The sequence below is a fragment of the Anastrepha obliqua genome, chromosome 3 (assembly GCF_027943255.1).
Source record: "Anastrepha obliqua isolate idAnaObli1 chromosome 3, idAnaObli1_1.0, whole genome shotgun sequence".
Taxonomy (NCBI): Eukaryota; Metazoa; Arthropoda; class Insecta; order Diptera; family Tephritidae; genus Anastrepha; species Anastrepha obliqua.
This window is the reverse complement of record NC_072894.1, coordinates 119,130,268-119,202,356: the sequence shown is the minus strand read 5'-3', so window position 1 is coordinate 119,202,356 and position 72,089 is coordinate 119,130,268. Positions and strand designations below refer to the sequence as shown.

The 72,089-nt window shown below is 38.6% G+C and overlaps 1 protein-coding gene across 1 annotated transcript; it reads right to left on the bottom strand.

Moving 5' to 3' along the window:
* Positions 1-41,137: 41,137 nt before the first annotated feature.
* LOC129241044 (box A-binding factor-like) lies at positions 41,138-71,157 on the bottom strand. Its single transcript, XM_054877178.1, has 5 exons — positions 70,799-71,157; positions 56,976-57,167; positions 50,071-50,211; positions 43,860-44,425; positions 41,138-43,354 (listed from the first exon to the last, which is right to left on the bottom strand). Exons 1-5 carry the CDS (start codon positions 70,944-70,946, stop codon positions 42,212-42,214), a joined length of 2,190 nt encoding a protein of 729 aa, XP_054733153.1. The 5' UTR covers positions 70,947-71,157; the 3' UTR covers positions 41,138-42,211.
* Positions 71,158-72,089: the final 932 nt, after the last annotated feature.

Here is a 72,089-nt window from a genome sequence, read left to right as displayed (position 1 = left end):
GCTCGATATGACCACCTTTTGCCTATGACCTTGAAATGGTCTAGAAACGAATCGCAAGCTGCCCGAATGTGATTTCCGGACAATGGCTTTTTTCAGTGCCTCGAATCTGCTGAATCTTTTAGTTCGGACCCTGCTCTCCAAAATGGCCCAAAGACAATAATTCATCGAACTCGCATCTGGTGAATTTGAGAGCCATTGTGTGGACCTTATGAAGTTCGAGACGCTGTTTTTAGCCATTCTTGGTTCACTCGAGCTTTTGAGACGGTGCGGAGTACTGTTGAAACGTCCACGGTTTGTCACCAAAATATTTGTCTGCCCACTAGAGCTGGGCGGAATATCGATGTTATATCGATGTATCGATGTTTCAATTTGAAAATGAAACATCGATGTTCGTAAACCGATGTTCGATGTTTTCGCAAATTTTGTACCATCACTTAGTAATTGCACGTGGAACGAAAGTGGTAAGTAAGAAACTTTTATGCATTAAAAAACTTTTCTACATTAAAAAAACTGATTAAGTATACCATTTTAATATGAAAATTATTAAATTTTAGGCTTTTGGTGTTGGCAGGCAGTGATTGAAATGGAGCGGTTTGTAGAAAGTTCTAGTGGCAAAGGTAAGATTATCGTTTTATGTATGTAGCTGAGTGCGTATTGTTAATACAAAATATCTACACCTAGACGTCGCTTTGAGTCGTACTTTTTGGGAACGTATACCCAACGCAAAGTGATGACTAGGTGTATAAGAGTACTTGTACATACATACATATATATAATACTACAAATTATTTTTTGTTTTTTTTTTTTGCAGTTTCAAAGACGAGCTCAAAGTAGGTGGAAGAAGAAAACCCAGCAAAAAGAACAAGGTACGGTCAGTCAGCTGTATGGCAATTTTTTAACAAATCAAAGGATGGCAGTTCAGCTAAATGCATTCAGTGTGGAAAAACATATATAACATGTGGCAATACCACTAATTTGGCTGGACACCTGAAACGGATGCATCGATTATTAACTGTTAGCGAGCTTCCGAAATCTTCAGGGTCTATTTTGTCCTTCATTGAAAAAAAATACGAAGCATCTTCCGCTAGAAAAAAGAGTCTTGATAGCTCACTAATGCACTATATATGCTCCGACATGCGACCGTTCTCAGTTGTTGAAAACAAAGGATTTCGTAATTTTGTCAGTACATTGGATCCTCGCTACGAGCTGCCTTCTCGTAACAAATTGAGAAACACATGCATGCAAGACTTTTACACAAATATGAAAGACAAATTACACTGTATTCTGGACCGAGTGGACTATTGCGCTATAACAACAGATTGCTGGACGTCACGGGCTAACGAAAGTTATATGACAGTCACTTGCCATTTCATCAATGACAACTTTGAGCTAAAAGCAGCTGTTTTGTCAACCAAAAATCTCATTGACGAAACCAACCACACGTCGCAAAATATTGCAAATTCTTTGCGCGAAGTCCTTGTGGAATGGCAAGTTATTGACAAAGTCAGCGCAATTGTTACAGACAACGCGAGGAACGTTGTAAAAGCATGTGAGATTCTACAAAAGCGAAACGTGCCTTGCTTTGCTCATTGCATTAATTTAATTGTCCAAAGCTGTTTTTCCCTTGAAAATATTAAGACAATTATGGGAAAGTGCAAAAGCATAGTTTCGTTTTTCAAGAGCAGCTCAATAGCGTATGCAAAATTTAAGCAAGCCCAGGAACCAATGAAGCCATATAGTCTAAAACAGGAGTGCCCTACAAGGTGGAATAGTGCTTTCTACATGATTGAGCGCATTTTGGCCACAAAGTCAGCTATTGCTAAAGTCCTGTTAGATACTCCGAAAGCAATACTACCTCTATCAGTTGATGAGCTATCTGTTCTGGAAGATTTAAAGCAGGTTCTTTCACTATTCGAGGATGCGACGGTACAAACATCATCCAGCTCTAATGTAACAGTTTCGCTAATTATACCATTGGTTAGCGGACTTTTGCATAATTTGAGTGAAATCAAAGATCGACTAGAAACTGATGATGGCCGTAACGTATGCAACTTGCTAATGGAAGGCATACGGCAAAGACTACTGCCATATGAAAAAAGAACTGTGACTCGTTTGTCGACATTACTGGATCCGCGTTTTAAAAAGGAGGGTTTTTTTTCAAATACAAACTCTATAGAAGCCGAAAAATTTTTAGAAAATGAACTTTCGCCACTTTACAAAGAAAATCACCCTCCAAATATATCTAGCCTGCCAACACCACTATGCGATAAAACTCCACTTCTTAATTTTTTGGAAAAAAACAAAACTCAAAAAATTCGTAATTCCCGAGTTGATTCGATTTTGACCCTTCGTCAATACTTCAACATGGAAAATATAAACTCTAGTTTAAACCCTTTAGACTACTGGAAGGTAATTCATGCTATATCGACTGATGAGCCATTGAAGATGAGCTCAAAAAAATATCTCTGCGTACCGGCTACGTCAACTGAAAGTGAGCGTATGTTCAGCAAAGCAGGTTTAATAGTGAGTGAAAAACGAAGTTCACTAAAGCCAAAAAATGTGGATATGCTGGTTTTCCTAAATAAAAATGAATGGATCTCAAACAACTGATAAGTTGAGTCATTATATTTTCATAATTTAATTTGTTTGAAAAACTCACAAAACTGTTATGTTAAGTTATCATTATATTTTGGATATTTCATTTGTTTTTAAAAGCTTTAAATAGTGTTAAGTTAAGTAATAATATTTTCGTAATCTAATTTGTTTTGAAAAAATCAAAATACTGTTAATTTAAGTTTGTTTGAAAAACATTATTTTGTTATTTTTTTATATATATGTTGAATAATGAAGTCAATATTAAATAAATGAAAAAAAAAAAATTCTTTTACTAACTTCGATGTTTAATCGATTAATCGATGTTTTCAAATAAAAAACATCGAAACATCGATGTGGACAAACATCGATCTTTTGCCAGCTCTACTGCCCACGACTTCAAAGAAACCTCCAGAATACTTCCCCGGTAATATTTCACATTTGCCTTAACACCAATCTCGATGAAAACGATTGGAGAGTGCCCATCTGCGGTTACAGCGGCCCAAACCATTACTTGTGGCGGGTGCTGCCTCCTGGTGGCCAATCGATGTCTCAAATTCTCGTATGAACGAGCGGTCAAATAACCCTATCGTTTTGGGAGTTTACGAAGTATTCAATTTGAAAAATGTTCTCGTCAGAAAACAAAATGTTTGGAAATTGACCCCTTTCGGCCAAGCGAAGCAACTCCTACGCTCTCTCAATTCTGACTTGTTCTGCTTGACTTTGAGATAAGTTTTCAATATGCGGCGGATGCTATGGTCGGACAATTTCAGTTTTATTCGACATTTCATTGGCCCTTCATCGGGCGAAGTGCTCAAATCGCTTCTTCACTTTTTGAACCATTTCACGTGACGTTGCAGGCTTTTGGTGACCACCTCCATGACGTTTCGCGCTGCTACCAGTATCATTGTAACGAGTAATGATGCGATAAACAAAAACTTTATTTACTTTAAGGTGCTCGAGCTCACGAACAATCGCTGGCTATGATCTTCCAGCTAAATATAATGCAAACACACCATTACGTTTGTATATATTATATATGTTAAGTCCACATAGAAAATGAAGGCGGCCAAAACCCAAACTAAAGATCATGTCGATCAACTTCAAAAGCTATTAAAAAACGAGTCACCTTCTTTTACTTGTGGATAACTTTGTATTTGATTAAAACGCTGTGCAGTCGCTACTTCCTCCTCTCAGGTCCAACCTTATTCATTTCCCTCTTTACTTACCTCCGGCCCACTGTACCGTTCACACTCTAACTACTTAAGTGCCCTCTTTTTGTACCTTTCATTATTTTATTTTTTTGTTTTGTGTTTTTGTTTTTTCTTTTTTATTTTCCAAGTGTTGTACGATTTTGATTTTATTTGTGTGTATTTCTGCTTTTATTTCTCACTATAAGTGTAATTTATGTCTTTATTTAGTGAAGATTTCGTTTCCTAATTTATTGTGATATCTTTGCTGGGTAAAAGGGCCACAAACTCCAACGCTGGCTGAATGACTGACCGGCCTGTCGATCGTTGAGTTGCGTCCCGTCGCCCACTTGCGATATCCCACTTGTGTTGTGTGGTGTGGTGTTGTCGGAAATGTTGCTGTGTCCACACCTTTTCTCAACCACTTTGAGGCTGTTGATTTCGGCTGCTGCAACGGCAGCGATGCTTATTGTCAACGTCGCTACAATCCTATCGTGCGTTTGTTGTTGTTGCCACGATTATTACCTTGCAATGCTGATGTTGTCATTGCTGTTGTTGTGGTTATTGCTTTTGTTATATATTGTATTGTTGGTGATTATGTGCATGCGATGCCATTTGTGCTCACCTTTTGACTAACTCACCTGTGCTGCCGAAAGCTGCTGTTGACGTTGCCGTTTCCGTTACTGTTGCTCAGTTGCAATTGGTGACTGTTCGGTTGTACTTTGCGCTGCTCTCTGATCAACGACTATATTCTTAGCCGGTCGACCGCTCGGTCGCTTGCTCGCTCGCTCGTTCGGTTGATCGGTGTTTGGTTGATGTCACCGATTCCCATTAAAAGCGTGAAGTTATCCGAGTTTATCTGTTATCGGCTGATAATGCTCACCGAACAAAGTGAATTAAATTGGACTTGAAAAAGACATCAGCCAAAAGGCCAACAGTTAACACCGACAATTCGTCGCATGTTGTTTGTCTGTCGCAAAGTTTTTTGGTCTGTTGTTACTGTCGCTTTTGTCACTTGTCGATTGTAGCTTATTGTTTTCAAATATATGTATGTGCGTGTGTGTTTTTGTTGCTGTTGTTGAAGACACGAACTCATTTCTACCCACCTGTACTTAATTTTTTCTTTTGTATGTCAGATATGCACACACGTTCGTTCATAATTTGGTGGTGTGATAAGCTAAGAAACCGAAAATTGGTGTTGTCTGCTGCGTTTCCTTGAGTTCGTGTTGAAAGAAAGATTTGAAACCGAACCGAGCCACAAAAACACGCCACTGTGACAATTTTAATTTTTTGAGTATGGAATTTTATATGTAGCGCGCGCGTTGAAAAAATTGATAAGGAAAGGTTTTTACAGTCACGTACATATATTATATATGTGGCAATATATACTTGCACTATATACATACATACAAATGTAATGCGGTGCATATAGTAGTTACAGCATTTTAAATAATTCTTCAGCATATCTACGGAAAATTATGGAATGTGATTCAATATGCATTAAAATGTATCGCTGCTCATTATTTCACCTGCATACATACATATTTATAGTGTATTTATCTCATATCCTTATCCACTAACAGACTCTTGCTCATCTAAAGAGCTGCACTCATGGTGCATGTCTTCAAAACCGATATAGATACCATCATCCAGCAGCAATTGAATACTTCCTTAATAGATGGCACCTAGCGGCACAATTCTACGGATAAGCTGATATCCTGCAACATGTAACCATATTTAGGAATCGTTTGAGGGAGATTGTTCCAATCTTATCCCATCCTATCCAGGCTTATTTTGTGGGAGTGAATACAGAACCAGGAGCCTCATCAATACCAGTCTTCTATTAGTCCAGTGGTTGGCATCATCACCGGGCACTGCTTATGGGAAAATATGAAAAGCGTATGGGGCTTCACTCTAACGACTTTTGCCGAAGCTGCAGAAACATGGAGGAAATACAGAGTGCCACTGTTCCACTCTTGCCAGAACGCAACATTGCTATCTAAGCACTTACTTCTTTGAATGTCTGGCAGACTTGGAATCTGCAGCCAGCCACAATATTTCATAGTTTCCATAAACGACAAAATGGTTTCACTGGGCTTTGGAGTGGGAAACGTAAGCCCAAACAAGTGGTCTCACAATAGACCTTCAGACCTTAGTGGGCCCATCTACATTATAATAGAGACCAAAAACTACCGTAACCTGACCTAACCTACACTATATCTTGTTTGGTAGGAGCTTTAACAATCTAGAACAGAACAGAACAGAGCCAATTTAAATGTCATTCCAAGTTTAGATGGATCCAAAATAACAATTGTATCGTGGCGAAATCCTCCTAATGCTTTAAACGCAGAGATGGATCTTTCCACCATTTTTTCAACCCACACTTTAAAGAAAAAGGTATCCAGGAAAATGTCCCATGTAAATACGTATAACACACTGCTCTAATTTTGAATGGCTCGCTTATTTATCCACAAAGCACTTAGACTTTAGATACCCCTACAACTAAAATCCCAAGGTGTGATATCACACGATCTTGGTGGACAATCCACTGGTCCGAGACGAGAGATAAATTACTCACCGAAACGACGACGCAGTATATTCATTGTTTCTCGGGCTGTATGTCAAGTAGAACCATCTTATTGAAAAAAAAAATGTTGTGGAGACCACGGGCTTCAATTTCCGGTACCAAGAAGTCGTTTATCATGGCGTCATAGCGTTTTCCATTCACATTTACATTGGCGCCAGCCTAGTCTTTGAAGAAATATGGGCCGATGATTCCGCAAGCCCATAGACAGCACCCAACATTTGTTTTCAATGGCTGTTCTTCAATGGTTTCGGGTTCCCGGGTTTGCATAGAAAATACCACAATTTTGCTTATAGACGTAGCCGTTAAGCCAAAAAGGGGTTTTCAAGAGCCCAACGACTGAAATTGTGACGCTTTGGAAGACTGGCCGGCTTCAAATCTTGGGATAGCTGTATTTTGAACTCTTTCAAACCAAGATCTTTGCGTAAAATCGCCCAAGTAGTGCCATGTGTTAAGATAACTCAAGCTGTTGAGATCGGTGCCGAATCGATTCATCCAGGTCTATGGCAAAACTCTCCTTTACAGCCGCAATATTCTCCTCACTTCGAACTGTACGTGGTCTAATCGATCGAGTATCATCCAATAACGTAAAATTATTCTCAATTTTGCCGATGCTTTGCCGAATAGTGCGTTCGGTAGGATGGTTATGTACACGATAAGTTGGAGCGCGCGGTGAACACTTTTCACAGAGCGCCGATTTTCGTAATACAATTGTATGATTTGCAAACGTTGTGGAGGTGTAAGTCTTTCCATGATGAAATGCCAATGAATAATGAAAAACTTATGTACTTAGTTTGACAGTAGTCATGCGTGATCTGTCGAAAAACCCCTTCACATACACAGTTTTTCATTTTCTCATGAATTTAAATTCTGTAAGGACTTTAAATTTTCAAAGCACTAAATTTTCAAAAAATGATTTAAAATATTTTTTTATGGTATTAAAATGAGTATCAAAGGAAAGTTGAATATTAAATGATAGCTTACTTTTCGCCAGGTCAAGTATTGTACATAAAAGGAAATTCAGCCGTCGTCGGCATAAAGCAGATAATTAACGGCTTTAAACTACAATCATACTTCTTTTTCGAATAAAATGAAAAATAACTATTCCAACTAGTCCAACTATGTGACCTTGTGGTACACCAGATGTGGATGCTATATTCTTGGAGTAAATGCCATCCTGGATAACCGAACTTCTTTTACCCCTTAGCTATGACCTGATCCACTTAAGTAAGTCGAAGTGAAAACCTAAACGGGAGAGTTTAGAAATTAAAACAGAATTTGAGAGCCTCTCAAATTTATTGGAAAAGTCTTTGTAAATTGTGTCCACTTGTTGACAATTGGCACGTCAGCAAAAACTGCTCAATTACTCGCTGTAGATAGACCCAAAACGGGACAATGCTGGCAAAACCATATGCTTAAGAGTACTCTAAAGTTTATCTTTTATCAGGCCTTCAAAAGGTTTAGAAACTATAGGTAATTTAAATTAATTGGAACATTTAAGCTTTGTATGCCCTCAACAATGTCTTCATCCGAAAGAACCAAAAACCTAAGATCAAAAATCGTACTTTCGGCGAATAGATTAGCAGCATCTGATATGGAATTTGCCGTAATGCCATCACAAAACACGCATAACTTGATTCACACCAAGACGATATGAGTACTCAAGGTGGCGCCATTAAAAACAGTTACTTTACTCTGACGTCAGCTCCCTTCGCAATACAAAACAAACAAACAAAAGTAGGAGAAATTACATGTTTGTGAAAATTCAGTAAATGGCATGGTAATATTGTGATTTGGGAGAATAAAACTAAATAAACTAATGTAAACGAAGTGTCGCGTGTTAAATTATTAAAGCACAAATTACTATTTTTTTATTTGTTTAATAGGACTATGAATAAGTTCGTGCGGTTTTTTTTCGAAATTTGAAACTTTATTGACGTAAAATGGTTACAAATTTAATATTCAAAGTATTGTCCATCGCTTACTACTACTTTTTCCCATCTTTCTGGCAATTCACGGATTCCCTTTGTGAAAAATTCGGTCGGTTTTGCCGCAATCCACGAATCGATCCATTTTTTGACTTCATCGTAATTACGGAAGTGCTGGTCAGCCAGGCCATGTTGCATCGATCGGAAGAGATAGTAATCGGATGGCGCAAGGTCTGGACTATACGGCGGGTGGGGTAGGACATCCCATTTGAGCGTTTCTAAGTATGTTTTGACCACTTGTGCAACATGTGGCCGAGCATTGTCATGTTGCAAAATAACTTTGTCGTGTCTATCGGCGTATTGCGGCCGTTTTTCTCGCAGTGCTCGGCTCAAACGCATCAATTGTCGTCGGTAGACATCCCCCGTAATCGTTTCATTCGGTTTCAGTAGCTCATAATACACAACACCCAGCTGGTCCCACCAGATACACAGCATAACCTTCAGGCCATGAATATTCTGCGCCGACGTCGATGTTGAAGCATGGCCAGGGTATCCATACGTTGCCCGACGTTTTGGATTGTCGTAATGGACCCACTTTTCATCGCCAGTCACAATTCGATGCAAAAAACCCTTTCTTTTGTGCCGTTGAAGCAGTTGTTCGCATGCCATAAAACGGCGTTCAACGTCTCTTGGCTTCAATTCATACGGCACCCAATGGCCTACCTTTCGGATCATTCCCATGGCTTTTAAACGTTTGGAAATGGTTGATTGATCAACTCCCAAAGTTTTTGCAACCTCTTCTTGCGTTTGAGCCGGATCTTGATCGAGCAATTCCTCCAATTCGGTATCCATGAACTTTGGCGGCGCACCCTCGCGTTCTTCGTCTTCCAAGCCAAAATCACCACTTTTAAAGCGTGCAAACCACTTCTGGCACGTTCGCTCAGCTAGAGCATGCTCACCATAAACTTCCACCAAGATACGATGACTTTCGGCTGCTTTTTTCTTCATATTAAAATAATGAAGAAGAATTCCCCGCAAAAACACATTATTTGGCACGAAATTCGACATTTTCAAGTGTGGTAAAAATATTGTTGTTTACGCTTCAAATAAAAAACTTATACTGACGTTTGTGCCTTACGACAGTAGCTCTCCAATGAATGTTTGGAAATGTGGATCGATGGAATAATAATCAAGTTACGCCATCTGTTGTACGAACTTATTCATAGTAAGGAGGAAAACCCATAAATTATTTTTACATGAAATAAGGAGCACTGGTTGCCAGGGTCTTCAACTCGCTGATGCGGATATAAAGGAAAGATAAAATTAATTAAGTCTTATACGGAAAAGTGAGGGAAATTGGCTATTAAGATGTACTTATCTATATCAAATAAAGGGTTTTAAGCCTGTTCGTAATAAGTATTCTGATATTTTTAATATGTTTTCTGGAGAAGTAGTATTTAATAGCGAAGAAGAAGTTTGGCTATCGAAAATATTTTTCTTATTGCTGCGAAATCTGGACATGCATACATATGTCGAGTAGGTGGTTGACGGTTAAGGTCAATCTCGCGCAGGGCAAGCACAGAAGTGGGCAGTAATAGATACAAGTGTGTGGTGATTGTATGTCCTAGGCGTAAGCGGACAAATGCTCTGATGCCATTGCAACGACAATTTGCTGGATAGTTTGGTGTTGTCCTGTATGGATTATGTGTGGTATATTGGTGTATGTTAGAACTCCATGACGCCATTAGTATGTTATATTGGCGATGCGATATACAGTTGTATATGTCTTTTTTTGTGATATATTCAAAAGTTATAAGCGGTTGCTTTGAGGCAAGCTTTGCTCTTTCGTCCGACAGTTCATTTCCTTCGATACTCGCATGTCCTGATACCCACATAAGTACAAACGAATATAAAGCCTCCAAATGAAGTTTTTTGCATTTTTATGCGGAAGATGCCGTGACTAGAAAGTATATGTGTGTGCGTCTGATTTCTTATGTTTTGTTGTTTCCATTGCTTTCGCCTACTCTTCTTCTTCATTAACGAAAAATTCCCCTTCCTTTTGTTTGCGAATTTGAAATACGCAATCTCTTTCTCTATCATTCTTGAATTCTCACAATGTTTTCTATGCCGATTATGTTTTCGGGTAATTTTTAAAGCAAATAACTCCTATATTACAAAGTATACAAGGAAATTAGGATTAGACTCAGAGAACTAAGAAAATTTTCTATAGGAAACGATATTGAAAATAAAAATCGAAGAACACGGTTTTACACCTAAACGAGAGCTCAGACGACAAAAAATGGTAAAAAGTTGAAATCCATTGCGTAAATATTTTACAAGCATATTTCAAACTCAATTAATATTCTTTAGAGCAACGAGGAACTCTAACTCAACCAATACAAGCTTCGTGAGAGAATTTGACACAATTTTTCACTAAGCCAGTTGAAGAATTTACAATATCCCGACATTTTTTTGCTTAGTTGTTCTTTTGCTTCTGTTTGTATTGAATTTTATTATAAAAATGCGTGTTCTGTTAAGAAAGTTTAAGATCCACTTTTTATCGAAAAATTGTGTTCAGCGACGAAACTCATTTTTGGATCAATGGGCACGTAAATAAGCAGAATTGTCGATTTTGGAGGGAAGATTAGCCAGAAGAATTGCAAGAGCTACCAATCTATCCAGAAAAGGTCACAGTTTGGTGCAGTTTATGGGCTGGAGGTATCATTGGTCCGTACTTTTTCAAAGATGCTGCGAATCGTAACGTAATTGTGAATGGTGAGCGCTACCGTGAAATGATATCCAACTTTTTTTTGCCCAAAATGCTAAAGTTTGACTTGCATGACATGTGGTTTCAGCAAGGCGGTGTCACAAGCCACACAGCATGCGTAACAATGGCCTTGTTGAGAGGCGAGTTCGGTGAACATTTTATTTCACGTTCGGGACCTGTCAATTGGCCACCCAGATCATGCGATATAACGCCTTTAGATAATTTTTTGTGGGGCTATGTTAAAGCTCATGTCTATTCAGGCAAGCCTGCTTCAATTAACGCATTGGAAGACAACGTTAAAGCATTTACCATATTATATGTGAGATACCGGCCGAAACATTGGACTAAGCGGATGGACCATTTGAAGCGCAGTCGCGGTCAACATTTGCATGAAATAATATTCAAACATTAAATTATATTGACTGTACTATCGATTTAAATAAAAAATGCATGCATTTTTCTGAATTTTACGTGTGTTTTTTTGAAAAACTTTTCTATAGCTCTTAAAAAATCACCCTTTATTTGTACTAAACGAAAGTTAATGACCATTAATGTATATCTTTTATTTAATTTTAAGTTTTAATTTTAGTTTAAAAGTAACTAATTTATTAAATAATTGCGATTAATTTAATTAATTTAAATTTATTGCAATTATTTAGTTCGTGTCAGATTTAAGAGCTTAATTTTTAATTTTGTGATTTAACGCGTTTTTTGTGCTTTAAAATACTGAGTCTTTATAAAAAAATAATAATAATAAAAATAAAAAAACAACAATAAAAAAACAAAAACCAACTTTTTACATAATTAGAGTACTGATGAAAAATTTAAATTTGGTTTAAAATTATAAAAATTTACAAAATAGCCTCCATAGGCTGTTTATATGAATTGACTGATATGAATTCACCTCGAGCATCGTTTTTGCTATCCCCCTTAAGAGGTCACTTCCAACACACAAATGTATCTGCATACACGTGCGTCGCTACACATGGGTATAAAAATATAATGCATATCTTCGAAAATAAATTGCGACGCAGATCTTATCGATACCAGCATCGATTAGGAATGAACAATATTGCCTTGATTACTCTGCCTCAATCTTGAGCTAAATGTGCTCATAAATATTCACTTTATCTTTTATCCAACACCTTAAACAACAACAAGCGTTGGCAAATGAGTGCTGCATGTGTCCAATGTGTTGTTGCTGCTATAGTCATGAAGACAGATGGCAGTGGTACAGACCAACTATGCGCCGCATAAGAGATGGTGGTGATGTTAAGGCAGAGAGAAAATTGTGCAACGTTTACAAATTTAATTTAAACAAAAAAATTGGTGGTAGCAAAATTTAGAAAAACTACTAAATCACTTAGAAATAAAAAAAAAAAATTTAGGCATATTTCTTTTCGAAAAATGCAATGTCACTAAATATTATTTTTGGCTATGTTTCGCTTACAGAAAAATTAAAAAAAATGCTTTAACCACTAGTGAATTTTTGCCTTTTCAAATTCCTCTCTTTACTATTCGCTGTTCGTACATAATAAATAACAAATCAAAATGTATAATAATAAACAAAAAATAAATAAAAGATTGGCAGATTAAAAAATAATCATATGTAGAAAAAATATAAAAACTGGTCTCTCTCAATCAAAAACAATAAAAAGAAGCCCCTGAGCAATTATAACATTGTTAACAAATTTATGTCGAATATACATTTGCCCGCTAAATGAGCAAAACTAACGACCAATCTGTCCCACTGGTAGCGATAAAAATCGACATTTTAATTATAATCAAAATGGTAATGGAATCGACGGCAAATTAAATTATTTAACAGTTGAATCCGCGCAAGGCAAATCAAAGCAACAACAATTCGAATGATGGTGTTGCTGCTGGTGACAGTGGCGACGACCGATTACCATTTCAAAGTGGCCAAGATGAACTCACATAAATCAATGTAAATTATGGTGTTAACAAAAGGTATACAACGTGGTCAGCCCGGTTTGGCTAAATAGAAATTAACAGCGGGACAGCAAAGCGAATGTGGGCAACAAAGCGAAGGAAGCCAGCGGGACGTAAGGGATGCAGAAGACAGTGGTTTGAAGAGAAAATTGTGCAGCCGACGTAGGACGACGTGGCGCTGATAAAGTTAGGTGACAATACCGAACTCCACTACTAGGCAAGCAGCATTTTTGGGCTCAAAAGAAGCATTCGAATTTAGTATTATAACTTTTGAAGTTATCCCCCAATGAACTTATAAAACAAATGCCAATAAATAACGAATGCACGTATTTCTATGTGGCGAAAAATTATAAGAAATAAAATAAAATAAAAATCAAACTTGCACTTGAACTGGAAACAGTTAAACACCTGCGCTATCAGTAAATAAACGTGGCCCGAATGGAACTTTGGTCGCTCTAAGAGTCTACTTAAATTAAGTAGGAAAGACTTAAGAATTGGCAGGTCCCATCTGGGCACTGCCTAATAGGAAAATATGCCAGACGTTTAGGCAATGACTATTGCAGCAGCGGACAGAATATAGAAGAGCAAGAGCCAATCGAATACCTTCTATGTGGGTGCATGGCTATGTGTAGAAGGCGGTTGAGTCTGCTCCTTATCGCTTTTCTCAAACTAGGTAGTATAGCCAGCTTTTTAAAGGTCACACTATGATTTAAAGATGACCAATTAGAGGAAGGAGAGCCACTTCAACTAACCTAACTTTGACTTTTACACTAAAATTTAAAAAGCTATAAAACTGCATACCACAAATCTTTCTGCGAATTTTAATTAAAAAACTTTCAATCAGGATAAAATGTTTGTGGAATTTTTTTACTATCTACATATTGTAAAATTTGAAAATGGTTTGTGTGGCTTTTATTAGGAAATAAGTTATAAATACATATGCACAAAAATAATGGGCTTTCAAAGAATCAAAGAACAAGAATAAAAACTGCTAAAAATGTGTTACCACTTTGTCGAGGGGTATTTTTATTCTTGTCAACGATGAATTGTTATGATGCAGCAAACTTATTGCCAATCAGCTATGAACTCTTGATGAGGAGTACAGTCGGTCGTTCAAAAGAACAGAGTTCAGTCACCGTTCATCATGAAAGAGTTAATCGTCGAAATATTCCCACTTAAGGCTAAAGGATAAATTAGAAGTACTATATACTAACGCCCTTAGCCTTAAATTGTACCCTTAAAAATTTAATCTTCAATTTAACCTTAAATTAGAGGTTCTATAACCATAACCACATAGATCAGCTGATCGAATCAATTTATGAGCAACACTGTAATCGATTAGAGGTGAAATGCCATAATACTATGGTGAAAATAATTTATCAGCTGTGGTCAAGATTAGACCGTTAACTGGCTCTCAGCGAATTTGAAAGGACCAGCTGATTGACTGACGTCACCTGGGTCATGACAGCTGTTTGCTTACTAAAAAAACTGAGATTTTGTTGATGATATTTGATCAACACCATCTAAGCTCATGTTGTTTCGTTGTCGACTATGCAACAACTGATTGGACGTGTGTATGTATGCGTATGAAATTAGTGATCAGAATTCAGTTACCGAATAGCCGGTGACGTGGCAGCTGAAGGGCTCACACAATTTTGTTTTTCACCACAGGATAATGTCCAATTTCCATAATGTCGTAGCCATAACCGTAACCTCACAGGCCAATTGAATTTTGTTTTTTCGCCATAATCATCACTACTGATTGTTGTTTTCCTCGTCACTGCTCATGTGGTGATAAATACAGGGTTGGCCATATTAAACTGACCCATTGAGTAACCCTATAACTTTTTACTGTAATTTCAGATCAGCTAATGACATACCGCGTTGGAAGCGTCAGTCGAAGGAGATTTATACCATGAAACAGTACACCCCAATAGAACGCGCTGAAATTGTTCAGCTGTACATTCAAAATTCCTTCTCGATTGTAAAAACGCGTGGAGAAAAAAAAATAAAGTGCAAAGTGCGCCGTCAAAGAACGCAATCAAGCAAATGCACAAAAGATTTTTGTCTTCCGGCACTGTGGCTAATACCCGACGTCCAAATAAAAAGCGGCCAAGACGATCTAACGAAAATATCGCGGCCGTACGAGCCAGTATCGAGTCATCGCCCCGGTAATCGTCGTTCTGCTCAGTTGGACATCCCTCGGACCACTCTACGACGTATCATTCGTTTGGATTTGGGGATATTCCCGTACAAAATACAACTAAATCAACAACTGTTGCCGGCCGATAAGCCTCGTCGCTTGGAATATGCCAATTTTGTGGTCCGAATGGCCCAAACTGATGAGGATTTTTGGCATCAAATCATTATGAGTGATGAGGCCCATTTCTCCTTAAACGGAACCGTAAATAAGCAAAATTGCCGTTTCTACGCCACTGAAAACCCTCAAATTATTGAAGAGGTACCTCTCCACGACCAAAAAGTAACAGTCTGGTGTGGCATTTGCGCTGATATGGTAATTGGGCCGTTCTTCTTTGAAAATGGTCAACACCAACCATTGACCGTCAATCAAGAGCGTTATCGGGCCATGATAACCGACTTTGTGATGCCGATTGTTCGTGAAAATGGTATGGAGCACTTCTGGTTTCAGCAAGATGGCGCACCACCACACACAGCACGAGCCACCGTCAACTTATTGTTCCTGGCCGTTTGATATCAAAAAGCGGCAATTTTGACTGGCCGCCACGATCACCGGATTTGACGCCACCGGACTTTTTTCTTTGGGGCTATTTGAAATCTAAGGTTTACGTCAACAAGCCAAAGACACTAGGCGCACTTAAGGCCAATATCCGACGGGAAATAGCCGCCATATCGACCGAGACGCTGGCCAAAACTACGGAAAACGCCGAAAAACGGGCACATTACGCTATACGAGCTAAGGGCGACCACTTGCGCGATATCATATTCAAAAAGTGATGTAAACGAATCTCCTTGAACTAAATTAAATGTTTTTCACAATGAAACACAAAAAAATGTTTCTTTTTCCATATTTTTTTAATAATCACATGGGTCAGTTTAATATGACCAACCCTGTATGTAGTAAAATTTGTTGAGAAAGAGAAATAATCTGATTCCATTAAGGTGGCAACATAGTTATTTCAGATCGCAGTACTAAATCCCCTCACAATAACAATAATAAGATGAAGATTAAGAAGAAGAAGAAAATTACACTTGCATATAAGTATAAAGACTCCAGTGTCCATGTTAACCAGAGGTACTGTAGAACATTAGTCTATGTTAAGTGCTCTGTTCCAACATAAATACCATACATACGCATACAGGACACCCATTCACAAATTTCTCTACTAATATAGCAGCTCCAACATATATACAACCTAAGTCAACGACGTGTCCGAACGACGAATCCCCGCATGAAACAGTAAAATTATAGAAACAGTTTTTTCTAATAGCGGTCGCCGCTCGGCAGGCAATGACAAACCTCCGAGTGTATTTCTCCCAAGAAGAAGCTTCTCATAAAAACCATCTATCTTAACTCCTCGTTGTTCCGGAGGAGATTTTTAAAGTTGAATCTTAAGATGGTGGAATTTGTCAAAATCTTCTGCTGCCTTGCCTGCACATCACGCAGACGGCGTGGCCGATGAAGATGTCAACTGTAGGCTAAACAAAGCAAGGGCGGCGTTCGGGGGGCATACAGAATGGGCGAGCTCGCAAATCGCCAGGCGCTTCAAACTGCGAATATTCAGCTCATGTGCGAAGTCATCATTGTTGTATGGAAGTGAAACATGACAGGTCTCTAACGCCATCGTACAGCGGCTACAATCTTTCGTCAACAAATCCCTCCGCATCATCTGTAGAAAATTCTGGCCGAACACCATCAGCAACGACGTGCTGTGGAGATCATCGAGGAATGAGGAGCCCATCTTATGGCAAATCAAACTCAGTAAGTGGCAATGGATGGGTTACACGCTTAAAAAAACCACCAGATAGCATAACGAAAATAGCACTGCACTGGAACCTGTCGCGTTCTGCCAAAGAATACTTGGAAATGGTCGATGTTAGGCGAACTAGCAGATGCCGACATCACATGAGGCCGCGCAAAACCAGCAGCCCAAAACCGTGTACGTTGGAAAAGTCTTACGGAGGCCCTATGCCCCCGAGTGGAGTGAATAAGGAAAAAAAAAATATTGTAAATGCGACCCTGTTGTAAGAAAGAGGGGTAAATAACACTAGTTTACGAATTTTCACTTTCAAAAATGGCCCTCGACCCAAAAGTGTTTTTTAGACTAATTTGAAGTCGCTGAAACCAAAAATGGATTTTATTTTTTTTTTTTTCAAAGAACGGTTTCCGAGATATTCCCAAAAAAACTGTTTTTTAGGCAATAGTGCAGTTATTACCTGCAATCTCGAAAACAGTGCGCGCCATTTCTTTGAAGTGCATAAATTTCGAAAGGCACACATATAACCTACATGGCAATATATAATTCGTGTCAATGGAAGTCGTAGTTTTCGCAAAACAGCTGTTGAAAGTAAAAAAAGGCATTTTTGACGTTTTTTTACAAAATTATCAAAGTTTTTTAACCTTTTTCGAGAACAAAAAATTTTTTTATATCGACATAAGATAGGTTTTCTGAAAGACAAATTTAGCACCTACATTTTAAGCCTAAGTTTGTCTGAATCGACGAAAAATTGTAGAAGTTATGACCCATAAAGTCAACACGTGTGATTTTGCAGCTTTTGACTTAGCTATGTTTGAGGTCAAAAGTACGCTTTTACTCTCAAACTTCTTCTTTTCTACTTTTCTTTTTGTGTTGCACGGAATCTTCACGAAGTTGCATCCAGCAGTAGTCGCTCATCATTCCTTGATCCCAAAAGCCCTCAGAACGCTTTTCAATCGGAGCAATATCTTGATGAAATCGCTCGCCTTGTTCATCACTTTCAGCCCCCAAATTCGGAGGAAAAAAATCCAAATGACTGTGAAGTAGGTGCATTTTTAACGACATGCGAACACCTGTTAACAAACACAAAGTTAATTGTAAATTTTCCAATTCATTCACTTTTTCATCAGTAGTAGAGAGCAAGACTTAAGTCTTCTAATAGTACTCAACTTTATTATATGCAACTAGAATGATTTTAACATGAACATTTCTCAATTTAATTTTTTACAACTGTTCGTTAAGAAATCAATCCAATATATGTATCTTAACAATAATAATAATATAAGACTTTGATGGTAGGAAAAAAGTAGATTAAGAAAAAAGGAAAAAATAATTATTCAAAAATAATGCAAACACTTTTAAAGTAATCATAGACTTGAGCCTTATAGTTAAGTCTCTTTAAGTTCAGTCTTCACAATGTCGGGTAATGAGTTCCATACTATAATGAAAAACAATCAAGATGATGTTGGGTAATTCAATTTTGCAACAATGAAACTGTAACTTGAATATAGTAAGTGAAAGTTTGCACTTAAATATTCAATTCCTAGCAGACAGATAATCTTCAAGACTGCAACGCCAGGCAGAGATATGCTCACATTTACCAATCGCATATACATAAAGCGTAGAATTATTAAATGCCACATTGAGTTTGTGGCACGATATTGAATCCAGTTTGCTGAATACCACTCATAGTAGGTGGGTGGCATAATTAGTTGGAGAACTAACTTGCGCCACGTTTTCGCCACTCTATTACATATAGGTAAGAAATATGACAATCACAGATAAAGGGTTTTCATTAGCTCAAAGAAAAATAGCAGACAGATCACTGTTTATTTTGTAACATAAATCTTGAACGAGACCAATACGACTGGGCAAGTGCAATTGTGTATCATCAGCATACGCATGGATATTCACATACTGACAAACGGTAAACACATCATTGACAAAAAGACTGAATAGAAGTAAGCCAAGGTTAGACCCTTGTTGAATACCAGTGCGCAGAAATCTAGGCTGAGATATTAATTTGCTTGTCTCAACCTTCTGCTTTCTATTTCTAAGGTAGCTGGCCATGAGTCTCACCGCACTGCACTGTCGTTGAAGCCGAAGTAATGTTTAAGCTTCAAGTTGTGATCCACTGAGTCAACTGCTTTTGCAAAGTCAAGTAGACAAAGAAGTGTCAAATCACCATTAGCATAGTCCCCAAAAGCTAATTTTAAATCGTCCAGCGTTTTAAGCATTGCTGTCGAGCAACTATGATTTTGTTTGAAGCCAGATTGTAGTGGCGAGAGTAGACGAGTGTCTTGCACAAATGAAGAAATTTGCGCGGCCAACATGTTCCCGCAAATCTGGCAAATAAATTAGTTTTCGGCAAGCTATAAACTTTGAGCATCCACTTAGGCTCGGTGTAGGTATTTCACCCTTTTATTTTATCATAAAAAATGTATGGTGAATTTTTTCTGAGTAAAAAAAGGGAATGTTCTGAAGAAAATGGGAAATGAATTAAAAATTTTAATTGTGTATTTTTTCAATATATGTATGGCGAGCTTTTTTATAATAAAATAAACGGGTAGACGGGCCTCAGTAGATTTTCATAATTTATAGCGTGAAAAACGTAGTTCATATTTTTCATAATAATCTCACTTTTATAATTCTATGTTAACTAAATATAAGTAATAATGCATATATTTGTATATTAATCGTCAACACGTAATATATCATATTTATTAAAACAATTATTGGTACTCGAAGTACATATATACATACAAGGTGGCGCAAAATTAATCACCCTATCGGAAGCTTTATAATTTTTGCAAATGACGTCGTACCTCAACCTTATTTGACACTAGTGGCAGTTTGAGTACACAAACAGAGAAGCAATGCAGCGCATAAAAGTCCAATTAAAGACTTTCATCACTCAAAACTATTTTGTTTTGTCTAATAAAAAAGTTATTCAAAAACGAAATTGGTGTTTAATTTTGCGCCACCTTGTATATTCAAGATGTTAGTATATCATAACATTGTATAAAGCCACAAGATAATCTATTACTCTACAATTTCACACCAAGCACACGTCCAGCCGTAACACCAACAATACAAATTCAATACGATCGCTCTGATATCAGATGCGATCATGCTCACCACAAATTCAATTTACTTCGACTTTTATTGCCGCAACGCATTCATATTTAAATTTGTTTCGAATCGCTTAAATATTTACCAAGGTTTGTATGTACATGCATATGTATATACAAAGTTATATACATGAGTTTTAAATGGAAAGAGGTATAAATTTTGCTATACTTATATGTAGGAGTATCTATGGTATGCCTGTTTGTGAATTCACTAATTCAAGATCGAAGATAGGAAAATGCTCGTGAACTTAGTCAAGTAAAAGAAGTGTGTTTATGTGTGTGTGTGTAGATGTTACTGTTGAAGGCCCTGTGAATTTGATAATATCACAGTTCAGTACTCTACAGAGAAATCAACAAGTACTAAACCTGCCGATTTTATAATCCTGATTGGTTCGCGTTTTTTCTCTTCTCCACGTATGGAACTGGTGAGCTTTGCAGTGATTATCAATGCCTTAGAAAGTGCCAACAGTCCAGCTGCTGAAACCCTTTTTAGACAGTTTGTTACTACTTAATATTAAATTCGAGAATGATGTGTTCTAAGCTAGGAAGAGAAAATAGACTATAGGTTAACTTGCGAAAAAAATATCCCTCTGTAAGCTTATCATTTAAAAGATGCTGGGTTTGACTCCTCGAACGTGAAACATTTAATAAGTTTTTACTTTTTCTAATATGAATATATAAGTACACACAGTCTTAAATTTAAAGTATAGAGATAAAAATTTCCACAGCGCGTGACAGATGTCTTCTTTCATCAATAGAAATTCTTTAGATCCGATTTGATTGGGAAAAAATGGGCTCCTCGGATAAAACCAAACATCTTCCCTTTCGGTGGTGGAATGGTCCTAAAAGATGGAATAATAAACATCGCTAAGTATCAAGCGTTATTTTCAGAAAATTTGGTTCCATTAACTTAATAGCAGTTTGGATAGCTTCATTCTTCTGGACAACGCTGTGCTAAATAATATAAGTAGACCATCGACTGATTTCTTTTTATTTCAAAATGCTTTGCTATCTTGGGTTTTTTTAAGGTAAACCTTTTTATTAATCAAGCGATATAACTGAACTCATTGGCTCTTAAAAGTAGTTAAATGTGGTGTGAGACAATACCTTTCAATACTGGTAACTACTTTTCACTTAAGGCAACTAAGGAAAAGAGAGGCATTCTATGGGGCCTAACTGCAAGGTTGGAGGAGTTAGACTACGCTAATGACTTCTGCCTCTTAAGAAGCATCGCTTCAGACGTGAGGAAAATCGAATTGGTGGTTAATTTTGCAACGAAAGTAGGACTGCGGGTAACACCGAATGTACCGAGCACTTTTTCAGCTACAATAAGTCGTTGGAAAATGTAGACCATTCTTCTTACTTAGGCTCCATCCTTGACATTTGTGGCGGCTCTTTGGCAAATTTCGTTAATAGGATCGCAGAAGCTAAGCAAGCTTTCGGCGTCCTAGGCCGAGTGTGGAATTCACGCGTCCTTTTCCGCAGTACAAAACTAAAAATTATCGAATCGAACGTAAAATAAACACTGTTTCACGGATGCGAAACGTGAAATACAGCACCAAAAGACGTACGGATAGTATAAGTATTTGTTGATAAGTGTCTTTGCCAAAATATCAAAATCTTCTGGCCCAATACAATAACAAATGACAACCTGTGACACCTAAGACAACAGCAGCCGATCAATAGAGAAATTGTAAAACGTAAGTGGAATTGGATTGGGCATTCGCTACGCAAACCACCCGAGGAAATCTCTATACGAGCCATTATATGGACCCCATAAGGCTGCAGACGAAGAGGAAATCTAAATGGAGAATCTCCAGCTAAGTTGATACGAGATCAAAACTCAGGCAAACGACAGAACAGCTTGGAAAAAACTTGTTACGCCGGAACGTTACGGAATAAGAGGAACTTATATATAATATCAACAATGTCAACATTGTATGGAACACTAGTCTTGTATGGACGCAAAGACGCTATTGGCAAAAGATGGGGCCTCTCACTTAGAGTTGAATTTAGGCTTTATAATACTTTATAATAAGGCCAATTTTGTTAGATAGAGTCATTGTCTGGTGGAACTCACCTAGGCTGGCATTGTCGAAGAAGTTGGAGAAAGTTCAAAGATCTACACTCATTGGAGTCAGTGAGGCGCTTCGAACCACTCCTACTCTACTAAATGTGGTACCTATAGACATCGCGGGCAAAACTGCCGCTGCACGTACCGGAATTAGGTTCGGGTTACAGGCTCGGTCTCACGGACACTCAAGTATCTTTAGAACCATTCATCTCCCTGACGATGGATCAATGTGCACCTTCTCTTAGTCCATGCGGAACATTCTCCACACACATTCCATCAAGGGAGGAGTGGGCGAGGTGCAACACTTGGAGACAGCGCTGGGCAAGTACACGAACTTGTAAGATCGTGAAATCTTTCTGGGCACGTGTGACACCTACATCACTGTTAGGAGTTATAATTTTGACGTAGTAAGGGACCTCGTTTATTTAGGAACTAACAGAAACACCGATAAAAAATCCAACGGAAAATCTATTTTGCTAATAAGAAGAATAAAGAATAAAGAAGTAAAGAATCTTGGACGATGGCAAAATCCATCGCGCACTATGGAACAATGAGCTGCATGTGATTTACGGTGACAAAGATATAAATAATAAAATCCAGCGGCTTCGTTGGCTGGGTCATGTCGTTCGAATGGATACAAACGCTCCAGCCAATAGGCACGAGAAATAAACGACTGGTGGGCTTTATTACACGTGATAAAAATCACCTAAGCGATTATCGCCCTTACTAAGAAAAAGAAGAATTGGCGCATACATCCTTTGTTGAGTATTTCGGCACTTACACTGCACTGGATGTTTGAGCGAGCTCGTCCTCCTATTAATGGTGTGCGTCTTGATGTTTCTCGACAAATAGAAGGGCCCACAGTTTCAAGCTGACTCCGACAGAAGAACTTTTAAGTGATTTTAGTCATCCTATATAATATTAGGCAAAATTTTACTTTAGATAGCTAAATATGGAAATTTATTGAAGCATTCCTACAAACCAAATGTCCGTTGTGAAGTATAAAAACAACTTACCTCAGCCAGATTGCCATTACCGATACCGAACTTACTTGCTGAATTCGGCACATACCTACATTCTCAATTATTGCTAGAGTTGTAAATCGCCTGGTGAAAATTTTTACAATAATTGTAAAATTCAAAATCCTTTGAAGGCACAAGAAAACACCACTTACACTAAACAGTGTGCCGGTAAATGTTACATTGTAGTCCGTAGCATTGCTCGAGGCCTTATGTAGCTTAAATTGTAGTCATGCCGTATGAAAAACTATGGCAACTATGGCAACTATTGCCATAGGAAATGAAAAAGAAATAGAAAGAATATTCAAAGCAAAAAGATGCCTTCAATTGTACAGAAAAAGTGTATAGCAACAATATGCCATTCACTCAGAAAAATATTGGGAGAATTGCGCGCATCCAAATTTATTTTCATTTGTATTTACTGGAAAATGGGTGATGGATTTTGCAAACAAAGGTACATTTACTATATGAGAGACTAAAAAATTGTTTCGAAAATGCTATGGCATACCTTCAGATGTAATTTTATCAAATTTTACCAATCTGCAGATTTTCTCGAATTAGCATCCGGTTTTTGTAGAGTGCGACTGTGATAACTATAAACCTCTTGTCTTGAAATACCTCTATAAATCTGAATAAATTTGATTTGCTAGACATTTAAACTCATAGAAAGTCAGGCATCCGAACGTCCTCCTCTATTTGTAAGATAAAAGGATGTCCAAATATACATACATTAGGAGTTAGAAACAAGTCCCCAAAAATTTATCGCCGCATAACACAAAGATTTCACATCCAGATACACCTACAGGTAAGTGCTTTGTAATACTGCAGTAGTTGTTGTTGTAACAGCATAAACATTCCCTAAGAATGTTTGGGGAATGCTGCTGTTGTGCCAGTCTTTGGCTAAATATAAATCCGAGTCGTTTGGTTAACGTAGAATTATTACAACTCTCTCAAAATGTCATAGTGTGAGCGCCTTACTTCCTACGAGTGACGCCGTGACGCAGTTTAACAAGCATTGTTCATTGTGATTTTATTGTCATTTTCATTGTGTTTCTTCTTTTTTCGAAGTTCTCAAAGCTGTAGACGAGCCGCCGTTTCTGGATGATGTGACAAATTTGCGGCACAAAATCTATGGAAGGTTTGTTACTTGAATTCACGCAGCCTTATTCATACGGAGTTGTGTTTCAAGCTCGTTATTGTTCCACTTCGTTATTTTGCAAGCTTTGCCGAGTTGGTTGCTCGTAGGTTTGATAGTCTGGTAATATTTTTAAAGGCTTTCAATAATCAGTATGTTTCTTTATGTGCCCGAGTTTTCCCGCAGCTTGTACTTATTTTGTGTTTGCTTTGTTGGTTCTCAAACTGTTGAGAGCCACTTTGAGAGTGTAGTTGGATAAACTGCTGCAATAACAACAACAGCAATAACCATAATTATTTATGATTCTCACTAACCCGAATTGGAACAGAAAAAGTCTGGGCCTGGGCGAGTTTGTGAAAGCCGTCAAGGGTATTGCGCAAGAGGAAAATAAATTGAAAATAAGAATAAACAATAGCTTTGACGTTTTGTTTCGGGCAATAAATAGAGTTTTTTTTTTTTTGTATTCCAGTGTTTCTACGCTGCCTTGCTCTAGATCAGGATAGGTCAGATTAGGTTTTTGTGGCTGTCGGTTTAGAATAGCCAACTCATTAAGGCCATTTAGGCCACGGTGTTACATGGGAACCTCAGTATTTATTTGTCATGGAACCATTTAGACGCCCTTATAAAGCGTAGGATAGATTTTACCCCAAAAACGGATAGTTCCGCACGAGAGAGTTTTCCTAACAACCTTGCTCTACTCCTAGCTAAGGCTGGGCAATTACAATGGAAGTGTTCCATTGTTTCTTTCTCTTCCGCGTGTCCACAACCTCTGCAGTATTCCTGAGAAAATACTCCTAGCCTTGAAGAGTGCCTACCTAACAGCCAATCAATGTCCGGTAACACAAGCCACGACCTTCGAGATGTTCTCTTTTAAGAGGTTGAGCCATTCTCCTGACCTTTTCTTATCTACGCTAGTTGCGGCTAAATTAGCCTGGTTGTTACACACGAATTTTCTTCTTTCCCTGACCGATTGGCCGCCTGGAGAATATTTTATTTTTGTATCTTTAATTTGCAAGTTTCTAAAGGACTTCCAGGCTATTGCTGCGCTCTTTTGAAATGACATTTCGTTCCAACACTCATTTGCTCAAAACTTCCCCTAAAATTAAAACATATACATAGGAATAATGTACTTCTGCTCAAATATGAATGAGACGGTATCAATAAAACGGTCCGCGGATGACATATGGCAAAAATAAATTTTTTGTTTTTTGGTAGGACTGTTATAAGCTTACATGGCAAATTTCAGCGTGATATGTCACATAGTTTGTTTTCTGTGCTACTGTAAACAAGTCAAGCTCGAGTGTGTTCTTCGAATTCTCTTTTATGACTTCAATTGTCTCAAAATGTTTTCCACGGAGCGGCAACTTGAGCTTGGGAAACAGGAAAAAGTCACATGGAGCCATATCAGGCGAATACGGTGCTTGCGGAACGATTTTAACATTATTTTTGTTCAAATAATCGCGAACAAGACGTGATGTGTGAGCTGGTGCATTATCGTGATGCAAGAACCATGACTTGTTGTCCCACAATTCCTTCCTTTTAAAACGAATGTTCTCGCGCAAACGCTTTAAAACGTCTGAATAATATTCAGCGTTAACCGATTTTGCGATTTGTGCGATTTTCAAGCACAATTTCCTTTACTTTTCCAATATTTTCGTCGTTTACTGATGTTGCTGGACGACGTTCATGAGGCAAGTTTTCAACCGATGTACGGCCCTCTTTGAACGATTTGTACCACTGGAAAACACGTGCACGCGATAGAGCAGAGTCGCCATAGGTTGTCTGCAACATTTTTAAGGCGTCTGAAGCCGAAATTTTGTTGGAATAACAAAATTTGAAACAAATTCTTTGTTCAACTTGAATTTCCATCGTTAAATTCGAAGAACACACTCGAGCTTGACTTGTTTACAGTAGCACAGAAAACAAACTATGTGACATATCACGCTAAAATTTGCCATGTAAGCTTATAACAGTCCTACCAAAAAACAAAAAATGTATTTTTGCCATATGTCATCCGCGGACCGTTTTATTGATACCGTCTCGTTCATATTTGAGCAGAAGTTAAACCAGCTTTTTATGATTTCCTTTATTGTCAGCTAAGATATGAAATTTTGTTATAAGGGCTTAAAAGCTCGTTGTATAGTAACTTGGACTCTAGGCTTCCTAGCCTCTCTTTCAATACAAAAACTGCTTCCAAACAGCCATCTAACTTGGAATTTCCGCTTTAACGTATCCTTTTCATGGCAACCAACTTATTTCTGAGTTAAGCGCAAAAAAAAAATTAGACGGGTTTAAGAGTTATGGAAAAAAAAGTTTGAGGATGGGATTATTGCCGCTCTCCAAGGTATTAAAGAAAAAATTCGCATGCCAATTTCTTTACACCAATTTAAGTACACCAAAGCAACTCTGAAATCATGAATGGTATAACAATTTATGAGACCAACAATAAATTGCATGCAATAAGCACTTAAGGCTCAGCGTAAAGCTCATCACACCTGTAACCAAATGAGTTGTGAGTTCCAATCCAGTCACATTCCGCCTAAGTAGTTGTGTTTTATATTACTACCATTTTTTGTATGTGCGGATGTATGTGTGTGTCGTAGCCAGAGGTGCAGTTCGAGTTCGCTATATATGTATGTATTTATGTGCATATGCACGCGTGCATATGTATGACAGAGGTTCCAATGGCGCTGACAAGCGCCATATAACTGAAAACATTTTTATGAGTTAAGAGTTTTGTGCCGTTTTGAACGCTTTACGAGTGCGAATGTAGCAACAAGAACAACAACAACAGCAATAGCATAAAACAACATAGAGAATCTCTAAACAGACAGTCACATACCAACAGTCCCACAACTCGCCCCAAACCAAACTTAACTTAACTCGTCTCATCTCATCTCGCCACATCTCATCTTTGTAACATTTGTACATATGTATGAATGTATGTATGGTATTTATGCATATATGTATTGGTATATGTGCTGTGCTAGCATGCGCTATATGTAGGCGTATGTGTGTGTGTGTATGTACTCATATATGTGTAAATGAAAAAATGGATGCATGTCCAGATTGCGAAGCGGTCTTCAATGGCCATCGGTGAGCATAAAATTCGCAACATTGTTGATTTAGTATCCATCAGCGAAAAAATATGTGAGTTTATTGTGTACGCATCCACACAAAATCAATGATCTTTTGGCCAAAGGAGCGTGCAATACGTCGCGCATAGCACAACCCCATAGCTAGCAATCGGCCGACCAGCCACCCTCTCGCCCTGCCCATACCAGTTAACATCGTCGTCTCAGCATCATAGCATCATCGCGCGAGCCAAAGTCAAGTGTATGTAGACGCGCATTTCCATTTAGAAGATTAAATAGACCATAAACGCGAGAAATCGCCTTAAATACGACGAACAATGGACAACAGACAGCCAACTCTTTGGTTAATGTGACAACAATGTTGCAAGCGCTACAAGATGCACACACAAAGTCACAAAACAGTCACACACACACACACACGTATGCATGCATGTATGGATGCATTTTTCAACACTCGAATTTGGTATGTTTCATGTTCCCTGCTTGGCTGGAAGGCGGTTCCACTCATTCGCCACTCGTACATAATGGTTAGTAAAAATCATTTTAATGATCGCATCTCGCCTGAAAATGCAAATTAAAATCTTTTTCTTTCAAATTTGTAGGTGCACAAGTATGTGTATGCACTGGTATGCAAGTGGAGGAAGGAGGCAGCGGCGATTAGCGGCAATGGTCGTTTCACTTTTTTATGCGTTCTTTGATTGATTGGAATAAAACTGTAAGAGGCGAGTGGACTTGGTAAACAAATTAACATTTCATACTTGCGTGCATATATACAGGCACATACACAAACATACATATATATATACATATGCATAGCTATGTAGGTGTACTCTCAAATACGTATATTCATTCGTAGACAAACGGTAAAAAAAAATTAAAACAACCGAATGGTAAAAGGAAACTGTTTAAAACTTTGTGTAAGTTAAGTTAACTCTTAGAAGGATTGATCTTGCAAATTCAAACAAATTATCAATTTCATTAGCGAAACTTTGATCATTTCAGATTACCAGTTTACGGCCGCTGAATATTACACACAACCAGAGAGTCCAGCGGAAGCTGTTAAATCAAGTCAGAAGAACGTTTTTTGCAACTGTGTCGAAAGCAAATACTTTTCCTTAATTCAAATATTAAAACTATCTAGATATAATATCTACACACACACAACTTCTGTCCACAAAAACCGAACTTTTTCCAAAAAAAAAACTATAAGTTTACCGATGTTGGCAAAACATTTCTTATATTTAAGGAGGCAATACGAGGACTGTCATTCACTTAGTCCTGCCTTAGTCTGTTACAAGTTAAGGGGTTAGGGGTAGTCAGAGGCCCGAAAAAATTATGCTTTTCAACAATTTTTGCTTGCTAGCCAATTGCTTTATTTTACAAAAATAAAAGCATAACATTAATACATCATGCTTCCACTTGACTTTAGCAACATTTCAAAAAAAATTTAATAATTGGAAAAGTTATCGCTGTTTGTGTGAAGCCCGCTTCTTCAAAAGTCCCTTGCGGTGATCATCACAAGTTCTTGGAGATTCATCTAAAATCAATCGGACAAAAGAAATTAGTTTTATTAATAGATCGAAGCTTTTTTCAAAATTAACAATATGGCGGCCTAAAGAAATATTTTTCAGATTTCCGAGAAAAAAACCAACAATTAATTGTTTAAATAAACAGAAATTTTTGAAAAAAAAAATCCTTCGGTCAGGCACGAGTTCTTTATGTCTTTCAAAAGCAGTATAAATTTTATTGAAATCTACCAAGCGGTTTTTAAGTTACAGCGTACACCAGTTCAAAAAACATAGTTTTGAGAAAAACGCATTTAAAATTTTGCTACTTGCTCTCAAACACTCCAGAGCGCCCGAGCGCGCTTTGTTAATTCTTGAATAACTCGAAAAGCATAAGTCGGATTCACTTTTCACGCAATATTTTAAAGATATAATAATTTAAGAAAATGGAATTTTTTTTAACTCTGACCCTTAAGTCCGTTATAGTTATTAAATTACAATACTTTTTTTTAATCAAGTCAGTTTTATTTAATGATGAAAATATTAAAAAACAAGATTTTAAATTTTCATTCGCAATGTATCCATTTGATTTTACACAAGGCTTCAAACAATTAGGGCATTCAGCAAATGCAGCACGCACGGTTTCCATGAATATTGACGTCGCTGATGGAACCCAAGTTTGTTTGAGACTCTCCACATTTTAGTGAGATTTGCGACAGGCCATGTTCTCCAATTCTGACCACAAACAAACAGACGGCCAATCTTCTGCGGCTATGAACTGAGGAACATTGGTTTTTAGCCACTACTGGGTTGTTTATTGCTTTATGGGCTGAAGCGGAATCTTGCTGGAAGATCAACCGCTCTCCATTGAAGGTAGTACTCCTCAACTGCTTTCCCTCGCCTTCTAAGACATCCACCTTCCTCCACTTTTGCCCCGGTCTACTTTTTCGCAGAAATGTAGATATGTAACGCCTTTACAAGACACTCCCCACCAAACCATAACGGAGGCTGGATGGTGGCCGCTCTGAACCCTTGGAATATCATTTTTTGCGTCTGTAGAAGTTTTATCATTATCATTTTGCTTATTAAAATCTTCTTCAACAGTAAAATCTTTCTCATCTGTGAAAATAATGCTTCCATGGCCGTTGACCGCGTGTCACCGAAGAAAATGCTTGCATCAGGCGATGGAAGGCCTTCATGTGGAAATCATCTCAAATTAGTCTTGACATGGATCTGTCGATATATTCATTTCCCTGGTCATGCTTTTCTGCTTTCTAAGGGGATTTCTGCGATTTTTTTTCTCGAACAGCTTTTATGGCTGCACTGGTTCGACCCAAGCGAGGACGACCACATCTTTTTCTGTGTGACACTTCAGATGTATGGGTAAAACGATTAATCGTTTCTCGAAATATTAAGTTTTTCAGCAAATCGTAAACTTCACTTACACTTTTACCTCCCTTATGAAATGCAACCACTGCAATGCGATTTTCCTTAGCTCCCCACTCCGTTGTTAACAAGCGAAATTTGCCACGTAACTGAGTATAATTTATGAGTAGACAATGCATACGAACAAAAGCAAAAATAACGGAACTTTTTTGTGCGAATTTGTTCTCGCCGTATGCATTGAAAATTTTTCACAGAATTTGGGGCAAGACTATGTATAAAGGGGCTTTCAAAAGTGACGCCTAGATGTGAGTAGTGCATAATTCCTAGACGAAACCTTTTTTTATGTCAGCTGAACAGTAATGCAAGACACAAGAAAGTTTGTCTTATTTGAGTGCTTGGACACTGTGGTATTACAGGGAACGAGTTCGCAGATAAACTGGGTAACGAAGGCTCTGCAAGCATACCACTGGGCCCTGAACCCTTCCTAGGGTTTAATTCTGCATCAGTTGAACTATGGATTAACGACTTCATCAGGTCTACCCATAGAAGACCTTCGTCTGAGTTGGGTTCCTACAGGGTTACCAAGTGCTTTGTGAAAAAACCAAACAGGAAATTAACGATATTTCTCCTAAAACATAATAAGAAGAATACTAGTGGGTGTAATCACAGGGCACAACGCTTGTGATCAGCATATGGTTACCATGGGAATCATTGACGCCCCAATATGTCGAACCTGCCGTAGGAAACAGGAGACTGCAGAGTATTTTCTCTGTAGCTGCCGGAGTTTTCTAGAATCAGACTAAGGCTGTTGGGGTGCGATGTACTGGGTACGGATCAAGTTCATACTCTTCTTTTTCCGGATCTCTTAAGATGCATCAATGAATCCAAAAGATTCGCGGAAGAGTGACCTCCAACCAATTTTCCAGTCTAACCATCCCTACTGTAGCTATCCTGCCTCTCTATTCCTTCCAATGCAATCTATCCGAATGTAGTACAATGGTCTTCCTGACTAAGTGCTTGGACTTGTCGAAACCGCTGCAGAACTATTCTAAGTAGAGAGATGTACAATTTTAGACGATAGAAGAACGCGTTGAAATTATTAAAACTTATTATGAAAATTGACGATATTTAAGAAAAACATATCGCAAAATTCGTGATTTTTTTTTTGGCGGAAACAATCATCCGAACGGATCGTCTTTTCAAAGGTTGGGGAAAAATATCAAGAAGCTGGTTCTGTCGAGCATAAAGAAAAGACTGTTAAACCAAAAACTGGGCGTTCTGTTGAGGATATTTCAGGATGCGGAAAGTGTTGCTAAAAACCTTCAAAATCGTCATCTCGACACTCTCAAAATGTATTCAATCATGAATCAACTTATTGGCGAATTTTACTTGTAGTCGTGGACATTTAAATGCTGTTATTTCTCACATATAATTTTTAAGAGCCGTATTTTCACTAAATGCAGTGAAGCCGGAAAGAATCTAATTTTTACATGTTTTATTTTAAAACAACATCTAGGCGCACCTGTTGAAGGGTCCTTTAAAGTGCCCGTACAGCTGATTGTTGTTAAGTTTCGGGTTCATGGGCATACCAGATCAATGACTCGTCACCTGTCACGATTTTATAAACATCTTTTGATATCAATCCATTAAGCGACATGAGGCTATTTTTTAACGATTTTCAAATTATCATATGTGGGATCCAACGCAAACAAATTTTCTTGTAATATTTAATGTAGACTAGTGGAATGAATGATCAAGCATGCCAATTTCACGATGATCTTACAAGATTACTTCAATAATAGTTCGGTTTTTTCTCGCAACACCTTCACGAAATTCGAGATCGCGATTAAATTCGAAACCCAGTAAAACACAGTGGCTCGAGATGGTGCTTGACACCCAAAAATCATAACGACACGACGCGTTGAACGGCTCATTGTTAGTGATTAATGCACGTCGAAAGCGAAAGAAAATCAAAATTTGACATTGTGTCTCAAATTTTTTCTTCGAGTGAGAAATTTATTTTGCCACTGCCTACTCAGTCCAAGTTAGGATATTCTGGTAGAAGTGTTTCTCCAGACGATTTCAATACTTACTGTTATTTATTAATTATTTACGAAGATAATCAAGTTTTCTAAATGAACGTAGTCCACTACTGACCTAGTAAATTTACTGCCCATTTGATGGCGTAATGTTCTCGTTCAACTACAGGCCCACTTCCTTTATTCGTTTTTACAATTAGAGATGACTAAATATCGGGTTTCTATTATAAAATATACTAACTGAAACTATCTCCTTCAACTTACTCTTGGTTAATACTCACCTTTCTTGCTGCCGAAAGCTACTTCAAAATCGAAAAGTAAAACTACAAGGTTTTTATTTTCTATATGTCTGTTCAGAAATGATAGCTTCGCCACGTGTAAAACTACAACGATAAATCCTTGGATATCTTAATATTACCCTAAAACATGTGTCACCTCTACATGTAAGTTCGAAAGTATATCAAATGACTCCGTAAGCTGGCGATGAATTCGAACAAGTATTACCTTTGAAGATAAAATAATCCATTGGGTCACCTACTTTGAGCCTACTCGACAGCCAAGCTGGAAGTGAAAGTGAAAATTGAATACTTCTGCTCAAATATGAACGAGACGTTATCAATAAAACGGTTCGCGGATGACATATGGCAAAAATAAATTTTTTGTTGGATGGTAGGACTGTTGTAAGCTTACATGGCAAATTTCAGCGTGATATGTCACATAGTTTATTTTCTGTGCTACTGTAAACAAGTCAAGCTCGAGTGTGTTCTTCGAATTTAACGCCTTAAAAATGTTGCAGACAACCTATGGGGACTCTCCTCTATCGCGTGCACGTGTTTTCCAGTGGTACAAATCGTTCAAAGAGGGCCGTACATCAACCCAAAAAACCACGCCAAAGTCGCTCAAAAATTAAGGTTATGCTGACTGTTTTTTTCGATTACGAAGGTGTGGTGCACTCGGAGTTCCTTCCGCAAGACCGATCGGTTAACGCTGAATATTATTTAGACGTTTTAAAGCGTTTGCGCGAGAACATTCGTCTTAAAAGGAAGGAATTGTGGGACAACAAGTCGTGGTTCTTGCATCACGATAATGCACCAGCTCACACATCACGTCTTGTTCGCGATTATTTGAACAAAAATAATGTTAATATCGTTCCGCAAGCACCGTATTCGCCTGATATCGCTCCATGTGACTTTTTCCTGTTTCCCAAGCTCAAGTTGCCGCTCCGTGGAAAACATTTTGAGACAATTGAAGTCATAAAAGAGAATTCGAAGAACACACTCGAGCTTGACTTGTTTACAGTAGCACAGAAAACAAACTATGTGACATATCACGCTGAAATTTGCCATGTAAGCTTACAACAGTCCTACCAAAAAACAAAAAAATTATTTTTGCTATATGTCATCCGCGAACCGTTTTATAGATAACGTCTCGTTCATATTTGAGCAGAAGGTATGTTGCCAAAAAAATTGTAAAACTAAATAAGAAATTCGAAATCAATTGTGTTATGTCTGAAAATCAAGAATAACAGATTTCAAGATTAGGCCATCCGAAGCTAAAATTGAGAGTTACTTGGGCTGCTGCATCATAGGTGACTTGACAGCACAATTGTGCCCGCTCATTTCGCACGTATTCTTACACTCTTCCAATAAGTCGTTGTTCAGTCGGCAACGAAGTAAGATGAGCAGCTAACGTTGATTTTTTCGTGCATGATCAACACAATCCCAGTTTTTGCCGACTTCTGTTGTAATGAAACCTCTGTCATATCCCTTATTACGTCATCCATATATGTATATAATTAATTGCTGCAAAATAACGATATCTTAGTCCCGCGCAATAACGAGATCCCGAACACCTCGAGATCGTTAAATGAAAAAATGTACGTTCCTAATATCCATATTACTACTTTCACATTCAAGCACTTCGAGGCTGTCCTTGACTTTAACAAACATTTCCCATAAAGTTTGATCATTAATTTTACGCCGAGATCTTGAGTAAAAATAGTCAAGGACTCGGTACCTTTTCCAGAAAAGCATCCATTAACATGAACCTTGGCCGGATGTTTAACATTCCGTTAAACAAATTGTATGCTATGCAAGCTTCAAATTTTGCGCTTCAGCCAAAAGAGGTTTTTGAAGTGTTTCCGATTTCTGATGTCAGATCTCCGTAGTTCTTCTTTACGAAAGCTTTTGTTCGCTTGCCTCACGCTTTGGGAAGGATTGTTTAGGAATAAATTTGTAATGACTTGAAAAGAAGTGAGGATAAGTGGCAGCCCTGCCTCACACCGGCTTCAGTTCGTATGGGTCCTGATAAGATTCTGTCATGCAAAATTCGGCATTCAAAAGCCTCGTATTGCACCTTGACTAAGTCGACAATCTTGTTAAGAACTCCTTTCCATGTGTAGTTTGTATTCTCCCATTGGCGGATAGAGAAAAGCTTAGCAGATATGCAGGCTAGGTGAGAAATAAAATTTCATTCACAGACTAAAACTAGAAAACCAAGCAGTCTCATATTGAACGCTTGCAAAAAGCGTCTGCCTGGCATCGAGTAGCTGCCCCGCCAGCTTTGAGAGGGTAATCCCATCGCGAGGATAGGAACCTTAGGCCAACAACCTACTGTTTCCGAATTTGGCTTGATACAAACTCAAAATCAAAAATAGAAAGAAATTAGTGACACGATTTAATAATAATGTTACAAAAACAACAGCACGACCGGTGGATTTTTAAGATCTTGTCTTTTTTCTTAGCTCTTCATTTTTCTTAGTTCTCATATCAAACCCCTTCGCAGAACCACTACATAAGTACAAATTCAAAATTAGATCCGGCGGGATTAAAAGCAATTAAAAGCTGAACTGAAAATGTCCATAGAGCTAAGTTCGGACGACCTGAATGACCAGGATGTATCAGTTAGCGATGTTAGCGAAGAAATCGCGCAATCTCGCCATGGTGTCTCTGTATATTCAAAGAAGTATGTTCTCTCATTATTTGCAGAAAATATGAAATGCACCGTCAAGACACACCGTGCACAGAAATTGCTCGCCCTGACTATTTTCAAAAAAATTTATATAAATATTTTAATAGTGTGCTTCATCACTCATACGAAATAACTCTAACATTTTCTCCTGTCTACGAAGTGATGCTGATTATTGTTCTAACTTGTACGAACTAGCTTGGTTTTTTCATTTGTTCTCGATGTTCGGATGGGACTTGTTGTCCGAAACCTTCGCACTCATGAAAGCTTTAGATCTTCACTTGGGGCATCACATAAATATGCGAATATTGTAACGTGAAAAAAATCTACGGCGAGCAGTTGCACTCAAGCATTGGCCTTGAAATCGCATCGATTGCGAACGCACGTTATTCACTCGCTCACTGTGAACACAACGGTAGAGCGATGCATAAAGAAATTGTAGCAGAAGAAAGGCGTCGTTCAATCACGCACTGGCAAGGCCGGTGGAGCAGAACCAAAACGAATGAGTTCACAACCATCCTTGCGACGTGGTTAGAAAGGAGAAAGGAACCACAGTGGAAAAAACTACCACCTAACGTAATTCCTTTCAGGGCACGGTGTATTTAGAAAATATCCCCATAAATTTGGCCATGACAGTTCACCAAACTGCCTTAACTGCACGGAGAGGGAAGAAGATGTTGATCACGTCTTCTTTAAATGCCCACGCTATGGTCCCGAAACCTGAAAAATCTTAAATGGAGAAAATACTGTCGATTTTATGCTGAAATTAGCTATTATCTAGAAAGAAGTATGCGCGCATGTAACACATATTGATAATGATCTAAGATGCGCCGACATTCGTAGGCGTGAACAATAAGTGGGAGCCTTTGAGCTAACCAGCCCCGTGAGTTAATACCTTATTAGCAGTTTCGCGGGGAGAATTGTAGATTGTGGCAAGATGTTTAGTGCGTAGGTGAGACTTCAGTTCGGCATACTGCAATGCCGGTATAGTAACACATGGGCTGAAAATTCCCGATCCTAACAAAGAAAACACGATTTTTTTTGCTTAACAACGCAATCATTCCAGCTCCGATCTAACATTTCAATATCACTTTTGTAGAACAAATTATCTGTTGCCTCAGTTTCAGCGATCACCACTTCATTCGAGCGAAATTTCTTGCCGGCGAGGATTTTTTTAGGTCTGCGCCAAATCTGGTAAATACGGTGGATGCGGAGCAGTTCGAAATTCAATTCATGTAGTTTTTCCTTTGTTTTGATTGGCTTGAGACAAGGTGCATTGTCTTGATGAAACAAAACAGTGAGCAAACGCGGCACCCACTTTGAACAGAGCCTTCTCACAGCCAAATACTCAGGCAATATAAATCCAACAATTTTTTGATATCTTTACGATGCCAGCTAACTCCCGCAATTTTACTTTTCGATTATTCAAAACTATTTTGTGGATTTTTTTGATGTTTTCTGGTGTTACCGCCTCATTTGGACGACCACTGTGTTGTGCATCATCGACTTAAGGGGGTCTTCTGGTCTCCAGCGAAAAAAAAATCGATTTTTTTTTTTCATAATTTTGTTGTATGTGTATGCGAGAATACGCCACAGAAAGGATTTTTTGAAAATCGCATTTTTTCACATTTTTCTGGGCACCGAAGTGTACCCTCCTCCGGCCGTTTTTATCATAAACTTTATCTTTAAACGCGTTTCCCCGAAAATCGTGTTTTTTAAGCATTTTGGTCACACTTTTCATAGTAGTTATACTCCGATTTCAATGGTTTTGGTCTTAAAAGGTTCGGACAACTTACCGCTAAGTTTCCCCGTGTACGATTTTTGAAATTTTTTTTCATTCCATTTTTATAACCTTTTAAAGTTCAAAAAATGAGCAAAAAAAAATTTTTTTTGCAAATTGTTGCATAACTTTTGAAAAAAATTAAAAAAAAAAAATCTGTCACGGGAAAACTTAACCAGGGCAACTCTGAAGACAACGCATATCTAATTTTTGCTTTCTGATTACCCAGGTGGAAAAACCGTGACCAAAATGGAGACCTGTTTCGTTTGGAGGTGGACGTCTTCAGCGCCATTTCAAGGTCGCAGGTGTTAATTTTTTTCAAAGTCAAAACCATTTTTTAAAAGCCAAGACATGTACCTTTAAAATAAAAAAAATTTTTTTTTTAAATATTCACAGGATTTGTCACAATCAATCCCCAAAAAAACCCTTCAGGGCCTCGAGACCAGAAGACCCCCTTAAAGTCATCAAGCCATCCCTTTATTGTTGCTTCTGTTAGAGCAGAGTCTCGCAAACATTTTTCAAGCCATTGCTTCGCTTGGACACTACTTTTTCCCATCAAGAAGCAGCGTAAAATTAAAACGTGAAATTTTTTTTGATCCTTTGTTTTGAAAGTAACAGAAGTAGCGTCACTCTTAGCAGAATAACTCACGAAATTTTAACAGCTGCCTTTGTAAGGTTAGTGCTAACTGAAAAAGAGGTGAATGCAGTAAAACTAGTGCCATCTATGTGTTAGGCTTGTGACTTTTCAGCCCATGTATTAGGTAATACTCATAAGAGTGTCCTCTTCACGGGCGTCACCTCAGAAAAAAAAACTTGCCCACTGCGACATCGTGACTGAATAGCCCACACGAATAACGAAGCTAACGCGGTCCCCCGGTTAGGGAGAAATTTTAAATTTAAAAACTGTTTCAGTCACCGGACACCCTGTGCATACAAACCATAGCTGTCCTATTAAATTGAAACTCAAAACATTTTATTATCTTTTTTTATATTTTATTTTTATTATTTATTTTATTGTACAATTCTATTCATAAACACATTCAACTAGCCATATAAGAACTGTGCATGTACGTGTCACAAAACTTTTACACACACACACATATACTGTTAAAATTAAAATTATAATTGCTACATATGTATATTATTTCCCATTTTTGAATAGTAAATATTTAAATATTGTTGATTTTATTCTGCTCCTTATCGAATTAGAATCAGTTACAATTAATTAAATATTTAATAAAATTATTCATAACAAGACATTTTTAAGTAGTAAATTATTGCATTTAAATTTATTATATATACATACATACATACATATAAATATCAGTGTATTTTTGACAAAACAGCCTATCTAATATTAATAGCTCTTGCTTAAGTGCAAAGTGATGGAGTACCAAACAACTATCGGAAACTACATAGTTAAACGTTGTTTTTTAGAGGCATAGAAATTTAATTAAAACACATTAGGAAACCTTAAAGATATTTCGGCAAGTGAGCCGCGCCTGACTCGAAAGAAGCGCAGTCTGAAAATACAATTCGCGCCCGCTTTTTCGAGTAGCAGGGCTCGTATATCGGCAATAATGCGGCAAATGTTGGCTCAGCGGAGTAATTTGGTAGAATTGGCAGTCGGTCATTAAACCATTTTGTTTTGAGTGCAAACCCATTGTAAGTATGTATTTAAACCTAGTGGCATGCCACACAGGACAGTGCCAGAGAAAATATATGGCAGACTCTGCCTCCTCCTCATTCTTACAGCTTCTGCAATAGTCGAAATGAGAAACGTTCAATCTTCGAGCATGTCGACTTGGGAGACAGTGAGCTGTGATCAAATCAACTAACATAGAGACGTTTTCCTTGACCGCCTAATTAGCGCAATAATAATGCAATACAGAAATATTGTTAGATTGAATTTTTTTATTATAATCTGGTAGATAATTTCCTGACATTTATTTTTTTTTTTAAATGATATCAAGCACATGTCCGTCGTGACTACGAGTTACATGGTCCATTTGATCAATCCAATTTTTGACTACTTTTTCCTATAAATCTGAATAATAAATCTAAAGGAGACCAATCAGCAAAAATGCAACGCAAACGACGGTCATTTGGCGTCAATTCTTGCACGATCTGTATTTTATAGGCATAAGCCAAGATCTTTACGTAAAACTTCCCACGTACTCGAAAGACCAAGGGCAACATGTTGAGAATGCTGTCGAATCGACATTTCGGCATCTTCTTCAACACTTCGCTCTATGAACTTTGCGAACATTTTTTTAAGTAAATTTCCACAGCTCGGAAGCGTTCTTCTGGCATTGAACGATTCATGATGATATGCCAAACCTTCATGAATAGAAATGTCAACACAGTTTGCCATTCGCAGCTGCCAAACCATAGTTATCAACAGGCAATAAAATTGTTCCCTTACTTCCTAGTTGTCATTGTTGCTCTCACTACTACTCTGAACTTGAACACATGAGTAGTGGAGTAGGTAGCACAAAACATGGGTTCAATTGTTTCATTCCGCTCCACGCTACGTTTCGTTACTGCTAGTAGCTGAGAGTACTAATAAAAAAATGATCAGTACTCTCTGTAGTTGAAGTAGAGGGTGGGCCAAATAAGACCTACTAATGTTAAGCAGAAATAACTTTTTTATTTTTTGACATATTTATTTTTCTCTTTTTGTAGGTTATAATTGAATTGTTGGATATTTATTATGGAACCCTACAATACAACACAACGCGTTAAAATTATCGAGTTTTTCTATTCTTGTCAACGATTAATTGTTTTAACGCAGCGTAAATAATGTTTTGATGTCGGATGAAGCGCATTTCCATTTAAATGGTTATGTCAACAAACAAAACTGTAGATTGTGGGGCTCTGAAAATCCAAAGGCAACACAGCAACATCAGTTGCACCCATCTAAATGCACTGTTTGGTGCGGTGTTATGGCCACTAGAGCTATCGGTCTATATTTCTTCGAAAATGAGGATAAAACGACGGAATCGATTTCAGGAGCTTCTTACAGAGCATTGATTGAAAACTTTTTGCGACCAATGGCGGAGCAGTATCCTAATTTGTGGTTTCAACAAGATGCAGTAACTGAGCATACTGCTAGGCAGACTATGGACCTGCTGCGTGTAATTTTTGGCGAACGTTCGGATCTGTTCAAGTTCAGAGTAGTAGCGAGAGTCGAGCAATGTTTGCATTAATATTGCTGCTACGAAGTAGTTAAGGCAAACCCTGGTTATCGATATCGACAGTTCTCATGCAGCCAAAAACATATCCATGGGTGTACTATCAGAAGAAAGCTATAACTTTCATGGCCATCAAGTGAAATGCAGTGTAAATATGGTAGTTGGTAAAATACGCAAATAATTACCCATAGGGAAGTCACACAAGAACTCCGTCAAGCTAAAAGGCGTATAAGACCCTTTACCTACAATATGGAATTCCACAACATGTCAACAGCGGTAGACATCAGGAAAATGAGACAGAGTGTCGGCTCTGTCTGGAGGACGATGAAGCCGCAAAGCATATCTTGTGCAACTGATTGCCTTGACACAGACAATACTGCACATCTTTCATCGAGATCAAATGGGTCCGAATGAAACCAAGAAAGGGTTTCTGAAATAAGGGTTTTTGAAATAAATTTACGTAATTTATAAGCCAAGGCGGCCGCCGTAGCCGAATGGGTTGGTGCGTGACTACCATTCGGAATTCACAGAGGGACGTAGGTTCAAATCTCGATGAAACACTAAAAAATTAAAAAACAAAAAAAAAAAAAACGAAACATTTTTCCAATAGCGGTCACCCCTCGGCAGGCAATGGCAAACCTCCGAGTGTATTTCTGGCATGAAAAAGCTCCTCATAAAAATATCTGCCGTTCGGAGTCGGCTTTAAAATGTAAGTCCCTCCATTTGTGGAATAACATCAAGACGCACACCACAAATAGGAGGAGGAGCTCGGCCAAACCCCCAAAAAGGGTGTACGCGCCAATTATATATATATATATAATTTATAAGCCAGCATTCATGGTTAAATTTCAAAAGATGTGAGCGTAAACCGGCTGCCAAGTAAAAAAATAACCTCAAAAAACACAAAAATTCTTATATTTACCGGTAGAAAGCGCTAAGTCAAAATATAGTTTTTAAAAAATCCACTGTTAATAATGCCGAAAAACACATACATATGTATGTTACATTTACAGACACATATATTTCATATATGTTAATATTTTTTGCTAATTATTGATTTTGAGGTTAGAATTTGTGACCTTAAGTGGGAATGGAGTGAGTAGTAGGACAAAAGTATTACTATTTACAAAGACATATTTATTTTGTATATTAAGCAATTTATGTAGGCTAAGATATTTTGCAACATATTTTACGTTTTTCTCTGTTTCGGTATTTTTAATGTGTTGTAATTAGCAATACGCGCAAGCAACGGCATCGATTCGTATTTATTTTGTATTGCATTTTTTAATAAACTTACTTATTTTACAATATTTTTATTACCTAATCTAAAATATGCTTTTCTTCAGCAAACGACAACCACAACAACAACAACTAGCGGTGATTTATGTATATGTGACAACAGTTGTTGTTGTTGTTGCATATGTTAAATAGCACGCGCGCGCTCGTTGGCGCGTCTGTGGTGTTGTACGATTTCGTTAATTACTTTGGTTTAAAATTGTATTTGTTGTAATTTTGCAAAGCGAACAAGCTTATTTGAATATAAATATATTCGTATTTATTTATTTTTTTTTTTTGTTATTTTTTCCACTGCAGCGCTAAGTACAAAGTATCTTTTTGTGCCCGCCAAGTTTCTGGTTTCTTTCATAATTAAGCGCCCAGCGCACAGCCAGCAGCAACAACTCGCTACAAACTGAGCCGTTCATGGCAGCGCGCTATTCATACCCGTACGCTCGCACATACGTTCACTTACCTCTCTGCATATTTGCTGCTGCAATCCACTTACGATCTGGTGTCAATCACAAGCGCACCCCCGAGTCAGGTTTGTCTAATTTACTTGAAATGCAATCCGCAGCGCTTAACGCCCTGCTTCACGCGATTAGAATGCCGCTGTTGGCTCGTACGCCGCAAACGGCCGCTCAACGGTCATGCTTGGTAAGCTGCAGTGGCGCTTTGCCGCTTAGCGATAACGTTTCACTACCTTGATTATTATTGTCTGTATTTATGTTGCCGCTATTGTTTTTACTACTGCCGCCGCTGTAGCTGTTATTTTGCTCTACTGCGCCGACGCGCGTCGTTCGTCGCACCACTTCCACTTCATCGTCTGAGTCGTCATGCACATTGATCTCTTCTTCCGAGTCCTCGGAGGAATCATCGACAGTAACCAGCTGTTGTTGTTGTTGCTGATGTTGATGGTGCTGCTGTTTGAGTTCATCCGTCCCACCGCCGCCCATGTTTGCCGCATTGGCCGATAACGTTGCTGCCACAGCGTATTGCCGCACCAAGTGCGCAAATGCCGCGGCGGAGGGCGAACCCACTAGCGAGCGAAAAGCGCTATGCTCACCGCCCATTGATAATGGCGCTGATGCTGTGGGCGATGTGCTGAGTTGCTGCTGCTGATGCTGTTGTTGCTGTTGTGACGTCGCTATGGTTGCCGCCAACGTAGCCGCCAAGTGTTGCGGATGCTGTTGCTGCGCCGCCGCTGCTGTCTCCGCACTCACATCCGTCGTCGTGTGTTGTAACTGACCGCCGGCCACCGCCGCATAATGCGCCTTGGCGGCTAAATGTTGTTGTTGCTGTTGTTGTTGGTGATGGTGTTGCTGCTGTTGGCTGTAGTGATTCAGCAGCATTGTCGCAGCCGTACTGTTCGGCGTTACGTGTGGGGGGTGAGGCGCATGATGTGCCAAATGGTGTGCGAGCGGACGTAGCTCCAACTCGTTCCCTTGGGAATTTGCTGTCGTCCCGGTTGCTTGGCCGCCAAGTGTGTAATGGTGGTGCGGTGTTGGTTGGTCGGTGGCCGCACAGGTAGAGGCGTTGCTGTTGCTGTGACAGCTGGAGGTCGGTGAAGCAGCCACGCCCATCGTTGTTGGCGGTGCATGGCTGTGACTGTGGTGACTGTGGTTGAGGCTGTTGTTGTTGTTGTTGTAGCTGTTGTTGTTGTTGCTTTCGGGCGACGGCTGTGAATGCGGAATGTGAGGATGGCCGGAGGGGCTGGAGCGCTGTTTCAGCAGATTCATACGTTGATGGCGGCGCCACTTCGCTCTTCTGTTGGAAAACCAAACCTGAATTGATCAATGCGGAAAGGACGATGTGGTTAGTTAAAAAATAAACGCGACTATAAATACGAAAGCAGCGGATAAGAGAACAAAAAAGAAATGAGCGATTGAGTGAAGCAAATAAAAACCAAACAACGGTTAAAAAATTTAAAGCGAAATGAGATGAAGAGAATGCCACGCTATCCAGTGAAACTTAATTGATGTAGGGAAATTAATCAATAATCAGGAAATATGAAGTAAAGAATCCAAAGGATGTGGATATGGATCTAGATAGTTGATATTATATTTGTACTGATAGAAATATAAATAATTATTAGGGTGTGGATACTGATATGAATATGAATTTGAACATTTATGGATTCAATTTAGATATCCATCCGATTAAGGGCATGGATACGGAAATGGCTAAAATGGATACCCAATAATATTTCAAATAAGGGATAAACTTTCAATACCCTAAACCAACAAAGCATAACTCTGTAAAATTATTAAATATCCCAACGCCACTTACTTGCACACGCGCCTCACTCAACGACGTCCGGCTAGACAAACGTTCACGCGTGCTCACACATGGATAATGACTTTTATCGAACTCCTTCTCCAGCTCTTCCAATTGTTCCGGGCTAAAAGTGGTGCGATTGCGACGAAATTTTGGCTCATCATCATCGTCCAAGTAATCCGAATCGACGTGCCGACTGTCATCAGGCGATTCAAGAGTGTCCCGACTGCCCGATCCGGGGGATATTGCACGGTTATTTGTTGTCAGTAGGCCGCTAGCCGAAGCGCTGCCAACATTACTGGCACCTCCAGTACCACCACCGCCACCTGATGGGGGTAGTGTAGTAAGCGTCGGACCTGCCGCTTGCGTGGGCCAAAAGTGAGCAGTTGTTGGTGCATTCGCCGCCGCCGCCGCAGCCGCTGCAGAGGGATGCCAGGTAAAGCCGCCATAAGGGTGTGGCGGATAAAGACTGTAGGCGGCAGTACGCGCGAATTCACTGGCCACCCGCTCAGCTGCACGATTACGCAAAATGCGATTGATGGAAGAAACTGATGGAGCGGTTGTGTTAGTGCAAACGGCTGCAAAGGGAAGAGTGAATAAAGCGAGTGGTTTTAAAGAATAATATTCGTTTGTTGTTCGGTAAGTATTGAAATAGAAATACATTGAGTGCTTGCTTCTCTACGAACGAAATTACCTGATGCTCTTAAGAAAGTTTGGCAGCTCTTGTTAACAAATTGTTTTTCTGGCTAGATAAAATCCATAGATAACTATTGTAAAAAAAATGTGCTCAACAAAAAAAATAAGTATGTATATATGTATATGTATCGTATATATGAAAAATGTTGTCTTGGCATAGAGTGCTAAATGCATGCCCACCACTGTACTCGTAGGTATATGTATATTAAGGCGGGTCAATTTTTTCGATGTTCTTTCTAGTAGATTCGGATTCTATAAGTACAATACATAAAATTCAAACAAAAGGAATTCACTTGAGTCTAATTTAAAAAAAAAAAAATGAAGGAGAGAATAACGTTTTTTTTTTTTTTTGTTTTTTTTGTCGGGACAACCAGCCAGTGCAGCACTCAGACATTAATTAAGTCCATTGTACTACACTTGGATTCCCTTTTAGTTTTCTTTAAATCTACCCGATCTCCAAAGAAATCTGAATAGTTCTTGTGGTGCCAAGGAGCCAAGGTGGTCGCTTCTTTACACATCAGTGCCAAAGACCTCAAACCTTATTCGAGCGAAGGCGGGGCAGATGCACAGGCAGTGGTCCGCCGTCTCATCCTCCTCTTCACAAGCTGGGCAGAGTACACTGTCTGAGATGCCCACCCTTTCCATGTGCTTTATCTAGCTATCTGCACTCCCTTCTGCTTAATGACAGAAAGGTTTGCGACAGTCGGTCAGATATGACAGGTAAGATCAGTTTAGTCAATCTGCAGCCTCTCTCAGCCTGCCAAGCTTGCTTGTGGGTTAGAGTAACCCGTTTGCTAACCGTGGCCCACGTGTCCCGGGACCCATGTTAGCATCAGGCTATTATGTCTACCGACATAGTTCAGCCTGGATTTACAGGACTATGGTGACTAGCTCAACTATTATTAGAGCTAGTCACCATAGGTTACAATTTTCATGATAAAATTTACTTAGATATTTTAAGTTACAAAGAAAACAATAAAGCTAACATTTAAAGAAACGAGAAAAATTACCTATGAATTAATATTATCTGTTTTAAGTCTAAGTGAGTCCATGCTACTTATACAGGGTGGACCATATAGCGTTTGCTTTTTGAACCACCTATTTTTTTGAGAATGGTAACACAAATGACATGACAAATGTGTTCATAATTTACTTAAAGGTTTGACATTTACGAAATGGGACGCTATACGCTTGAACAAAATTGGGAAATATTGAAAACCTATTTCCAAAGTGGTGAGTCTTCTTCTTCTTCCGCGGTTACAGTAAATGGTGAGCGTTACCGAGAGAGGCTCAACGAGTCTTTGTGTCCAAAAATTGAAGAGGATGACATGGACGACATTTGGTTTCAACAGGACGGTGCAACTTGTCACACTGCCAAAGTTACACTCGAATCTTTGGCTACTGCTTTTGAATTCCGATATCAATTGGCCGCCGCGGAGCTGTGATTTAAGCTCTTTGGACTATTTTTTGTGGAGAGCCGTACAGGCCAGATGCTATGCGAACCATCCAGAGACGATTGATGCTTTAAAACACGAAATCGAAGTTGCCATTCATAAAATTGGAGCCCAAATAATCGAAAATGTGCTTAAAAATTGGGTTGATCGAACGGCGTACTGTAAAGCCAGTCGTGGCAGTCGTTTGAACGATATTATTTTTCATTCATAAATGACAATGTTCAATCTTCAAAATAAAAAAAATAAGTTTGAAAAAATATTGATTAGTTTTTTTTTATAGCCGATTCAAAAAGCAAATTTTACATGGCCCACCCTATAGCTATTAAATTTTGGTACGGAAAATGCCAAAACCGAGTACCAGACACTAAGGACTGACTTTCTGACGTTAGTGTTTTGTATTTAACAGCAACACTTCGTGGACATTATTCTGAGAGCGAGGTACCCAGCTACTTTCGAGTAAAAGATTTTATGCGAAAGTAAGACGAATCTGAACTGAAGAAGCTTATCCAGGGGCATAGGGTAGACAGTGTCAGCAAAATGAGAAGCATGGTCTGTTGCCTTGATCCCAAACACAAAATGAATAATATTATTGGACCGTACATTAAATTTGTGTGTGCATGCTTAACCACAATTTACAAAGATTTCTCAACCATGCATTAACGATGGCATAACATACTTGAACATATGTTTAACGATGAAAATGCGAATGCGCAGAGGAGTAAAGTATTGCGTGGTCAATAGGGCGAAGTATTCCGTACAACTTATCAACGACTCAATTTAAGAGATTATTCTAAGTCAATCTTGGGTTAGAAATGATTCCGATTTGAAGTGACGTGGTGCTTTCTGCAAATAGCAAGCACTTGAAACTTCTTAGAGTTAAGAGTTAATTCATTATCGGATGCCCATTTGTTAATGCGACACACATTTTAGTTGATTTCAAGAAGAACAGTCATTTATATCATTGAGCTTGCAAGATCGATAAATCTGGACATCCTCTGCATACAAGTGAGATTGCAATTCGGTAAAAATTCGCTGGTAGATCGTTGATGTACAAAGAAAAGAGATGACAACTGATATCTGTTTATTTATTTAAAGAACATAAATGAAATAACAAAATAATAGACAGTTTTTTCCAATAACGATCGCTCCTCGACAGTATTACTGTCATAAAAAAGCTCTTCATTAGAAATTATCTCCCACTCGGAGTCGGTTTAAAACAGTAGGTCCCTCCATTTGTGGAACAACATCAAGAAGCACATCACAAATACGAGGAGGAGCTCGGCCAAATGCCTTACAAAAGTATACGCACCAAATACTTTTTTTGTTTTTCTTCTTATGATGGCGTTACAAAGCAAACTAAGTGAAATTTTCTAATATTATATAGCATTAGCATTATGTGGGATATTTCATTTTTTATATCTAAATCAAACTAAAACTAGCAAAAAATGGAAAATAATTAAATTTTACAGCACTTAAGAAATGTATTTGTAATTTTTTTTGTTATTATATTTTTTTTTTCAACCAGCAACGCACTCGTACTTCCAACTATTTTAGATCGTTTTTACTTGCAACGGGAGGTGTAATTTTTCTGTTTTCATAATAATTAATAACAATTTATTTTAATTTAATTAAAAATAATTTCTTTAAAAATTTGAGAAGCTGGAAATTAACTTTAGGTCACTGTTCTAATAGACTTTTTATCTAGGGATTTTATCTAGAATCTAAATCTGCTAGACACAATGTCGCGAAAAATCGCTCCATACAAATTGGTGCACCCTAATGTGCATATATTAATACATATAGGTCGGAAATCTGATTTAGTCAGCCATATCACTAAATCCAGCAAAGAAGGATTTTCATAGCTTCTACGAAAAGCACATCGCTGAGTGCGAATTGCTACGTCATTAACTCGAAATTCGTAGAGTGGCAACACTGAGGTCATAAGTAGCGTCAATTTTTAGATTTTACAAAGAATTTTTTACGACGTGTTTTGGGTGCTTCTAAATGAGATTCAAAAGAAAAAGCTAGCTTTGATTTACCAATATATGAAACTGCAGCAAAATAGTAAAATGTGAATTTCACAGGGTTTGATTGAAAAGTAATGAGCCTTATTTTTTTAAGCAGTTTTATTAAACCTTTTGGCTTATACAACTAATATTCTTCAAAATAGGACCCTTGAGCGTCAATTCACCGCTGGTAGTGGTCCTTCCACTGCAGGAAACATTTTTTAAACTCATCCGTCGGAATCGCGTTCAATTCGGCTGTCCCAGTTTTTTGGATCGCCTCGATGGAGTCGAAACGCTGCCCCTTCAGCTTTCTTTTCAGGCGCGGGAACAAGAAGAAGTCTGGAGGGGACAGGTCTGGGCTCTAGGGAGAGTGGGGAAGCACCGGAACCCCCATTTTGGCCAATGCAGAGGTGCAGAAAAAGGCGTTGTGCGCCGGCGCATTGTCGTGATGAAGGGTCTAATTGTTGACGAGGTCGGGCCGAACCCGGGCGACGCGGTTTCAGCACTTCTTTGTAAAATGCCGCGTTTACAGTGCTTCCTGGAGGTACAAACTGTTTAGCTTTATTTGATCGAGTAACGTTGCTCCAACGATCGCTGCATTTTCGCCACTGCAAAATCCTAACACACTTTTAAAACAGTTTTCACGCGCGGAGCGATGTTGACTGCACCGCTGTCGCCAGCGAACTGGGACCGGTTTCTAGTGGAAGGGGAAGGTCCAACGATCATTTTCCCCCACCTGCCTATTCGGTTGATCGCTTGGCAAATGCTCCGCGCGGGAAGGCTCATTACTTTTAAATCAAACCCCGTAAATCTAAAACTAAAAAAACAAAGCACGTGCATAAATGATCATTTGTTCAATAAAAAATTGTTAAAAAAACTGTGAAATTTAAAACTTTTAAAATTATATATTTTAGCACCCAGAAATTTTCCGTACAAAGTATCATCCATTTGCAAAGGATTATTGATTTCCGTTGCATTTGAAATATTCTTAAATTTTGCTATTTTCTTTCATTCAAAAATTTTATTACTCCCAAAAGAATTCATTTTATACGCAAAAAAAAAATGAAAATAATTATAAAGTAGCGAAAAGGAAATAATTTAATATAAGCTAAAATTTGTTTGTCTACTTCGTGTCGACTGGTGTCGAAAAATTAATATCTTGCAGTTCAGTTTGGCAACACTTTTTTCGAGTTCTCATTGATTCAATGATAGCAAATTTTTCATGCTCGTAGTGGAGGTCTGTATTCATTCAAGTTTTATACGACGAACTCAGCCACAAAACTGCAAAGCAACTGAATCGGAAGGTTTGACCTGTGATGCAAGACTTCTCTTACCCAGCGCCTGCAGTCCATAAAGGGGTTGGAGATTCGCTACTTACGATTGATGATGCCGCATTCTGCTCTTACGCCATATATCTCAACGCATTTATCGAGCCAATAAGATTTATATAAGCTTATCAATTTATCAATGTACAGTTTTACAAAATTAACCGCTTCACTTGCTTAAGCTTAACTTTAGTCCCAATTCAACAGATATCCGAAGGCATACGCACACATAAGACAAAGGCATATCATAAAGTGGTTTAATGAATTAAGTCGCTTTGGAGGCATTTTATGAGTTATTAAACCACTTTGCATCAAACCGCTTTATCTGTGCGCTCTGCTTCTGTAGTAGTGCCACTTCAACCGACTTAAGCCATCATTAGCCCAGATGGGCAATCAATCAAGTAGCGAGCAACGCGCAAACAAACAGTATCGGATTAAAATCTAATGACTTAAGGGAAGCAAGCAGCACACACTGACACACACACGCCTTCAAACTTGGATAGAGAAGGCACCTTCATTGCGCTACTATTCACCTCGTCTTACCAAGCGGCCATGTGCATGCATATCTGTTTCGTACACATTTAATCAGCGCTGCATTCTAATTGGTGTTTACGATCTTACGCCTAACGCGCTGCTTGCATGCATGCACACCAACACTCATGCATTTCCACACACTTTCATATTAATATGGAAGTAATAATTCTGTAACAAGTCTGTTTCATATATGTTTGTATGTACATACCTTCCGATATCAACCGTTCGCGTATTTCCCATGCGAATATAGTCGGATTCTCGCGCTTGTACTGCTCGATCTTTGAGACAACTGTTGGTGTAGCGACTTTTGGCTTGGAGCCACCAATTAGACCAGGTGGACGCAATGAGCCTGCAAATGGATGAAACAAACGAAAAAGCGACGGCAAAATAAAGTAAATTATTACTGTTTGAGTAATTGAAGATAAGTAAATAAGTAAAAATATACAAGTACAGGAAAGTTATAATTATGGAAAGTTTGTGATGCGCAGATACGCGTAGAAAAGTTGTTAAAATGCAGAAATGCAAGTTCTTTATGTACTCGTTTAAAAAAAAGAAAGTGTGTGGTAGTTCACGGAACCCGCACGATTGAAGTGAAACTTCTTTTATCAACAAATCAATAATTTAACTATTATTTCAATATAATGCATGCAGAAGTCATGGAAAGCATGGAATGGAATTTTATTAAACAGAATTATTTATTTATTTTAATATAAAAAGAAATGAATTTATTGTACTCAATTACATTTGGTTCTCGGCATTGTCATTATCATTATTGGATTCGTTTTCCAAAAATGAAACAAGGGCTTTATGGTAACTGAAATACGTAAAAAATGATCTACATTCTAATCTATCAAGGTATCGATGAAATACTGCATCAATGGTAGTTCCGCATCTTGTTGTTGGTACTACAAATTATCACTTATCGTACAACCGGAGGATTCACTGTCACGGTGTTCAACAGTAGCTCTTAATTTTTTACGCTCCAAATACTCACGTTGCCGTTCAGCACCTGTTTTCGGTTTCCGTTTTTGTTGATTTGATGCCATATTTAACAGAAATCAATCAACAAAACAAAATATGTTTGTAAGATTTGCTCAAAACTACACACACACTCTATGACGCGTCTCGCGTTACTAATAATATTGTGTTTGGGATAACTGTCAACTGTTTCCACCGAAATGCGTTCGCAAAGTGTATGGTCTTTGGTATGGTAAACAGATTTATGATACATTATTTTGCGGCGACAGCACAGCGCGATAGCCCAGCGGCTAGCAATGTGGGCTTCCGATCCGAAATCCTTGGTTCGAATCACAAGAAAATTTTTTTTTTTTTTTTTTATACATTTATTTCATTTTGTTTTATGATATGTTTATGAGCAGATTTTTTTCATGGCAGAAATACACTCGGAGGTTTGCCATTGCCTGCCGAGGGGCGACCGCTATTAGAAAAATGTTTTCATTAATTTTGCTTTCACCGAGATTCGAACCAACGACCTCTCTGTGAATTCCGAATGGTGATCACGCACCAACCCACTCGGCTACGGCGGCCGTCAATCAAATGTCATATTTACAAATTACATTCGATAAGAATGCAATAATAAACGACCGCATTACATTCACGACGACACGCCACGCCAGTCTTTTAACAGATGGCGCTGGCATAGCGTGAGTTTTACGTAGTTTAGCGTAGTTTTACTCCTCACAGCGTTTCATCCACGCCACGCTTTTAACAGATGGCGCTGGCGTAGCGTCACATGCCGATGAAACGCTATGGTTTTACTCCTCACAGCGTTTCATCCTTCGAGACAAAAGAAGTTTCACTTCAAAAAAAAAAACTAAGCATGCGTGAAGTTCGTTACTGCTTGCGCACACACAGGATGACAGGATATGTCAACACTGCATGCAGAAACTCATCAACACTTCTGCTCAAGTCTCCCTCCACGGTGCGCAACTCAATCCAACTAAAGCCACACTGAGCAATTAACAATTTGCTCGCAGTAAAAAATGCAATTAGTGAGCTGTTTACTGTTTAAATAAATATTAATCACCATCAAGTCCCAGTTGTGTTGCTGTGACAAAATGCGCCACAAAAAAGGATGCCACTATAGACACTAACACTAACGAAGCAATCATCGCCAACTGGGAACCCTTTCCAAATGCCACTGCTACATTATCAATCATCTTTGGCTTGCAACAACTCTCTGCTCGGCTACTGCTAGCCTGACTCACTCAGTGAGTGGCCGGCGTTTGCGTTACCTGGCTACCGATTTGCCGTCGCAGCGATCTTTATCACACATACATACATACATACATAATTGTCCATACATATGTATGAGTGTGCAAATAAACTTGTATACAAAGTACTTATGTGAATATAATAGCTTTATCAGCAATTTGCAATCGGCGAGACGAGTATTTTGTACCTACAAGGCGCTACTGACGGACAGCGGCGGAAGTCAAGCATCAAGCGGTGCGAAGTATGTGTGTATGTATGCATACATGAAAGATATATTGAAATGTGTAGCGCTGTATTATGCACCTATTGGTGTTGTACAATGTAAATATGTGTTGTTGTTGTTGCTTGTTACATTAATAGCGCATTGCATGCAGCAAATAAGTAGCAGTTTTGCTGCACTTATTGTTGCAATCGTACGAATACGAATACGTAAAGCTGTAATTTTTAAAAGCATATGCAGGTATGTCAGGTAGTATATACATACATATATGGAGACATTACAGTAATCTATGGAGAGAGGGGCTTAGATACAAAATATCCATTGTAATATTAGTTTACTGTTGGAGGGGAAGAGGAAATCCACGGTAACAGCATTACATGACGTCGCAGGGGCTGTGGAAAAATCTTTGGAGAGCAAACAATTTACTTTGGCGGCGTTTACAGATATAGAGGGACTTTAAATAACATCAGGACGGAGTCAGTTGTCACTGCCTTCATGACATTAGCTGCAGGGTCTGGTGGCTTTAGCCCTCCTGCCACTGCAACAACTTCCCTACAACATAGCAGGGACAAGATTTCGAGTTAGACTAGAGCTGGAAAGACTTATCTGTTTCTGAATCTCGTCCCTGCTCGGCCGCAGAGAATATAATGAGGTGGCAGGAGAGGCAAAGTCAAGGTAGTGTCTTTTGCTAGTTGCTATTGACCAATTTCTGACTAAATTAAATAAGGGTGGGGCTAAGATAATAGCATACGTCGATGACTTGCTCCTAATGCTATCGGGACCATTTCCCTCAGTCATGGCTGAGATCTTGGAAAGTTCATTTTCTGCACTCAGCCGCTGGGCTTCCAGTTGTCAATATTAGACAAGTCCAAGCACTTAGTCAGTTGTAATAAGGAAAGGAAGGAAAAGAGAGACAGGATAGCTACAGTATGGATGGTAAGACTGAAAAATTGGGTTGTGGTCACTCTTCCGCCAATCTTTTGGATTCATTAATGAATCTTAAGAGATCCGGAAGGGAAAGAGTATGAACTTTTTCCATACTCTGTACATCGCACCCCTACAGTCTAAGTCTGATTCTAGAATACGCCGGGCAGCTACAGAGAAAACGCTCTGCTGTGTTCTCATTCTCAAGAGAGGATAGACATATTAAGTCGTCAATGATTCACATGGTAGCCATATGCTGACCACAGGTGCTGTGTCCTGCGATTACACCCACCAGTACTCTCAGGCTCTTTCTACTAAGTTTCATAAGAAAGTTCGCTAATTGCGTGTATGGTTCTTTCCCAACGAACTTGGCTACTCTGCAGGAGCCCAACTCAGACGAAGGTCTTCTTTGGGTAGACCTCATGAAGTCGTCAATCCATAGTTCAACCAATGCAGAATTGACCCCTAGGAAGGGTTCAGAGCCCAGTGGTATGCTTGCAGAGCCTTCATTAGCCAGTTTATCAACCAACTCGTTTCCTGTAATACCACAGTGTCCGAGCACACAAATAAGACAAATTTTGTTGTGTTTTAGAACACTGTTCAGTAGGCCGGGTCGATTTGTGGGGAGGCAAAAAAATCGCCCATTGCTCTGTGAAAATCATATTCTAGGGATCAAAATAAGAAACTTTGCCCAAGGAACCATACCTCTAAAACAAATTCTGATGTCCCCCAATTCGGGTCGAACTTTTTAGTTTCTTTTCTCATGTAAAGGCCAAAAATGGTGATATTTTGAAATTATTGTATGGGGAACCCCCCAGGGGAGTTCCAGGGGGTGTGCCACTGGCATGGGTGGATCGGCCGTCTAAAGTTAGTGGGGGTCTGTCATACATTTGGACTCGATTGGAGCACTCTAAATGGGTCCACGTGGGATTTTTTCTTCGACCCAAATTGGGTGACATCAGAATTCGTTTTAGAGGTATGGTTCCTTCGGCAAAGTTTCTTATTTTGATCCCTAGAATACGATTTTCACAGAGCAATGAGCGATTTTTAAATCGACCCGCCCTACTGTTCAGCATACAAGAGTCAACTCTGATAAAACGGAGCTGATGCCATTTACGAGAAGGTTTATATTTTTATACTTTTTAGATTAAATTACCACCTTCTCCCACTCTCAGCAGAGGAGTGGGCAAAGAATAGCTTGTTTCGTCACCAATGGATCATGTAGAACTTTCCCCATCGCTGCCTTTAATGCCATTTTGTACTTGCTTCCCATCGGCTTTCACGTTATATCTATCGCGGCTCAAAGTGCAATCAGGTTAAAGGAAGTTGACCTCTGGAGGCAATCTCTCAAGGGACATGGTAGCATTTTTGGGCAGTTAACACCGTATTTCTCCGAACTTCGTACAAATCTCTCTATACGCAAACTGGAGTTTAAGGGCCGTGCCGGGGTAATCTTTCCAAATCTGTACCGGGACTATTACTTCTGTTTTCACTTTCCTCTAAGTCATTGACTGGCCCAAAAATTTTCCTCGGCTTTATTAATGGGAACTTTGATTTATCTAACTCCTTACAATATTTTTCCCTACAATTAGCTTTGGTCCAGTTGGTCGCTCCAAAGAACATAAATTCAAGCTCATTCTAAATTGCAACAGAGCTTAGCCTCTACTTAGGTCAGGATGAATGGCTACCCACGCAAGAGCCTACATGGAAAAGGAAAACCAGAAAGAAAAAAACAGGGGGAAAATGGGAGAAGGGTTTTTGGATTGGAAAATAACGACAAACAGTCGCTAATTACATTTGTCATAGTTGAAGCTATTGATGAAACTCACCAAGTGCCTGATATTTAAAGCTGCTATATGCGCAGCTGGAGCAAAAAAGTGAGAACACAGATGTCTAAATCTTAGCCCATTGGGAGCAGGGCAGCTGAGAAGAACATGCTGAGATGATTCCATCTCATCCTTATCCAGGGACTAGATGTAATCCCAACTCTCATCCCATGAATACCTAACGGACAATGTCCAGTAAGGACACCCACCAAATTCGCGAGACGCGTGTTTGTTATCCTTAGAAGTTCTCTCGAGTGCCCCCGATCAACCCTGACCAGAAGATCTTGCAATATTGCACATTGACACGAGGCCCATCTTTCCAGGAGTAGACCACAGATTCTCAATAAAACCGCAATCCTCTTATTTCGAGGTGAAATCTCTATGGCCCCCCGTATAGCTAACTGATCAGCCCAGCATATTCCCGCTACGCCACTGGGACCGGGAACCCAAATGGACCCCATACCGAAGTATTCAGATACAGTAGGGAGAGAAATCAGCCATTTCCCTATTAGTTTCGAACGCACAAACAACGTGCCCAGCGCCCTAATTTCCGCCTGACTGTTGGAGTAGATATTTATCTCCTTACAGTAGTTACAGAAGTAAACAACCAATCAACTGCTTTTATAAGTGCGGCTAATGCCGCTTGGTAAACACTACAGTGAGCTTGGTGGGGAGCTCCTCATAGAATATTCCCCCACCAACCCTTCCTTTCCGCTTCGAGCCAACTGTAATCATGTCAGCCATTCCCTGTGCCCTCCCTTGAGGGAATATGAATGAAAAAAATACCGCTCAAACCCAGCAAACGCGTTATTGATCAAACACCATGCGAATGAACTCAAAGCTTCTAAGAATACTTAAGAACCCTAGCCACTATTTGCGTAGAGAGTTCGTACCGAGCTTGACAAGACAGTGCCTAGATCTAACCATTGCTCCTTTGTAAAGAAAGGTAATGCGATCTCTCTCTCTCTTTCTCTCTCTCTCAATTCCTCTCCTCCCCGATGGGGCATAGGACCTCAACGGTAAAGTAATACATCCGCACGATTGGCTCTAGTGGCAAACGAGGGCAAAAACAAGTATATGCTGGCGTCCTGCAGGAAGTCGCGGCGTCTTAAAATTGGATGGGGTCATGGACTTGTTGTTGTTGTAGTAGCATAAACATTCCCCATACTTACATACGGGGAATGCTGCTGGAGTGACAGTCCTCGCCCGGATATAAATCCGGGTCGTTTCGGTAACGTATAACCTACTGTCGTGGAAACGACTTCATATATCTTGGATTAAGTGCGCAATTGAGTAGTAAATCCCTCTCTCGACGAACGAAAAACACACTCCAACAAGAGGCTCATCAGCCCGGTGCTTCTCTATACTCAAACAATCAGATGTAGCCGCTCTTGGAGTTTTCAATAGAAAAGTACTTCCCAAATTTTTTTCATTTCGAATGAACCACTAGCTGTATGAGCTTTACGAATATATTGACATAGTTGATCGAGCTACCCTGCAGCGACTATGGTGCCTGAGTAATGTCACCCGTATGGAAAGAACTGCTCCGGCAGATAGGATGTATGAGACGGCAATTGGCGGTCAACGGTAAAGAGGTGAAAGATTCAAATTGAAAATAGCCTGACTTCTCTTGGCTTAAGAAAATGGAAAAGATGTTCGGAAAACAGGTACAGCTGGCGAGACATTATTCGGCAGGAAGTTGCTCGTTAACGGGTTGTTAAGTCCAATGAAGTAAGTAGATAAAGGCACTTGATCATCTCAAGCCCCGCAATTTCACCGAGGGTCTCTACAAAAGTTATATTATGTCTCTACTAAATGCCCTCTTCTAAGACATTACAGCCTATGGAAGTTATAAAGTATTCTTTAAAGTAAATAATTAAATATGTGCATATTTCGCTTGTTACTTACCCAATAGCTTCGAAACTGCACCCTGCTGCGACAGCATATGCTGAGCGATGTCATAACCGCGTAAGCCGCCGAATCGCGAAAGTTCCAGTAAACGTTGCTGCGACATCAGCGCATTCAGAGTTGTGGGTGAAGGTGAGCCACCGGCTCCGAAAATTGCAGCGCCCGGTATTTGCACAGATGGTGGGAGGCCAACTGAAATTATGCAACAAAGTATCGAGTTTTAGAAATATATTTAATGCAAAATATATAGAACTTAAAAGTTTCGCCAAGTTAACTGTACCTCCAGTGGGCAATTGCGCTCGGTTCTGCTTGCTAATTGAAAATGTGAATATATAATTTTTTTGAAATAATTTCTCAATAGCTCTTGCAGGTACTGCTGTCAACAATTTGTAGCCTCTAAATTTGCAATGCTAATTAAAGGCACAGTAATTTTGCTACGCCAATTTGCGACAAACTTTATGCCTTTTACGGGTACGAGTAACTAATTTTGTTCAACATAACTAACTAAATTAAATAAATAGCGTTAATTTTTTTGTTTCTTTTTAGCATCACAAATATAAAACAAAAACAGAAACCAAAAAACAAAAAACAAAATAACCTATCCAGTACGCTCGTCCCCCCATAAGGGGCGAGCAGTGAACGAAAATGAAACACGAGCCTCCTCCAAGTCACACCGTTCAACCCCTTACCTTTGCCCAAAGCGTATAAAAATAAATTAAGCCATTTATACAGCTGTGCTCTATAAGCAGATCATGACATTTATTACGGTTTAATTGTTTTACTGCACGAGCATTTCTTTCGATTGTATACCTAATTTGTCTTGAATACATATTTTCGTCTGATTAATTCAATTTTATAATTATGATTTACGCCAGCACACATGACTCAAGAAAAACGAATAAGACGACACAATGGGCACGTTTAGCAAATATGTATTTAATTAACAAAGCAAAACATTTTTTAAACAAATACACAACAACAATAATAATTTATGCACCAAAACTTTGAGTAAGTCAAGAAAATTCAACTTTGAAACAAAAATTACGTTTGCAATCGGTAGAAATATGTAAAACCACCACAGCTGTCAGCACCTGAATTATTGACAAACAAATTTTATTGCCCCGCAATCAGGTGGAAATGAGATTACAAAGTTTGTGTGTGTAAAAACCAAACATAAATCAGTCTCACTAAAATTCTTTACTTTTTACAGCATTAAATTATATAATCGCATAGCTCGTTAGAACTTCAGCTACTATTTACTTAGTATTCTCCAACACAATAATTTCATTTGAGAAGCTATAAATGTTGTGCATTTTCTTCTTGATTAACTGCAGGGCTACTTAGACCAGGGGCTCTCAGGCTGAAGCGTCCCGACGCTATTCCGAGAGCGGCACAAGCAAGCACGGGCAGCTCGTCTAAATGTGCAAAGGAAATATCTACGAAGCAATTTTTTTTATTTTTTTATTGTTTTAACTCCATTTATTACATACAAATTGTCTTAAAAAATAACATTCAGTATTATTTATAGTTAAATTTGAAAGAAGTTTAGCTTTGCGTAAGAACATCTAGCCGAGTTTATCACATAATTCTGGTTTTATACGTTTTTACATTTTACATTTTTAAAACTTTGCATTATTTCATTAGGACAATAGAGAAGGCATGGACTCCGTTCCGATTCTCTCCATGCCTCTTAACTCTATGCCATCAGGAATCGTACTAGAAAAGATATACTGTGTGGTGCTGCCTGACACTCAATTGTGGTCAAACTCTGAAAATGAGCCTAGTAAACACTATTATCGCATTTTCACGGATGGCTCCAGGACCGAGCATGGTTTCGCCTCTGGTGTCTACGTAGAATCCAGCGGAACAAAATTACACTTTGCTCTTGGAATGCATGCATCTGTGTTTAGGCGGAGGTGTATGATGTTCAAGAAACAATGAACTTTGTTGTGGAAAATAGATGTAGAGGCAGACCTGTATGTGTCTGCGGCGACAACAAAGCTGCGCTCATGGCCTTAGACAGCCCCCCAACCACTTCAAGGGTAGTTAAGCCCTGGACACGTGGGCATCGCGGATAACGATACCTCTGACACTTTTGCTTGGATAGACTCTGAAGCCAACTTCTTAGGCCCCGTGCCCGTTCTGCCACTCGCTTCTGCAGCCATCAAAGCCACGTTACTTCAAACCACAAGCGCGCTTGGCAAGCTGAGAGAGGCTGCAGATGGACAAAACTGATTTTACCTGTCATGTCCGATCGACTGTCGCAAACCCTTCTGTCATTAAGCAGAGGGAAGTGCAAACGGCTGGTTGGACTGATGACGGGGCACTTTCTATGGGCAAAGCACATGGAAAGGTTGGGCATCTCAGACAGTGTACTCTGCCCAGCCTGTGAAGAGGAGGATGAGACGGCGGACCACTTCCTGTGTGTCTGCCCCGCCTTCGCTCGAATAAGGTTTGAGGTCTTTGGCACTGATGTGTTAAGAAGCGACCATCTTGGCTCCTTGGCACCACAAGATCTACTCAGATTTCTTCGGAGATCGGGTAGATTTAAAGAAAATTAAAAGAGAATCCAAGTGTAGTACAATGGACTCAATTAATGTCTGAGTGCTGCACTTGCTAAGTTGTCCCGACAAAAAAACAAAAAAAAAAAAAACAAAAAGGCAAATAGTAAAAATACTGTTCAAAATCCCTCCTAGCAAAAGCTCCGATTCCTTGGATTTTCCGATCCTTGGAAGAAAATAAAAGGCACTTTATGCAAAGTATTAAAGCACCGTGAAACGATCTCACAATGAGCAAAGTACTGAAGGCACTACCTACTTGCGGCTTTGAGTTCGTCACGTATCTACGTAATATTTAATGCGATAATTTGCCAGTGCAATGGAAAGTATCGGACATATTCCTCTTATAGACCAATAAGTCTGCTTCCTATTTTATTGAAAGTCTTCGAAAAACTTTTACCGAACCGGCTCAACTCTATAATTGCACAAAGAAATTTTATCCCTACGCATCATTTTGGATTCAGGAAACATCCTTCCACCGTCGAGCAGATGAACTTCCCGACTAGAATTACAATGAGGCATGCCGAAGAATCAGTTAGGCAGGCCTTACTGAGGCACGCCTCACTATTACCTTACCAGGCCCACGTTAGGCAAGGCAAAGATTGGCATGCCAGAACAATACCAAATTTGGTTGTGGTCACGAAAATCTGTGGCAGTGTCTCACTTACGCATAAATTGGAATCCTTAACTGATTTGTAGAAGGGCATCCGGAGTATTACCGAAGTTCGGCTTTTCGAACCTGCGCCTAATGAGGCAGATGTGTGGCGATACCTTTCGAGACTTGGGCCTAGTTTGGCTGTCTTATGAGGCGCAAATTTGGAATGTGGTCTGCCTTATTTGCACCTAATCACCGCAAATAACTTTCACGCTCCGCTCAAACTTGCATCTGCACGTGCATCTTAACAACTGCAAGATATCCCAAACGGACTACGCTAAATATAGTAATTAGGCATTCATTTTGATCGGCGTCTGGGAATAAAACTTCGTTCCCTTTATTGAGTACTTGGCCAAATATCAGTGCAATTAAGCAATACCGAAATCAATATGGGCATACGAAGTGCAAATCTGGGGCTCAGCTTCGAAATAAAATTTTGACATCATACATAGATTCCAGTCAAAAATGCTGCGCATGTGTGCCAACGCGCCATAGATTGCCTGCAACGATATATCATAATTTATAGTGATCTCGAAGTACTTTCGGTACATGAAGAAATTGGCAACATCATCATAAGATATAGCAACCCGCTTGGTAACCACTCAAATCCTCGGGTGTCAAACCGAACACACCAGACCAACGTCACACGCATTAAAACTTGTATGCCTACTGATCTGCCACAAAGTTTTAAAACGTAGACTTTAAGTAATGGACTCTGTTGGGAGTTCTTTCACATGTCATCGTTTCACAATTTGAATTAAATGCTATACTGAGTGTTATGTACGACAGATTGAACTTAGTAAATGGAGTTAAAAAATTTGATATAAGCTGAAGATAAGCTGGAAATCTATGTAAATTTGGTAACTTGGGTTCCAGACGATCGAACCACATCAGAATACGAGTATCGGTCGCACTAGTAACATATATGAGTAGATCATTTTGAACACAGTTTTGTAAATGCAAGAGTTGATGACTTTAATAATACAAGGTGGCACAAAATTAATCATCAAATTTTGTTTTGTGATTCAATTTTTTGTTGTGAATAAATGAATAAAGGAAATCTTTATTTTGAGCTTTACACGCTCCGTAGACATCTGTTTGTATACTGCAGCTGCCTAATACACAAGTGTGAACAATATGACTGACGCATGAAGCTATTTGCGAAAGTTATAAATCGTCCAATATGGTGATTAATTTTGCGCCATCTTCTATAAAGATTAAATTCATGAATGTTAATATGCATTTCAAGACCTAAACCAACAGTCATATACTTTTTTCATACCATAATCGCGTATTTCATAAGAAGCTGAACAGTACTTCATGAAACGCACATTTTTTTGCATCTCTTAATATTTTTTGCCTATAATTTTAGTTCCACCAACTAACCATATAATTTATAAGTACATATTTCTGTTTGTAGTAAATACCGTTCTTCGATCGAAAAGTGGTTTCACATTATCGGCAGAATGTTAAATTTTGTGACAGTAGAAAAATTGTTAATAAATAGCAGGAAAATAATCGATGTAAGGCGTCAGCCCTGTTGAACTCCTGGAGCAACATGAATTACGTTGGAAGTACTATTTTCAAAAATAACTCTTTGCATTCTAACCTAGAGATAAGGGGAGGTCTAACGGACTAGAGTAAAGACCAAGTAGTTTGAGTTTATAAAAGAGCTATAAGCGACAGATTCCGTCAATTAATATTTTTGCTTCAAAAGAAAATAAATTTTCTTAGCCAGGCATTCACAAATTGCCCAAAAGGTAGGAAGAATATCTTTGATAAAATAATATCCCTAATTAAAGAATTGCGAAAGGTTGTTTATTTTTTGAAGGGCTTGTACAGTTTTCCCAAAGCGCGCAAGAAGGTATACCAATAATACTGTTATCTATACTCTCTGCTAAAAGTCAGTTCCTACTATGCGCTCTATCTAGTGAGGAAAAACTGCATTCACCTCCCATATTACTTGAGAATTTTGAGCGAGATATGTCAGAAGCAGGCTTAGGTAGAGTGCACTAAATATTTAAAGCAACAGATTAAGCACTGAAAAACTGAAGACTTAGTGATAATGAAACCCTTATTTAACAATAGCTACTACTAAAAAATGTGTGATAGTTCAATTTAGTGGTAGTGCAAAATGCGCAACCTGGCCGAAAGGAATCCGTTATTTCTAAAGTACATAGTAAAGACTCTATTTAAAGTTTTACTCAGATAAAAGGTCGATAGTTGAATGAATTTAAAAATTGGTAAATTATAAAATTATAATCCTTAGGATGGGTCGATTTGTGGGGAGGCAAAAAAAATCGCCCATTGCTCTGTGAAAATCATATTCTAGGGATCAAAATAAGAAACTTGCCGAAGGAACCATACCTCTAAAACGAATTCTGATGTCCCCCAATTTGGATCGAACTTTTTAGTTTCTTTTCTCATCTAAAGGCCAAAAATGGTGATATTTTGAAATGATTGTATGGGGAACCCCCCAGGGGATGTGCCACTGGCATGGGTGGATCGGCCGTCCAAAGTAAGTGGGGGTCGGTCATACATTTGGACTCGATTGGCGCACTCTAAATTCGTCAAAGTGGGATTTTTCGTTCGACCCAAATTGGGGGACATCAGAATTCGTTTTAGAGGTATGGTTCCTTCGGCAAAGTTTCTTATTTTGATCCCTAGAATACGATTTTCACAGAGCAATGAGCGATTTTTAAATCGATCCGCCCTAATAATTAAAATCCTATTTCACTTCGATTTGCAGAAATTCATTTATCGTAAAACTTCAGTAGTAGAAACCAATACGAAAAATCGCCATTGTGATCGCTTTAATTTTCTATTTCATGATGTTTTTTATTTTGTTGGCATTAGTGTAAGTAAAGCATAGTCCTCGAAGAAAATGTAGTGCTGGTAATTTTTGGTGGAAAAAGTTTTAACGAATTACCTCTGAATATCTTTTTTTTTTCTTGCGCCTAATGCTCCATTCTTATGTTCGATAGTGGCTCCCTTTAATTTTTTTAATAATAAATATATAAATCTTCCTTTTTTGTATACAGGGAATAAATGATCATTATGGGTATTTGTGCCTTAAACATAAATCTTGATAAGCTAGAATTTCGAGGCCCAAAAACAGTTGTTGTCGCACAAATTTTGAAGATTTTATGTAAATATTAAAAAATAGGGAATTAAAAATCAGCCTAATTTTCAATTTTCCTAGAGAGCTGTATTCTCGTGTATTAACTTTTTTTCTAGAAAGTATCCTCCGTTTCAGAATTCCTGGGGAGAAGATTTTTCTCTGAAATATTGGTAGCAGGAAATTGGAACTTTGGAAATGCTGATTTCTGCATTTTTGACAGTTTTAAGAGGTGTTAATTATGTGGAAATTTAAATTGTTTCGAATAAAGTCGAAAAAGAGGGAAAAATATATAAAATAATATATATATTTGACTTAAATCGCATTATTATAACCAATTTTATGAACAATTGAAAATTCAATAAAAATACCGCAAGACTTTTTTGACAACCTTATAATTAGCGCGTGCACCGCTTTTGGGTGTTTGGCCGATCTCCTTCTCCCATTTGTGGTGTGCGTCTTGTTGTTGTTCCACAAATGTAGGTCCCACATTTTCAAGCCGAGGCCGAACGGTAGATATTTTTTTATGAGGAGCTTTTTCATGACAGAAATACATTCGGAGGCTTGCCTCCGCTATTAATATAGAAAAAACTTTTTCTTCATTTTGGTCTCTCAACGAGATTCCAACCTACGTTCTCTCTGAATTCCGACTGATAATCACGTACCAACCTAAATAGGTGGCGCAAAATTAATCACCCTATTGAAACATTTATAATTTCTCTAAATTACCGTGTTCGTCAATCATATTTGACACTTGTGGAAAAACAATGGAGCGCTTTAAGATCCATATACAGATTTCCATCACTCAAAATCATTATTATTTTTATTTAGCAAAAACGTTATTCAAAAAAACTTTAGATTATTATTTTTAGGCCAAAAAAACCTGCTGAATTGGAGTGTCAAACACAAGCACAAAAAGATTTAGGAAGGCGTATTCGCAATGCAGCAAACCCAATTGAATGACTATAGCCCTTAAGGGTTGGTTGGTTGGTTGGTTAGAGTGGTGATTCATCCAGAATCCAACTAGCGCTTCCGCACCATTTTGTTGCCACATCGTCGTTACCAACTTGTTTAACAGTTGTTGAGGGCATGACTATATCCAGTCTGTGCGGTTCAGGAACCTTATCAGGTTGTTGGTATCTAAGCCAGGTAGTTGTTCGAGACTCTCGAACAGCGGTTTGCCCAGGGTTAACAGTCTGTCCTTCCATAGGGCAGGCCATTCACAGATGAAGTGGAAGATTGTTACCTTTTTCTCCGATTGTTTGCCCTTAAGGGTACTAAAAACATATTTCATTGAAGTTTCCATTAATGTCTCGTCTTTACAACTTGAGAAGTATAAACAGAGTACTAAAAAAGTTGCTTTAAAATATTTGTTAGAGGAGCTTGAAAAGCAGGTGTAGCCAAATAAAAATCCGTTTAGCGTTTCGCCTATTATAAAACTTAGTTGAGAGGACGTTTCTTTGGCCCAATGCACTCTCAATAAAATTCTAGATAGCTGGTTGGTATTTTTGAAACTCATTTATATCCTTTTGAAACTCATTTATAACTCAAAGTGGATAAATATTTGTAAAGCAGAAGACGGAGAAATTTGTGCTGCGCGCTACATGACTTACGAGGGTCGTTTGAAAAGTCTGTGCAAAGTCAGAGAGATGGCATTACTGGCGCATATCGAGGCTATGTTTAGTTAGTAGAATCTCTCGGAAGAACACACACCAAGTTTCAACCAGATCGGTATATTTATTTGTATTGGGCATTCGTTTGAATCGTGTAAGTCGAGTGATTTTCCTTTTCCGTCACGACAACGCACCAGCTCGTTTCACATCTCCCCTATACTCCAGATTTGGATCACTGACTATTTGTGCCCACATTTGAAGAAATGGCTGGCGAGAAAAAGATTTTATGCAAACCAGGAGGTGATTGCAGAAACGAATGGCTATTTTTCCGACTTGGACAAATCCTATTATGCGGAGGGGCTCAAGAAACTAGAACGAAGTGTATAAACCTAAAAGGAAACTATGACGAAAAATGAAAAATGAGATGAGTCTTAAGTATTTTTTTTTTTTTTTGCGCGGACTTTTCAAACGACCCTCATACTAGCGTAAACGCGAAGAAGTAACAACAGAAAAACGGGCCACCTAAGTTAGTGATAGCGCAGAAGTAGCTATTTTGGTCCCATCCAAAAACATGAGCAGGAAGCACTCTATATAATCAGCTGCAGTCTTCTAAAACTTCAAGTAATTAAAAAAAAATAACAAAAATAATGAAATAAATAAATAAATAATTGTCGTGTGCGCTTCCTGTAGGTGTTTGGCCGTCTTAAAAGACGTCATTGAAATTTTGCACAAACATAACATAAGCAACAGAATCATCTCAGACATTAAAAATCTAAACACTAACAACACAACAAGCATAAGAGTCGGCAAAATAACCATTGGGCTAAGGGAAGGTGATAGCTTAAGCCCTATAAAAGCAAACTAAAAACAGAAATAACAAAATTTGCTATGCGGATGACGCATTTTCATTATCTAATAATACGACCTACAACGACTCCTTTACAGCTTCCAAAAAGCGGCAGACATCGTCCACATTAAAATATCCGCATCAAAACCAAAATCTATAACAATCTCAAGACAGCCGTTGAGGTGCAAGCTTGCAGTGTACGGTACACATATTGAGTAGGTTATGAAATTCAACTACCTGGGTGCCAAAATAACATCCCATACAGAGCTGAGCTCTGAAACCATCGCAAGAAACCATATGCCGCAATAAACACCTCATCACCAAAGGAAAAGTTAGAATATACATACGAAACATGCATGTGGTATTGGGACGATAGTGGATATGAAAACTGAACTGCGAACTTAAATACACACGCTACTCGCCATAGTAGAATTCACCCGCTGGGATTTGATATGCAATGAGGATATACGACAAATATGCGGCGCATAAGATGTTATCTATTGGAGCAGAAAGAGGTGGAGTGAATGGAACTATCATGTGCAAAAGATGGGCGATCAACGTATAGCAAAAATTGTTATGGTAGAAAAGCACTGGAAGACAAGCCAGTCGGCCCCCCAATGGCGAGAGTTTTGGACCTCAAGCTCAACCGAGACATGACTTTTTGATATGCTCTAAGTTTCCTATTTTGAATTTATATTTTGGTTTTTCTCTTTTTGATTTAAAAAATGTAGTAAAACGGGATATTATTCTAAAATAAAGACGAAGAAGAAGAAGAAGAAAATATATTATTGTACTAAAATTATTATTCTCCATTATTGCCCATTTTTTTAATAGGAGATGATAAAAATCATAAAACTCTTTCGGAAAAAAAAGTCAATATTATTGCTAAAACATCAATGTCCTTATTACAAATATCATTTATAAATACAGGGTCCGACACTCGAAGTGTAACCAATTAAGGGATACCTGTAAAATATCGAAAAAAAATTGTGTTTTTTTCATAAAATGTTAATATAATCCTTAAAGAACATGTCAAAAAATTTTTAGAACGTAAATTTAAGTATTTCTTATAACATCGGCCTTTGAAATTTAACCACCCTTTATTATAGATCGTCAACCGTGATGACTCTATTCATTGCGTTCGAGCGCTGGGAGAGGAATTTTCATGTATTCAAACTTTAGACGCGTTTTTCTCAAAACTATATTTTTCGAATTGACGTACACGATAACTCGAAAAGTTATTGAACGATCTAAAATTTTGCACACATCTTTTCTATGATATTCCTTTCTATGTGAATTTATAAGCTTTTGAAAATTTTTCGAAAAAATAATTTTTTCGAAGCAAAAATAGTAGGAAAATTCGCCCCAATATTCATTTTTTTAAGCATTTTATTCCGCGAATTTTATTTTAATTTTTTCATTTTGGTTTAATTCATATAAAAATCATGTTATTAATAAACAAAAGTCGGAGTCAGCTTGAAACTGTAGGTCCCTCCATTTGTGGAACAACATCAACACGCACACCACAAATAGGAGGAGGAGCTCGGCCAAGCACCTAACAGAAGTGTACGTGCCAATTATTTTTTTTTTTTTAATAAACAAAAATTTTTTTTGTCTTCAGGTCATTCAGGCCGATTGAGAAGCCCCGCTGCGACCTTCCTGGAAGAATTGAGTGTACATCCACCATTTTAAATGATTAAAAAAAAAACAATTTATATTATTGTAATGTATACTATAAATAAACTGTATGCTAATTTTGAAAAAAAAAAAATATATATAGACTTCTTCATTTTAAATAATTTTAATGAAAATCAAGGAAAATATGGCCGTTTACAGCTATCTGTCCCCATAAAAAGGCCATAAATTTAGTTTAGCTTTTATTCAATTCAAAGTAAAAAATGTGTGAAAATAATACCAAATTAAGAATCAATTTACTTTTGCTCAATATGATCACTTTTTGCCTTGACTATGGCCTTGAAATGGTCCAGAAACGACAACTTGCGGACAATGGCTTTTTTCAGTGCCTCGAATCTGCTGAACCTTTTACTTCAGACGTTGCTTTCAAAAATGGTCCAAAGAAAATAGTCCATCGGATTCACGTCTGGTGAATTTGAGAGTCATTGTGTGGACCTTATGAAGTTCGGAACGTTGTTTTTAGCCATTCTTGGTTCACTCGAACTTGTGAGACGGTGCGGAGTACTGTTGAAACGTCCACGGTCTGTCACCGAAATGTTTGTCTGCCCACGACTTCAAGAAACCTCCGGAATACTTTCCCGATAATAGTTCACATTTACTTTGACACCAATCTCGATGAAAACGATTGGAGAGCGCACATCTGCGGTTACAGCGGCCCAAGCCATTATATGTGGCGGGTGATGCGCCCTGGTGGCCAATCGATTCTCGTATGAACGAGCGGTCAAATAAACCCTATCGTTTTGGAAGTTTACCAATTGCTCAATTTGAAAAAATTTTCTCGTCAGAAAACACAATGTTCGGAAATTGCTCGCTTTCGTACAAACGAAGCAACTCCTGCGCTCTCTCAATTCTGACTTGTTGCTGCTTTGGTGTGAGATCATGCGCCTTTTGCATCTTGTAAGGCTTGGCTTTGAGATAATTTTTCAGTATGTGGCGGATGCTGCGGTCAGATATTTTCAGTTCTTTCGCCATTTGATTGGCGCTTCGTCGGGGATTTCGCAACTTGATTGCTTCTTCACTTTTAGAACCATTTCACGTGACGTTGCAGTCTTTTGGTGACCACCTTCATGACGTTCATGACGCTGATACCAGTATCATTGTAAAGAGTAATGGTGCGATAAACAAAAACGCTATTTACTTTAGGGTGCTCAAGCTAACGAACTATCGCTGGCTGTGATTTTTTAGCCAAATATTTCGTTTGAAATCCATTACTGATTTCCTTTTTTCGCGTTCACTCTCTGCAAAATGCCCCCGCGCGCTTGTAAACAATACTCTGGACTGTCATTTAGCCAACGCCTCAGCTGCGCGTGCGGTATAAATTAGTTACACTTCGATTTCCGGACCCTGTACAAAGAATATAAGGTCCAATCTGCATGGCAGATGATGTCAACTTTCCCCCCAAAACTGAATTGTCCTTCTTCGAACTTCGTTTGGGATTTTTTTCTTCATTATTTTATTCAGTATAGGAGCCAACATAGCCAACAAACGCAGACGGTTTGGTTGGAGAGGCTATACACGACATAGTTACGCACCAACCCAGGTTAGTAAGATTATAACGAAACACAGGTATGTCTCTTATGTACAAATTAAACACAGCGAGAAAATGTCCCACGCGATCATGATCCCAATAACGAAAGTAGTGAAAGTTTCCTTTTTTTGGCTATCCAGTTTAAGCCCAGCTGACGTTTTTTTATGATGTTATTTTCCACTATTCACGGCATACTTTCCTTTTTATATTGAAATAAACATCCGATCATTTATATTAAAAATATCATTATAACACAGAATAACAAAATATTTTTCCATGTTGAGCAAAGCTCAATCAAATTTGTGCAAAATGCAATTAAATTTGTGGAAAAGGCGGAAAAAGAGGAGGAAAACGAAAACAACTTCCATACAAGACGATTGAAGAATTGCAATCTGCTCCAAAGGAAATCGCATGGAGTCAGCCCTACAAATTAAAAAAGAGGTGAACTGACATTGGAGAGTGGATTAGCAGCGCCCACCAGACGAAAAAGCCACTCCCCACACCAAAATATACACCTGGCAGCGAAAATCAGCCAGCCTGTGCTTCCTAAAATGTTCTATCGATTTGTGGATATAACCTTTCAAAAAAGATCCTCGAATAGAACAAAAAAAGGCCAGGCCCAGGTGCCCAACCGAAGGTTTTCAAAAATGTATTCAAGGGAGGGCTAAACATGAAAGCTCAAAGGGAATGTTTTGGGGATGTTTCTCATTTTACGACTGCGCAGACCCCTCACACAAAAGGCCAAGGCATTGGACACCAATATTTATGTGGATATAATGCAGAATCACATATTGCCGTATTGTCGAGAGGAAATGCCAATAAAAGGGGTCTACCAGCAGGATAATGAACCTAAACACAAGAGTCGAAAGACCAAGGATTGATATCGCGCAATTAAAATTGAGGTTATGTAATGTCCAGCTCAGTCCAGCGACCTCAATCCTATAGAAAATCAGTGGGTGGACTTAAAGGAAGTTGCACATAATGCCAAATCGAGTAACAATCAATAACTTGGGGGAAATGGTTAAAGATGCGTGGCCGAAGACTCCGAAGCAGCGATGTGAGCAATTGGCCGACTTAATGTGCCGCCATTGCGCTGCCGTAATAAACAATTGGGAAATTCAAATAAATATTAGTTACTTTGTATCCGCAAATTTTGTCAATGCAGTTTTTTCTTTAGTTTTTTCATAAACTTCGTTATTTACATGGCCCCTACTATTTTAATGTTAACACTGAATTTCTATCTTTTGTTACAAAATGTTTTGTTTTTCGTTATCGAATTGATTTCGATATCGAATGTGTTTATATTTATAAAAACTTTCTAATCACATCATAGAATAAACATTTCTTGAAAACATCTAATATTTTTTGGTACTGCTATTTTCGTGCTCGCAACTGTATATGTCGTTTACGATAATGTAATATTTCAAAATATTAATCAAAACTTTCTAGTCGCATCAAAGATTAAACTTTTTTTGAAAAAATCGACAATTTTTCTGGTACTGCTATTCTCGTGCGCGCAACTGTATGTGTCGTTAATGATAAAGTAAGGTGTATTCAAGCTGCTGATGAGAAAACAGACATGAAGTCGCCGAAACTCGAATTAAATATTTCTAGTAGATAATAAAGGCATGGAAGTAATTCCGTCGGAAATCAGCCGTATGGTTCACGAATTTTAAATAGTTGGTATTAATAATATTTGAATGCATACTATAAATTCACAAAAATTGTACAGTTAGCATAAACTCATTTTCGCAGTAATTCAGTGCAGGTACTTTTTTCCTTATTTTCTTATTATTTTCTGAAACTTACTATTGCACGGTGGCGGTATGGTGGGTGCACCACCTGTACCCGCTAAGGCTGGTATTCTTGGTGGTTCCATTTTCCAGTGCGCTGGTATGCTCGTATTTGCGGCGGCTAATTGTCCAAACTTATGATTAATACCCGGTTCAATCAACATGACCAAGCGAGCAATGCAGCAATGAAAAAAATGTTTGGTGTGTGGGTATGTAAAATATTTTGAAAGAAATTTTGTCCAATATTGCACCGAGCAATACGCTGACGTTGTTCGTCAAAAATTCGAATGTAGAATTTTGTAAATGTACTAATTATGCACATCAGTATGCAAGTATGTGAATGCAGTAGCAATTATTGGAGCCGGTAGCGCGTCTACACACACGCACGCACGTACACCGTTACACTGCAATACATATGCACGAGTGCAATTAAGCGAAAGCAGGAAGCGTGCGCTAAATTTAAAATTTTTGTGATCATTTGCGATTTGCTATCTGCTTTTTGCCCTTATTTGCAATTTCTTCAAGCACTTGACTTTAAGTTTTAGCAACTTTCTTTTTTATTTTTATTTATTTATTTTAATTCTTTTTTTTAATATATTAAAAATTTGCACAGCTGCCCACGCTTTTTAGAAAGCTTTTGTAGAAAATCACTTTTTTCTCTTGCTTTTTGCTCAGTTATTTTGTATGCACGTACTTTATTTCTCTAATTTGTTTGTGTCTTTTCATTCTTGTTTTTGTTTTTATTATTATTGTTAACTTTGATTTCACATGACACGTCTGCACTCAGAGCAACCTTAAATCATTTTGATATAACGACACGATCCACACACGAAAGCCGAACTCGGCGCACTGAATTCCAAAATTCCGCATCAACCAGTTGTGGCGGCTCAGCGTTGCTCCAATGGACTCAACCTGCTCGGCGCCACCGCCAGCCGTCTTAGCGCTCTATCAACCCCTCAACTTGTTAACCTGTTCGAGCCAATTTGTTTCGTTGGTTGAGTGAGTGCTTTTGTATGCTCACGCGCTCAAATGGCCAACAACAAAACCCACTACTGTCTACACGCCAGCACAGTCACTTATTGTTCTTATTAAGCCCGCCTTTTGTTATTGATGTTACCATCACCACCACCACCACCACCACCATCGCCTACATTTCGCCACCGGTTTTTCGACCTGAATGCACAAGAATAATGGCGGCCTGCGTCAAGCGGACACACACAATGGGTGTAAAAGAGATAGCAACTGGTGGGGCGAGAAGAACTGGAATTATCGTATGTTGTTTCTTTTTCACTAATGGTATGAAGTAG

Bases quoted from the DNA above. Each gene is read 5' to 3' on its own strand.
- LOC129241044 (XM_054877178.1), bottom strand. From the start codon at position 70,946: ATGTTGATTGAACCGGGTATTAATCATAAGTTTGGACAATTAGCCGCC. The intron at 50,212-56,975 runs GTAAGTAACAAG...ATCCATTTGCAG, and splicing joins TGCAGTTTCGAAGCTATTGG to GCTCATTGCGTCCACCTGGT. The intron at 43,355-43,859 runs GTAAGTGGCGTT...TGATCAATTCAG, and splicing joins TGAGTGAGGCGCGTGTGCAA to GTTTGGTTTTCCAACAGAAG.